The following is a 72,089-nucleotide window of genomic DNA, read 5'->3' as shown; positions in this document are numbered from 1 at the left end:
TAAAGTATGATGTTGGTTTGCGTGTAGTGTCGATTGTCCGACGGTGTGCATGGTCTGGCACTTGGCTGCCGGTGTCTGTGGACTGGTGCTTGGCGGTGGTGTGTCTGCACTGGTGCTTGGCTGGCGGTGTCTGTGGACTGGTGCTTGGCTGGCGGGGTGCGTGGTCTGGTGCTTGGCTGGCGGTGTGCGTGGTCTGGTGTTTGGTTGGCTGTGTGCGTGGTCTTGCGCTTGCCTGATGGTGTGTTTTGATTGGTGCTTGGCTGGTGGTGTGCCTGGGCTGGCGCTTGGCTGGCGGTGTGTGTGGAGTGGCGCTTGCCTGGTGGTGTGTGTGGACTGGTGCTTGGCTGGTGGTGTGCATGGTCTGGTGTTTGGTTGGTGGTGTGCGTGGTCTTGCACTTGCCTGGTGGTGTGTTTGGATTGGTGGTGTGCCTGGACTGGTGCTTGGCTGGCGGTGTCTGTGGACTGGTGCTTGGCTGGCGGTGTGTGTGGACTGGTGCTTGGCTGGCGGTGTGCGTGATCTGGTGTTTGGTTGGCGGTGTGCGTGGTCTTGCGCTTGCCTGGTGGTATGTTTGGATTGGTGCTTGGCTGGTGGTGTGCCTAGACTGGTGCTTGGCTGGCGGTGTGTGTGGTCTGGTGCTTGACTGGCGGTGTGTGTGGTCTGGTGCTTGATTGGCAGTGTGTGTGGTCTGGTGCTTGGCTGATGGTGTGCGTGGACTGGTGCTCGGCTGGTGGTGTGTGGGAAGTGACTTAATGCTGGTTACTACACGCAGACCTAGCTGAGCGCCACTCCATGCAATCCATGAGTTTGTGTAGTTGCTGTGTCAGGAATGAGGATGTGTGAAAGTGATGGGCCCTTGAATGGCATTGTCTGCTGGTGGAAGTGTAGTAATGTGATGGGTCCGCGGCTGGCGGTGTGAATGTTTTGTATGTGTCACACGTATGAAAGGTGTATGAATGGCCTGTAAAGAGGTTGGTGCCTTGTCGTGGCTTTACAGCTCACGAGCTGTGAGTCAATGGTTCAGTTTCTCGTCCTTTCCATTATTAACAGTGTAGTTCATTTTTTGTGAAATCACTGGCTAATAAAATGGTATATACTGAACGATCCCTCACCCTCGTGCCACATCCAACCAGTATGTGTGTGTGTTTGAGGACTTGATGTCTGTGTAGTAATTGTTTTTTTTTTCTTTTTAAGCAGGGCGCATCTTGTCACATTTTTGTAAACGTTGTGATGTGCTGCTTTTGTGCCTGGTGATGTGAATGGTCTTGAAAGGTGTGTGAATGGCGGCCTGTAAAGCGGTTGGTGCCTTGAAGTGGCTTTACAGCTCACGAGCTGCGAGTCATTGGTTCCGTTTTTTTGTCCATGTAATTGACAGTGCATTTCATTTTTGTGAAATCTCTTGTTAATAAAATTATATATACTGAACCATCACTCGCCTCGTGCCAAATCCAACCAGTATATGTGTGTGTGTGTTTGAGGAATAGATGGCTGTGCAGGGATCTTGGTCTTTTTAGTCTCTCTGCCAATGTGTACATTCCACCTACGAATAACCTACCAATTGTAGATATTGTTGAAAACCCATGGGAGTACATGGTGATGTCTCTCTGGTGAAATCTAACAATACATTTTATCCACAATATCCTGCAAAACTCACAATGTCCCTCATATTTTCCTTGCAATATTGCGCCCAAATTTTCAATCTGCACAAGTAAACAACTAATTTTGTCAACACTAATTGGTTTAGCTAGGGGGTGGGGGGGTCACATGGGTTTTTCACTCCTTCCTCGGTTGCCATCCAGGGAAACCTAGCAAACCCACACATTTCTGGAAAGTAGACACCCGGGGGCTTTCAGGGAGCTATGGCTTGCGTGGATCCTCCAACGTTCCTTTTCCCAGAATCCCTAGCAAACCTTAAATGTAGCTGAAAAAAATTGTTTTTCCCCACATTTTTGTGTGTAAAAGCGTGGCATCACCGGGCTCACAAATTTCCACCCACCCAGCGTTCCCCCAGGTCTCCCAATAAAAATGGTACCTCACTTGCGTGGGTGGCTCAAGGACCCGCAACAGGCAAGGGCCCAAAACCTAATGAGGCGACATCAAAATTACCTATCACAAAGCGACCTGGTTTTGCAAGGGGTTCCCATGAGTTTTTGGCCCGGGGCTCGGCGGCCATGTAGGGAAACCTACCTAGCCCATACATTTCTGCAAAAAACTAGACACCCGGGGGACTCCAGCTAGGTATGGCTTGCGTAAGCCATACCTCGCTGGAGTCCCCCGGGTGTCTAGTTTCCAGAAATGTGTCGGTTAGGTAGGTTTACTGTAACAAGGAACCCGGTACCCAAGGGGTGGACCAGGAAATGGACTGGTGGACTCACAATGACTCGGATTCCCTTCCTCCTTCCCCGCAGGACGAACATGTTCCATGGCAATCAGCGTCAGGGAGAAACATGCACGGCGCCTTTAACTGGTCGACTGAATCCAAGGAAGACCCCTCCCTCCGTGACGTCAGCTTCGGGGCATTGGTCAAGAACACGGATATCCCAGGGTTGGCGTGTGACATCACCGAAGAGGAGCGGAGACCGGGAGAATACGCGGAGAAGAGCTGGAGTGTTCCAGGAAACGAGGACAAAGGGCAAGAAGTAGATGGGCCGCAAGGCGAAGCAGACGAGCCAGGAGGCCAACGGAACCGCGCTGCGCCGTGCCACACTCCCGAGGGAGGAGTGTGGCTCAGACAGGTACGGGACAGGTTGGCAAGTTGGGTGGGAAGTCGCGTAGTCCAGCGTTAGCCAGTACACCCTCTTCCCTGTTTCCCGATCCCTATTTCCCTCTACTTCCTGTTCCCTATCTACCCTCACTACTAAACACAGCAGCGGTAAAGCGTCACTACTGAGGTGTCCCTTCACTACCCCGGTTCCCTTGGGTTACCAACAGAAGCGAGGACATCATTTTAATTGGTCCTTTATTTGTTTTTTCCCCTTTCCGGTCACCACGAGAGTCTGGCACCAACAACCCGAGGAGCCCAAACAGAGGGTGAAACCGTTTCATAAGGGACGTTTATCCCAAGAGGCACCACGGATCCAGCCGAGTTTGCAAAAGAAAGACTGACATTCCGTAAAAAGAAATTGTATATGAAAATAAAACCCGCTTTACCAAAACCACGTTCCCAGCCTGTTCCTGACTCCCCGTTACATTTCCCTAGATGGCCGCATAGGCCCCGGGCCAAAAACTCATGGGAACCCTCTTGCAAAACAAGGTTGCTTTGTGATAGGTAATTTTGATGTTACCTCATCAGGTTTTGGGCCCTTGCCTGTTGCGGGTCCTTGAGCCACCCACGCAAGTGAGGTACCATTTTTATTGGGAGACCTGGGGTAACGCTGAGTGGGTGGAAATTTGTTGCTCCACGCAGATTCCAGAACTTTCCACCACAGAAATGTGAGGAAAATGCGTTTAGTTTGCCAATTTTATAGCTTTGCAAGTGATTCTGGGTAACAGAACCTGGTGGGAGGCAGTCGAGTCAACCCATCCTGAATTCCCCTGGGTGTCTAATTTTCAAAAATGTATAGGTTTGCAAGGTTTCCTGAGGTGCTGGCAGAGCTAGGGTTCGAAAACGACAGGTAGGCACTTTGCCAAAAAAGGCCAATTTTGCAATGCGAAATTGAGGAGCGACTGGACGCAGGAACTAGGCAGACCCATGCAAGTGAGGTACCATTTTTCTAAGAAGACTTTGGGGGACGCGGGGTGGGTCGACATTTGTTGACCCACGCAGATTCCAGAACTTTCCACCACAGAAATGTGGGGAAAATTTGTTTTTTGTACACTTTTTTAGGTTTGCAAAGAATTCTGGGTAACAGAATCTGGTGGGAGGCAGTCAAGTCACCTTATCATGGATTCCCCAGGGTGTCTACTTTTCAAAAATGTATAGGTTTGCTAGGTTTCCCTAGGTGCCGGCAGAGGTAGGGTGCAAAAACTACAGGTAGGCACTTTGCCAAAAAAGGGTCAATTTTTAACTGCGAAATTGAGGTATGACCACGTTGCATTTTGCCCAGTTTCCTCTTGCAGGCACAAGGCCGACCCACACAAGTGAGGTACCGTTTTTATCGGGAGACTTAGGGTAATTCAGATTTGTAAATCAACTGTTATTACCTATTGAGTTTTCATGCATTTCTCCCTTCAAAATGAAAGACGTTGTGTAAAAATAAAAAATCATTTTGAAAAATGACCAATAATTCAAATCCTAGTATGAGTATTCCCAATTTTGAAAATGTACAAATATATACTGTTTCTAAACTCTATAATTTGTACCCAATTCAGAAATACATAGGTGTCTTTCAGACCGATTTTTCCATGTATACATTTTCCCAGAATAATTGCTCTATAGCCGGTATATAATAAAAAACCATTGCAAGTTGCTGCTCAGTTTTTGGCTCTGGGTTCGTCGGGTTCTTGGCGAAACTACAAGTCCTGTATATCCCCACAACCAGGAAGGGCTAATGGATGTAACGGTATATTGCTTTCAAAGAGCTGACAAAATTACAAGAAGTTACAGGTGAAAACGTTGAGACAAAAGGCTGTTTTTTTCCAACTAATTTTCAATTTTTCCAATATTTAACTGTTAGTTTCTATAAAGAAACCTTCATGGATGTAGACAAATGACCCCTTTCTGAATTCAGAATTTTCTCTACTTTTCTAAACTGTATAGCTTTCCAGGATCCATTATTGCTTTCAAACTCATTTCTACCCTTAACTGGAAGGAGGTTGAAAGCACTAAAAATAGCAAAAATAGGCTATGTCCCAGAAAAATGCCAAAACTGTGAAGTTGGTTCTCTGACAAAAGACTGTCATTTCCTAAAAGCTGAGAAAATGCTGATTTCAGCTCCAGAAACCCTTTTTTGATAACATTTGCAGAGAAAAACCCAGAGGCTTTCATTTGCAACCCGTTTTCCCCATTTTTCTGAAAAAAAAAAACACATTTTTCTGTATTTTGCTTAATTTCTGGGACCCCTCCAAGGGAATCTACAAACCCTGGGTATCTTTAGAATCCCCATGATGTTGGAAGAAAAGGACGCAAATTTGGTGTGGATATCTGTTTTTTTTTTTTATTTATTTTTTTTTGTCCTCATTTGCCTTACCCTCAATATGGGCGATACCAACCACCTTGCACAACACAAGGACGCGAGTTATGTTGGTGGCAGAGATGTCCTAAAAAGCAAAGGGGCTTTCTTTGACTCCATCTAGGTATATTTCAACCTGCAGGACCGTTATCGTAACTAGGCTAAACCCGGTCCACGGAGTGTTCATGGCATAATCATAGGACCCGTGGAAAAAAAAAGAAAGAAAATAAAAACAAAACCCCGGAGTTATCTCCATTTGATCAGCAGATCCCAGAAAGCCAAGTTACGTTTACTACATGATCTATTGAGGTCAACTTTAGATGTTTCATATAAAGACGAAAGCCACCCAGAGTGTGATGGGGCTGTTTTCTCTACCCAATGTATACAGGATTTGCCTTCTTGCCAATAGAATTGCATAGAAGAGGAAGGACCTTGCTTTGCCTGTGATGTTATTTTCCAGCCCAAAGATGACAAGTGATAGGGTTATTGAGAAAGATACATTTAGGATAGAGTTTAAGGTAGTCTTCACTTCTTCCCAAAATCTTGCAATATCAGGGCAGTCCAGGAACATGTGAACATCACAAGCACCTACAAAGTTACATTTATTGCACTTTTTGTCAGGGAGAAATTTAGAAAGTTTCAGCGGTGTTATATATGCACGATGAGCTGAGAAGAGATGATTTCGTCTTAGCCATGATGGTTTCACGATTTTATAAAGTAGACCGAAGGAGTTTAGCCACATCTCCTCACATTGAAGACCAGTCGCCTCCCCCCATAACTCATCTGGAAGAAGAAACTCCCCATCAATTTCCTCCATCAGCTGCCAATACCATATGGCTACTTCTCTCCCTCACATTGGTCGTTCCACTAACAGTTGCTCCAGTATGCTAGTCTTTCCAATGTGGGCGTCTATGCAGCGCTGGGATCTCACCCAGCTTTCCAGTTGAATGTATTTAAATCTGGAAAGCCCAGGGCCAACGTGGTCGTATAACTCATCCCAGGCTATTAGTGATCCTTCCTTAAGTAGTTGACCCCATCTTGTGATGCCGGCAAGTTGTATTATGGAAGACAGACTATCTTTCAAACATGGTGGTAGACCAGGGGAGTCCCAGATTGGAGACAAATTGGAATAATAGGACAGCCCCAGTTTTTTCCTAATACTTAGCCAGGCTTTAGCCCATGACTGTAAGATTTTAAGTTTGATTTTTTTAAAGAATTTCTGGCTCCCAAATTTGAACATGAATCCGTCTACTGCTAGATTCGCCCCTAATAGCATAGCTCTATACATTGACCCAGTAGGAAGATTAGATGGCATTTTTAATAGCATCCTAGAGTGTGACATCTGGAAGGCCCATGCATAGTACAATAGATCTGGCAATGCAAGTCCACCCTTCTCTCTTCTTCTTCTCAACTTTTTCCATGCTATTCTGGTGGATTTGTAATTCCAAATGAAGGAGTTAATTTCTCGCTGACATTTTTCAATCATTTTAAGATCAAATGCCATGGGGATAGCATTAAAAATAAACATAAACTTTGGAAGAATACACATTTTGACTAGATTTACCCTGCCCATTATAGAAAGTGGCAGGTGAGTCCAGGATTTTAAAAGTCTTTTACTCTCACTGTATATTCTATCCAAGTTGGTTTGTCCAATGCTACCCACTTCTTGGGTAACTCTTATCCCTAGATAGCACAAGGAGGTTGAAATATTTACCCCAAGCTGTATATTTGGTAGATTCCATGCCATTATCTTGCTTTTGCTCGAGTTGATGTCATAACCCGAAATATGACCAAATTCTTCAGCCCGCTGAATGACGACTGGAAATGCCTTTACTGGATCAGATGTAAAAACCAGGATGTCATCTGCATAAAGTGCTACCCGCTTTTCCCATACTCTGAAGCTGAAAGATGGAATGTTAGCCTACTCCTGCAAAAGCTGGGCAAACGGTTCGATATATAGGTTGAGGAGTAGGGGGGAAAACGGGCAGCCCTGCCTTGTACCTCTGGTTATATTAAAGGCTTCCGTCAAAACCCCATTGACCAACAACCTGGCCGAAGGGGCACTGTAAAGTTGGTTTATAGTTCTGCGAAAACCTTCCCCACAATTGAATTTTTTAAGTACGTCATTTAGATAGAGCCAGTTGACTATCAAAAGCCTTAGTTGCATCTAAGGTTAGAGTAGCTAAAGGTAGGGAAAAGGCTGTGGCGATGTCAATGGCCCCTATCAATTCATGTGTTAAGTCTGATAGTTTTCGACCCTTAATGAATCCTTTTTGATCTAAATAGACTATAGTACCAATAACACTAGCCAATCTTGTTGAAATAATTGTAGTAAAAATTTTACAGTCATTATTGAGTAATGATATTTGTCTATATGACCCGCACTCAAGGGGAGATTTCACTGGTTTCGGGATAAGTACGATTATAGCCTCCCCCCAGGATTTAGGCGGTAAATCTCCTTCTATTAGGATACCATTAAATAAGGCCGTCAGGACGGGGGTGATGGTATTTTCCAGTGATCTATAAATCTCTCCCGGCAGACCATCTGGACCTGCCGCTTTCCCTTTTTTGGATTGACGAATAGCTTTTTTCACCTCAGCCTCTGTTATCCCAGTCTCTTAGGATTTACTCTGAGTTGTTAAGAGGGTTGGAAGCGTAATAGCTTCCAGCTGCTTCAAGCGTAATCCCTTGCCTGCTGGTCATTGGGAAGATCTTCCCTATAGATCGCCTCAAAAAATTCAAAAAAGGCTCTACCTATATCTAGGTTAGTGGATCTTGCCGTGGCCTCTCCCTCTATCCTGATTTCCTTAATATATTTGAGGGCTTGGTCAGATTTTATTTTCCATGCTAACACTTTCCCTGCAGCTTCTCCGAATTCAAATTGAGAAATCTTGCTCGCTTCCCACCTTTTAGTTACTCTCTCCTGTAGGATATTTTCCAGTTGAGATTTTAACCCGGCCAGTTTTTCCTGTTCTTCTGATGTTCCTAAGGACGGGTCAATTTTTAACTCTAGAAGTTTCATATCTTGTTCTAGGCTAGCTACCCTTTCTGTATATATTTTCCGCCTGTAAGAGGCTCTGTTAGTAATCTGACCTCTTAAAAAGGCCTTGAATGTCTCCCAAACAACAGCCAAGCCTGCAGAGTTACTATTTATATCGCAAAAAGCTGAAGACTCGTCTACCAGAAATGTAACCTCTTCTTCTTCCAGCAAGAGTCTCGGGTCAAAGGACCAGGATTGATGTTTTATGGCATTTTTGAATCTCAAAGTGAATATTAATGCGGAGTGGTCTGACACGTGTGATGGTAGATCATCTATCATTATCAGAGTATCCTTTAAACAGAAGCTGAAAAGAGCATAGTCAATTCTGGATTTGTGTTTAAAGCGACTATTCCGGAAGGTCTCCTCTGGCTTGTTGCCAACTCTTTCTCTCCACAAATCCGCCAAGCCAAGTTGTGTCATAGTTGTAATAAGGGTTTGTCTAGATTTGGCGGAGCTACAAGTTCTAGATTTTGTCGATTTGTCCAGCCTGGGGTAAAGGACGATGTTGAAGTCCCCCATCCAGATTACTGGATCCTGGACTGATACTAATTGATTCCTAACAGCGTCCAAGTGCGATGGATCATCTGAGTTGGGACCGTAGTATCCCACTAAAGTACGGATCTGACCATCCAGCGAGACTCTCACTATTCGCCATCTCCCTGTGTGGTCTTCTTTACAGTCCAGAATTTGCGCTTTTCCAGATTTTTTTAAAATGAATATTACCCCCCTGATGTTAGCATTATGGTCTGTGTAACAGAATTTATCGATCCACCTCTGTTTTTTAAGTAGGGTAGTAGCCTCTGTTTTAAGGAGATATGTTTCCTGGAGAGCCATGATCTACGCCTGTGAGTCTCTCAAGTATTGCAAGATACGATCTCGTCTACCTCTCACACACAGACCATTAACGTTCCAGGACATATAATGGATAAGTGTCATGCTATAGCTACAGTCCCTAACTCCTTCACTCTTTTACACCCCGTTTGATGACATCTTAATTTTAGCATGTTAATAGTTTGATTTTGGAAAACAAGAGAAGGTGATAAACAAAGAAGGGTAGACAGATGAGGATATTTTGCTATTTTAACCTTTCTTCCCCCCCCCCCCCCTTCCGCCCCTTCCCCACCCCTGGGAAACCCACCCTTACTTACTCTGGCTTGGTGTCTAGCCAGATTTACGCCCACCTACAACCTCACCCTTCGACCCCCGCTGCTACAATGTCTTGAAGTAAGAAGTTACTATTGCCGAGCAGTATGGACGCAAAATAAACATTTACTATTATCTGAAAAGGGATATTTGGACACTTCCTTCTTTTAAGTTAGTATATATATTTTTATTATTGTTTTTGTATATATATATATATATATATATATATATATCCAAACCAAACACCCTTCCAGTAAGAAAGGAGAAGAGGCCACTCAGGGAAACTTCGGGAGCCGTTTAATAAGGACAGCAAGGCAAGATGCATTTCGGCATTGTAGCCTTCCTCGGTTGCCGCTGCTACTGGGTTCTGACTCCACCCACGTCTTAAATGTGTCCTGTAACGCCCTCATAGGAAGGTGAGTGAATTCCGCCCCAAAGTCACATGTTGATATTTCCATAGTGGCTCAGATGAGACTTCAACTCCCAGAAGCCATCACTCCTGGTGAGTATTGCTTGGGGAAGGAACATAATGTTCAGGGTTAAGGCGCAGTAATGAGATGGAGTTGCCACGCTGAAAATGAAGTCCAACAAACTCCCTCGGGTCCCCTTTGCTTTCCAACCCCTTTGTACAGTGCAGCCGGGCCTTGAGACGAAGATGCAGTGACCTCGACTCCTCGTGCCGTCACGAGCTGCCCCTGGCGGTATTCCTTGACTGACCTTGCACTTGAGGCGGGCAGAAGTAGTTCCGATACCTCGGAGAAAAAGAGGAAAGCTATGACAGCTGGTGCCAGCATCACTCCTGCCACTTGAAGGAAAGGGGCCTCCGGCGCACCTCTGGCTAGTGCGCAAATTGTATCCAAACCAAACACCCTTCCAGTAAGAAAGGAGAAGAGGCCACTCAGGGAAACTTCGGGAGCCGTTTAATAAGGACAGCAAGGCAAGATGCATTTCGGCATTGTAGCCTTCCTCGGTTGCCGCTGCTACTGCGTTCTGACTCCACCCACGTCTTAAATGTGTCCTGTAACGCCCTCATAGGAAGGTGAGTGAGTTCCGCCCCAAAGTCACATGTTGATATTTCCATAGTGGCTCAGATGAGACTTCAACTCCCAGAAGCCATCACTCCTAGTGAGTATTGCTTGGGGAAGGAACGTAATGTTCAGGGTTGAGGCGCAGTAATGAGATGGAGTTGTCGTGCTGAAAATGAAGTCCAACAAATATATATATACATATATATATATATGTCTTATTTTTTTTTTAGTTTTTTTTTTAGATAGCATTATATACTTTTTTTGGTTTAAATTCATTTGTGTATATATATATATATTTTTTTTTCCCCCTTTTTATTATATCCTTCCCTTCAGATTAGTGCAAGAAGTTGAAATAGCTGAATTAGCTTTCATATAGGAACATATAGGGGCCTATAAGGACCCGGAGGAATCTTTATACTACTAGTCCCGCCTAAGTTAGTTTGTGTTATGGGCCTGGGCTTGGGCGTGTTCTCGGATGGATTCTAATAGGTCATCAGCATCATGTATAGAGAGGATGTTATGCATCTTGTTGTTGTACATGATACGTAGAAATGCTGGAAATCTCAACTGCACCGTGGCTCCCAATGACCTAAATTTGTCCATGCGCTGCCCCAGCTCCCACTGTCTATCCATTGTAGTTTTAGGAAGATCTGAACGTATCTCAAAAGAGAAAATCGAGGCCCTTCATTTTTCCAGCTTTCAGAGCAAGATTTAAAATCTTCTCTAAGTGCGTAAGTCATAAAATTGATTAGCACCTTTCTGGGTTTAGTTCTTGCCAGGCTCATGCGAAACGGATCTCTATGTATTCGCTGAATATCCTTGTCTAATTCTTCAGCTGTTTCATAAAGATTAAGGGATTCCTTTAATAGCTGTATTATAAAGCCTTTAAGGTCACCACCTTCCTTGCCTTCTGGAATTTTCAGGAGTCGAATGCTGTTACGTCTTGAATAATTTTCTAACACTTCGATCCTCTCTCTCATGTTCTCTCCGTCTCTTAGGAGGGTATGTATTTTAGATCTAGCAGTCTATAAATTTGTGGACAAAAGACCTACTGAGCTTTCTAATATTTCAGTTCTTTCACATAGGCCATCCACCTTTTGACCGAATACCTCGCATGTTGCTCTTATTTCACTCTGATTGATTTTAGAAACTGCAAAATCGTGTCTTATCTCCTTCCTCATTGCAGCAATAGAGCTGACTATGGTCTCAAGTGCATTACCTACTCCCAGATCCTGACCCAGGTCTACTGCATCCTGCTTCTTCTCCTTTCCTGCTGCTAGTGTCTCTTCATCTAGCATTTCATCTTGTTGGGTAGATGTTTCGCTAGCAGTAGCATTCTCTACGACCGTTATTGAATCAGGCGGGATGGGTACTAAAGGAGCATCGGACACTGCCACTTCATGGGACGAAATAGAGGAGGGGACTGACCTGGAGGTAGCAGTAGATATACCCTGCCCTTCTGGCTTATCCTGCTGCAGGTTTTTTCCCATAACTGCAGCCATATCCTGCGTGATCTGTAACACTTGGGGCAGAGCTCTAAGATAGGAGTGCAGTGATGGAGTTATACTACCTGGGGCTTTCAGATTTTTGTTTTTGGTCTGTTTTTGCCTGATATTTCCCTCCTTCACAGACTAACTTTTTTTATACTCCTGAACTTTCTTTGGAGCCTCCCCCAAGGTGCACTCTGGGAGCTGTAGTCTATTTTCTTCCAACCCGAGCTCCTTACCTCGATTCTTAGTTTTACTCCTTGTAATCCTCACTTGCAGATCTTTTATTTTATCACTGCCTGCCTTCGGTCCGTCCCTAAATAATTCAAACACCTTACTTTCAGTTGAAGCAGAAACGCCCCGGTATTCTGGCTCCTCTGAATCGGCTGCCACCGGCGATCCGACTGTTTCTCTGATGAAGGGAGCACTATACAATGCTGTGTCCCTCTGGGCTATTTCTCCTCTTCTTCTACTGATCAAAACCGCGGTATGGGACCTCCACGCCTAGACTCCACGGCTGCCCATCTCCAACACAGGAGAGAGGCGGAGGCAGGAGAGGGAGGTGCCGCCGGTGGACACATTCACCGGACAGCCGTTCCGAGATGTAAATCTCCTTCCTTCGAAATCCTTCAAAATCAAACCAGTTCATGCATGCTCAGTCCTAGAGCCTCTCAAAATTCGTCAGCATAGTTTTAGGTATCAGCAGCGCAGCGGTGCGAGTCCCGGGAGGCTGATCAGAGCGTGCAAACCGCTCTAGCTTGCGGCCGCCATGTTTCCCCCCTTGGTGTGGATATCTTATGTGGTCAAAATGTTACAGGGGCCTAAGCTCGCACTGACCCAAATCGCCAAACAATGGCTTAGCACAGGAGGGGAAAAGGCCTAGCAGCGAAGGGGTTAACAGTATTAGTTTCAGGAGGAACATGCCTGATCCTCACCCCCATGATGCACAATCAACTCGCATTTCGAGTAAGACTTTACCTTTCTTCCTTGTACCCTCCCGCCGCCATCATCCAATTACGATGCTTTATTGATAACCCATTTAACAATGCATGCTATTGTAATGCTTACACGACTGAATGTGAGCATTGATAGCCACTATTCTAATGAATGTAAAAGTGACATAATTATAAATTTACACTCACCCTCACACGAATATTGATCAGTGTGCATTTGCTACAATCGGCAAATCATGGTCCAAGCCAATGGGCCATTTTTAGGGCTCAAAGAAAAGAATACAAAAACATGATCTGGGAATATAAAAGATCAACAAATGACAGCTTTTGGTTAAAACTAATCTATAGCTCAAAACTACAGAATTCTAACATTTTCTGGCAAACAATAAACCAACTAACAAGACCTTGTAACGTCCTGAGTTCTAATGTGCAGGAATCGGAGTGGGCAGCATTTCTGGCATTTAAATTTTCGGTCTCTCCGGAAAAAACACAAAGTAGTGACCCATGCACTAAAAATCAAAATAAACTGTGTTATGTAGAAGAAAAAGAAGGTAAATCGTTGTTTAGAGACCATAGCGATTTAATAAACTCGACCCCAAAGAATAATCCATATACGGCGGAAGAAATAATTAAAAGAATCAAAAAAGGAAAAACAAGTGGGGCACCAGGCCCGAATGGCATCCCACAAGCGGCGTATAAATATGCTCCGGAATTCTGGGGACCTTGCCTGGGGGAACTGTTCTCAGACGTACAGAACATGAACCAAGTACCAGAGAGTTGGAAAGGATCAATATTTACGCCGATTTATAAAGGTGGGGACAGATCCTTAGCAAACAACTATCGTTTGATAGCATTGCAGGACATCGAGGCAAAATATTTTGCTTCTCTACTCTTGGATGATTTGGTCGCATGGTCTAGTGAGAAAGAACTGATTCCCCTAAATCAAACGGGGTTCAGGAAAGGGATCGGAACAACAGCAAATATCCTATCCATAACTATGATCGCGGAGAAGTGCTTGAGTAGAAAACAGGATCTGAACATGTGTTTTATAGATCTTCAGGCGGCCTTCGACAGTGTGGATCGTAATCTGCTGTGGGCGAAATTGAGATCATGGGCAATTCCTGAGTGTATCCTAAAAGGTTTGTTGCTATTTTATTCTGAAACTTGGTCCCAAGTAAAAATTGGAGATGGATCACGACTGTCGAGAAAAGTTCCAACAACCATCGGCCTCAAACAGGGGTGTGTTCTTGCGCCGCACTTATTTAACCTCTTTATCTCAGATCTCTCTGCGAAATTGAACCACTGCAATGCCCACCCACCAAAACTTGGCGATTTACAGCTCACGCATTTGGCTTATGCAGACGACATTGTCCTCCTGAGCCTAACAAAGGTGGGGTTAACCAGATTAGTAACGGAACTGTCGGACTTCTTGATGGCAAACAAGTTGTCATTAAACATTTCAAAAACTAAAACCATGTTGATTACTAATCGCCGTGGATTGCATCATGATATAAGGTTAAAAGGAAAACCTCTAGAGAAAGTCTCGGTTTACAAATATCTGGGATTCTATATATATGACAAACTTAACCTAAAAGAACAGAAGAACTATCTGACACAAAGAGCGGGTGCTCTGATATTTGGACTAAGTACTTTGGCAAAAAAATTGGAAGGGCCATCACTCAAACCCCTTCTAACCGTAATGGCAAACAAAATCCTCCCAACCCTGACCTATGCAAGTGTGGCAATGCACGGAAAGGATGCCGACCTACTAAACATCCTGACAACTAAAATATACAAAAAAGTATTATGTCTCCCACGCACGACATCACCAGCGCAATTGCGACTTGAATTTGGTCTAAAAAACGAAATACCGGGGAGACAATACTCGTATATTAAGGTCTGGTACCAGATCAAGCAAAAAGCAAGTAATAACAATCTGAATACCTACCTATGGCAAGAGTTTAAATCCCAAAAGAATTCCAAAGCAAATAAATTTCTCATGCAAGCTTTGGAGACAACTTCCTCAAAAACCCTATGGGATAATAATCTGTCATTTGTTGTCCTAAAACAGACCCTAAATAAAGTGGCCAAACTTCATTCCTTAATCTTGGACAAAGAAATGTTCTCCCATCGTTCGCATTCATGGGCTGTGATAAATGGCTATAAGACATTGACAGCTGCAAAATACCTGGAAACAACTTATTCTATTTTTATTAAGAAAAAGCTGATGGCGTTGAGACTTGGGGACTTTCCCACACGAGCAAATGAACCTGCCTGGAAACTGCTTGACGACGTTTCTTGTCGACTGTGTGGTAACCCTAAAGAGGATCTAATACACATAATTTGTCACTGTAAGATGCTATCCAAGGAACGGTCACACCTAAAGGAAAGTTATCGGTCAATGAAACTACGAACATGTAGATCAGCCATTATTGGAAGCCTGGATACTACTGCTCCAAGAATACACTGCAAGCTGGTGAAGTTCTTGCAGGCATTTGAGAAACATATAAAAACAATATGAACAATTAATGCTTTGAAATATTTTTAACATTGGTACATTTTCTTTTAGCGAAAAATTTATAAATTTTATAACTATGTGTGACATTCATCAAATTGTTATGGTTTTAATTAACTAAACAATAAAGTTTAAATTTCAATTTCAAATTTCAAAATTTCAAATTTCATTTGTGAGTGCGAGAACTTAATCACAGGCTACTGAGCCTTTCTTCAGAATATACCTTTTACAATCCCTGCATACTTGGATTACAATGCTAGCTCGCGCCAGCATTTTCTGCCACCATTTAGTATGCACTCTTTGGGTTTGATTTCCCCAGCATGTAGGGGAGAGCATAGAGTATGTTGAATACTGCGAAACTACACTACGTTACAGGCACGTAATCCGTTTGTTTGTGATTGTTCTCTTTTTTCCACAGGTTTCTCTGTTTTTCCTCGCCTATTAAGGCTGGGAGGACACCAACTGCAAGTATACAGTAAGGTCTTAGGGACCGAGGGTTGGATACACCTTAGCAAGTGTATACCGCCCAGGTTCCGCTCACTTGGTCCTGACGAAAACTTGGTAGATTCCATCACAGGTTTAAACATGTAGACCACTATTTTACACTCACATAGATACTGTTGGTCAATTTAGCCAAAGGAAATATCCTACAACTGATTTTAACATTGTCCAGTAGCTTCAGAATAAAAAATATTTTCAAGAAGTTATACTCGGCCTTTTGTAACCTCACTTTTTTTGCACCACGCTCACAAAAACTACCTGCTCCACTGTAGTCAGGTGTCGCAGCACACCCGGATGGCACTCGGCTGTCCGGTTGAGACCCCGATGAAGAAGCACGTCACTAACCAGGTTGGTGAGTGAGGGGTCTTCTAACAAAAGAATATTTTTCTTTTGCTACTTCTCCATCTCCCTACATCCCATTTAGGACCATTGACTGGGTCCAATGGAGATACTCCTTCAATTGTTTATATTAACTAAAATGGCTGCCACAAACAAAAATGGCTTCAGCTGATGCTAACAGCAATGGCAGCTAGTTTTCCATAGAACGACTTCCCTCAACACATCAGAGCCTCCACTTCACTTCTTGAGCTAAGCAAGAAGCTGAAGACATGGCTCTTCAAAAACATGTCTAGTTGGGACAGATTGAGGGTGCTAAATTGGTACAGCTTAAATTCTTTTTCAATGTATTATTAGGAATTTGTTAGACACAGTGGTTTCTGGCTGGGATGCATCCAAGGCAGAATCCACTGTCCTAGATAGGAGGAATACAATACACTTGTCTGTTAACCTATGCTCAGCCTTGGATAGCTTGGCACAGAGCAGTCAGGCTTATCCTCAGGGTCAAAGTGTAAAGTGTTGATACAACCCTCCACCTAACAACAACCTGTGGATGCTACAAAAAGACTCCACACGGTAATGTCTACAACACACATTGAAATCAAAATGACATACACATTGGATATATACTTTACAGTTATATGGAATTTTCAAACTCTTCTATTAGCAGCATAAAGGCATTAATATATAAATATATATATATATATATATATATATATATATATATATATATATATATATATATATATATATATATATATCCAAAACAAACCCCCTGAATCTTCGAGAGGACACTCTGCAACATCCCGCCCTCCGGCTCTGTATTAGCAGTCCGCATTGCCTGCCTCACTCATTTTCCATGCCGACGCGTTTCGAAGCATTACAGCTTCTTCTTCATGGGCTGCCATCAAAACCACACTTGAAACGCATTCATCACTTTTGAAGCATTTTATTCAAACAGTGCCTCCCTCAGGGGCGTGTCCTTTGTTACACGCACGCTGTGATTTGTGGGGCATGTAGTCTTCCAAATGCGTCAATGTTCATAACTTTAAGTAAGTTCAAGAGGTAAGATTCTGTTGTGGCAAAATTAATGGTGTTTGATTGACCTTTAGTAGGTGGTGGGGGTAGGGTTGCGGACTCACGTGCTGTCTGGATGCAGCGCTGCAAGACGCTCCATTTTCCTTAGTAGTTGGAACTACAGTCCCTTTTGGCCAGCGATATGTTTTTCTCCAGCCAAAGGTGGTGCCACTCTCCGCGGCCGGGGCGACCGCGTGCAAAAATCCAACACAAACCCCCTGAATCTTCGAGAGGACACTCTGCAACATCCCGCCCTCCGGCTCTGTATTAGCAGTCCGCATTGCCTGCCTCACTCATTTTCCATGCCGACGCGTTTCGAAGCATTACAGCTTCTTCTTCATGGGCTGCCATCAAAACCACACTTGAAACGCATTCATCACTTTTGAAGCATTTTATTCAAACAGTCTCCCTCAGGGGCGTGTCCTTTGTTACACGCACGCTGTGATTTGTGGGGCATGTAGTCTTCCAAATGCGTCAATGTTCATAACTTTAAGTAAGTTCAAGAGGTAAGATTCTGTTGTGGCAAAATTAATGGTGTTTGATTGACCTTTAGTAGGTGGTGGGGGTAGGGTTGCGGACTCATGTGCTGTCTGGATGCAGCGCTGCAAGACGCTCCATTTTCCTTAGTAGTTGGAACTACAGTCCCTTTTGGCCAGCGATATGTTTTTCTCCAGCCAAAGGTGGTGCCACTCTCCGCGGCCGGGGCGACCGCGTGCAAAAATCCAACACAAACCCCCTGAATCTTCGAGAGGACACACTGCAACATCCCGCCCTCCGGCTCTGTATTAGCAGTCCGCATTGCCTGCCTCACTCATTTTCCATGCCGACGCGTTTCGAAGCATTACAGCTTCTTCTTCATGGGCTGCCATCAAAACCACACTTGAAACGCATTCATCACTTTTGAAGCATTTTATTCAAACAGTGCCTCCCTCAGGGGCGTGTCCTTTGTTACACGCACGCTGTGATTTGTGGGGCATGTAGTCTTCCAAATGCGTCAATGTTCATAACTTTAAGTAAGTTCAAGAGGTAAGATTCTGTTGTGGCAAAATTAATGGTGTTTGATTGACCTTTAGTAGGTGGTGGGGGTAGGGTTGCGGACTCACGTGCTGTCTGGATGCTGCGCTGCAAGACGCTCCATTTTCCTTAGTAGTTGGAACTACAGTCCCTTTTGGCCAGCGATATGTTTTTCTCCAGCCAAAGGTGGTGCCACTCTCCGCGGCGACCGCGTGCAAAAATCCAACACAAACCCCCTGAATCTTCGAGAGGACACTCTGCAACATCCCGCCCTCCGGCTCTGTATTAGCAGTCCGCATTGCCTGCCTCACTCATTTTCCATGCCGACGCGTTTCGAAGCATTACAGCTTCTTCTTCATGGGCTGCCATCAAAACCACACTTGAAACGCATTCATCACAAACACCATTAATTTTGCCACAACAGAATCTTACCTCTTGAACTTACTTAAAGTTATGAACATTGACGCATTTGGAAGACTACATGCCCCACAAATCACAGCGTGCGTGTAACAAAGGACACGCCCCTGAGGGAGGCACTGTTTGAATAAAATGCTTCAAAAGTGATGAATGCGTTTCAAGTGTGGTTTTGATGGCAGCCCATGAAGAAGAAGCTGTAATGCTTCGAAACGCGTCGGCATGGAAAATGAGTGAGGCAGGCAATGCGGACTGCTAATACAGAGCCGGAGGGCGGGATGTTGCAGAGTGTCCTCTCGAAGATTCAGGGGGTTTGTGTTGGATATATATATATATATATATATATATATATATATATATATATATATAATTGTCCTGGGTATTTACTTGCACCATTATCCCTTCAGCCTTGTAAGCAACATGCACGCAATACAAGCAATCCCTTCCACATTAAAAGCAATAGAAGCATATATCCAGGCTGTTCAGAGGTATTCCACTTTTGCATACACAATAACATTCCCATTATCGCGTACTCAGAATACTTGTAATGGTCAAGAAATCACAGGTTCTTGCTACACCTTGTGACTTAGCCCCTCAGCCACTCAAACTACACCAGCCAACGATTCACATTGCCCCTGCTGTCAACACTTTGATTAGATTAAGGGACCACCTAAAGCGGAAGGAAACAGTCACGTGTTTTCGTCCATCCAGATTAGGTCCTCAGGCACCCAGTGGCACCTTCACAAGTGCAGGATCACTATCCTCCCCGCAGGAAAAAGACTGCAACACCAGAAGCTGGCACCCTCCCAATTTGGAAAATGATTTCGCCTTTGGCAGAAGTGGGAGCTACAGTTGCTCCAGGGAGCAAGTCATGGGTGCACATAAGGCACAGCTAGACCTTTCAGTCATGCTATCCTTAACAATGTAGTACCTTGTGGCGGGGGCCTGGAGAAAGGGAGCCGGTGACCTCAGACTGAGGCTGCGATGTCAGGCACTGTCGTCCTCCCAATCTGGAGGTCAGACACAGTCTATGCTGCCAGCTTGGCTAGCGCAGAATCTGAAAACTTTTCTCAACACTGCTTAGAAACCATACACTAAGGAATACTAACTAGCAGAGGTTTCCGGCTGTAAGCTGGAGCCTCTCGGACTCATTAAACGTCCCCCGCACTGGTCGAACTTGTAACTCTATAGCCACCCTAGGTGTGCCACTAAACTTTACCAGCTCACTCTTGGGCACAATCTGATGACTGCACACGCCGGGAGGGTCCTTGTCCCAACCGACGATCACTTGTTTACGCCATACCCTACGGGATCCTTACGATCGTGTGGAAACGGGGAGATCTTTTCTGTCCCTGGGAACTCGTGGACAGGATGCCAGTCAACTAGCCCTTGGAGAGTACTTGGGGACCTGGGCCACAACAGTTGCCAATTAGCTGCAGGCCAGCAACATCCAGGCAAAATCCACCAAGTGACAGTCCCCTTCCTAGAGCACAACAAGCCCCAGGCCACCACTAGTCTGCAGATAATCCCGTTGCAGCCCCCCCATGCCCCAACAGTTCTTGTTGATGTCGCAGCATCGAACCAGTGTAGTATGTTTCCAATCCCCAAAGTGTCTCTAACTCCTAAAGGCAGAGCCCCAGTGGTTATACCCACAATGACCTATGAAGATGAGATCAGCTCAAAAGGCCACCTTTGAAATGCACGGGCCCTCTCTAAATGTTGTCATGTCTGACATCCTACCCTGGGAGGCTTGATCAGTATCTTTAGTGGGGCCACAACCCTGCCCCTTGGAATGCAGGTGCCAATTTCACCCCCTCTTAACCAATACAGGAAGGCCCCTCAGAGTGAGAGGTCTACAGTATACCTTGAGCCCTTAGTTTGTGGCTTTCTTATCAGAAATGCACAGATGTAGCCATCCCCCCAGCAGCCAGCTGTGAATTGGAGACAGGTGGATAGGCATATGTGGATAGGCATACATAGCCATGAGTACAGACATTCCCACTTTCCCAAAGTGGTATTTCCACCGTCATAATCTCGAATTCACTCGCACCACCAGAGCAAGTTCGCCATTACAAACTCAACGATATCAAACACTATACTGACACTCTTCAGCATATAGGAAATCCAGCTCAATAACCTTTCCACAGATCCCTCAGGCCAATCCAATACGAGGAGCACGCCCTACTGTACCAAACACAGTACTCGGTGCCATTCACTACCAGTGTATGTAGCAGACACACGCACATGCCCTACCTTTTACCGACACCACACCATGTCCCCAGGGAGTACTCAGATATAGCAAGAGACATGCAGAACCTTGGAAAGCATCTTCTTAAATGCCAAGCCTAGCAACAGTAACCTACACACACAGGCCCCGTCATGGCAAATCTGTGGCACATTTAAAGAACTACCTCTGTGGGTGTCACAACCAGTTCTGCAGGCCCACGGAGAAGGTGTTGAGTTACATGCCCTAGGTATAATTCTTACCTCTAGACAATGGACTTACAGCTAACTCAATTTAGCCAACCATGTATACACTAATCACCAGTATGTATAGGACAAGCACATCAATTTGGCACTGAACGGCAGTGTAAAAAGCGATCAAAGTCCTTTGGCTATTACATAGATCAACGGAAAACCAGGAGGGACAAAAGCAAAAAAATTAAAAAGTGGAGGAAAACCACCCTATAAAGGGCCACCTCCAACATAATTTATTAGGATTGGTATGTTTGATACAAAGGTATCACAGATCTGTGCACTATGTGCATAAACACATTTATAAAGGAGGAAAGTTCTCATTAGAGCGGAGATTGGTAACCCGAAAATACATTGATCCCTCCCTTTGGTTCATTTATACCGTTGGCTAATTGGGATTAAATCCCAGATCCAAAGCTATAAAGTTGGTTCAAGTATTGGTACCACTAAACAGCACATTACACCTATAACACTTGAAGACTCACATTCACGTCACACTTAAAGCACATGTTTAGCTCCTAAAATATAATTCAACTTTTGGCAATTTATAAATAATGTTCATTAGATTTCTTTTCCTGGCCATCTTTTAGAACTATCGTTCCCTCCCATACAAATTTCTTTCTTTTGGCCGATATCTATTAAGTACTTTTCTCCATCCTTCGTGTGTTTTCTCTCTGTATCCCTTTTATTTCTCTTCTCTGGCCTCTTCTTGCTTTTTCTGCTCGCTCATCTTGTTCTCCCCTTCCTGCTGAAGTGACAACTAGAGCAGAATGACTATAAGAGTCTCTTGGAATCCTTCATGTAGGCTTCATATCATAGCACAATCCTCATCAACACACCGCTGATGAGAGAAAAAAACTAGCATTTGCACATGGCATTTCTTGAGATCAGTTGTGAGTAGCCCCGTAGCTCGTCCCATCTCTCCTCAGTGAATTGTTTGCTCTATTTTTCCTTCCATGTTCTACATTTGTATCACCTGGTATAATTCGGTCACAGCCTGACATCCAGTGACAAACCTACAGGTGGGCTTACTGGTGGGCTTTCAGTAGGGTATTTGTGACACAAAATAAAAGCATGTTTTGCTTATGAAATCAGAGGTGGTACCATCTCAAGCAAAGAACCGCCTCTCACTCAGAGAAGGCACACGGTCGAGAATAGTCCACTCTGAAACCACCTGCGCCAGACTCCCTGCAGAAAGCAGTCATTCTATCGAGATTTGACCCCTCTATTGCCAAATAAACCAGGCTCCTTGCTGACATCACAAATTATCTTTAAAATTTAGTGAATAAATCACATTTAAGATCTCCTATACAATCAGCAATCAAATACCATGAATTTAAATAAATGTGTTTTATTACATATCTAAAACATACATTTCATATTAATATGTAAAATCTAGTCATTATTGTGTACATTTCATGGCCTCAAGATTGTTTCTGCTGTATCATAATTTAGTTCATGTTAATGTTAAAGTAAATTGAGTTTGATCCTGGGACACACCTCTGTAGTGTGGTTTTTAAAGGCTCTTGGGTGTCCATACATGGGTGGTGTTTGGATGTTTGGTTATGTATCATTCATACAGATTTATAAAGTATTGGGTTTCAAATGTATTATGCCACTGATGGCTGTACAAACCACTTGTTCCTAAATATAATTTGTTCAGTTTAGAACTTGTTGCTGATAATGTGTAAGGAAAGTGAGTTTGACCCTGAAGCAAACCCCTGTAGTGTGTTATGTATTAGGATGGGTGTGCTGAAGAGCAGTCTCGTTCCTGTTCCTGACTGGCAGTGCGGTTGGGTGGTGGTGGTGGTGGTGGTGGTGATGATGATGATGATGATGATGGTGGTCGGCAGCCGGAAGAACTTCCAAGACTCAGCACTTTGTTAAAATGAACTCGGTGGAAAGCATTTGTTTCTACTATCTTTGGCTACTGGAGATGTCGCCTTTCTTCTGATGTACATATTTTATCGGTGAACTCCTTCCTCTAGGCAAGGCTGGGCAATGAGAACACTGTTTATTTGGCAGCTCCAGCTACGCAAAAGCACCTTACAGATCAATCAGAATGCTGCGATCTAGTGTGTGTTCACTGATGTCTCCGCAGAATTGATAACATACTAAAGCTCTTCATACATTCCTGGCACTGTGTAATGGCGTTTCCCCTATGTGTGTTCGCTGATGATTTCTGAGATTTGAGGAATCACTAAAACTACTTTCACATTCATTGCAATGGTATGGTTTTTCCCCAGAGTGTTCGAATATGTTTTTGTATGTCTGATGACCCACTAAAGCGCTTCACACATTCTCTGAAATGCTACGGTTTTTCTTCGGAGTGTGTTAGCTGATGTATTGTGAAGTTTGAAAACTGACTGAAGCTCTTCTCACATTCAGTGCAATGATATGGTTTTTCCCCTGTGTGTGTTCGCAGATGTATTTTGAGGTGTGATAACCGACTGAAGCTCTTCACACATTCACTGCAATGGTATGGTTTTTCTCCTGTGTGTGTTCGCTGATGATTCCTGAGAGTTGAGGAATCACAAAACATACTTAAACATTCATTGCAATGGTATGGTTTTTCCCCAGTGTGTGTTCGCTGATGTATTTTGAGGTGTGATAACATACTGAAGCTCTTCACACATTCAGTGCAATGGTACGGTTTTTCCCCTGTGTGTGTTCGCTGATGTATTTTGAGGTTTGATAACTGACTGAAGCTCTTCACACAGTCAGTGCAATGGTATGGTTTTTCCCCTGTGTGTGTTCGCTGATGTCTTTGGAGTTGTGATGACAGACGGAAGCTCTTCACACATTCAGTGCAATGGTATGGTTTTTCTCCTGCGTGTGCTCGCTGATCTTTTAGGAGTGCTAACTGACTAAAGTTCTTCACACATTCATTGCAATTGCACGTTGCTTCTCCTGTGTGGGTTTGCTGATGGCGCTTTAGTAGTGATGACAAACCAAAGCTCTTGCTGCTTGTGTAGGATTTCTCTTTCTTGGTTAGTGTCTCTGGGTCAGGTTTATAATTATCTGCATCCCGTGAATGGGTTTCCTGAGGAGCTAACATGGTTGATAAAGCACTTGTGTTACTCTCACATTCCTTGTATGTGCGTGGTATTTTGGATGGTTGATTTCAGATTTCACAATGAAATACAAGACTCACCAACTACACATAATATAATTGTGGAAAGTAAAGCTTCTTTGTAGGTGGTTATGTCTTTAGATTGAGGAATGGTTTTGCATGTTTATGAGTGAAGATTAGTCTTCCTTCTGGTCGAAGCAAATTGGGACAGTCTCAGAGACCCTCTTTCCTTTGCCCTTAGTTGTCTGGCTCCACTCCCTTGGGCTTTTCTCTTGCTCCTGTGGTTTGGCCTGGAAGAGTTTGCAATATACCTAGCGTGCTCAATGGTGGTCTGCCATCATCACAGGAAGCAGAGCAATGCTGTATCCACCTCATACCGAACACATTATCAAAGCTGGTGGTGGAGGCCTGTTAATACAGGAAGTGGTTTGTCAGTGTTGTTGCCTTAATTTTCTAGCGGTCATTTCTTAGTCCTGTTGCGTGGAGGTGCACAGCTCAGACTCTTACATCCACTGAATTGCTCTGGACTGCTTCTTCCAGGATCTATCAGTTTATGTTCAGGGTCCTCAGTCTCGGACTGTGCAGATCTTTCCCTGAATATTGGAGCTAATTTTTTTACCACTTTTTTCAGATTTGCACGATTACTGTCATTATTCACGATCATTTGTGCATTCAAGGCCGGTTTCCTATTGGATGTAAAGAGATTTAAAATCACTAAATGGAAATGTAAGAGTATGTGAATACACAATATTTAACTAGTTATAAAATACAACTCGTCATGACCATTTATGAAAGTTACCAGAGATATTTCACCATACACAGATATTTAACTAAATGTGCTACTGAACATATAAATCTTACTTAACCCCTTTACTGCTAAGGCTATATTCCTTCTTTTATGTAATTTCCATTGAAATCAATGGAAAGTCCATGACGAGTTACCCTTGTCATTAGCGGCGAAGAGGTTAATTCAGAAAAGGAGGTGATTTTTCAGTGTTCACAGAGTAACTTAGTACAGAAAGAGCACACATGGAGCGCCCACTTGCTAGAAGTACAGCTTTACGAAGACACACATGGCTAAGATTTCATTTAAACAAGAAGGGATTGTGTAAAAAGAGATGGATCAGGATGTGCTGCTGTCACTTCAGTTTCAGGAAGTGTATGACAACAGTAACCCTTTCAAGACTAAATGACAAAGAAAACTTCATGAAGTTTATAATAAATGCAACAATTCAGGAAGTATATAACAAAGCTAACGCTCCAGGAAGTATATAATAAAGGTAACGCTCCAGGAAGTATATAATAAACCTAATGCTCCAGGAAGTATATAATAAACGTAACGCTTCAGGAAGTATATAACAAATGTAGCTCCATTCACACTCTTCTTGACAGTACTACACAGTTTACACTGGAGGAGCTGATGTTCTAACTCATGTCTTTACTTTTCTGTTTGTTAAGTTATTATTGCCACATTCCAAGGGATGGTTAAAGCACTTGTTGGAAGATTGCACCATTTATTATAGTGATTCCATCACAACTAATAATATACCTGCGATATCTCTGCTGCCAGTACGTGTCTGCTTTTTATCTTTTTCTGCCTTTACCGGGGTATCTAGCTAAATGTCTTCCGTTTGGTGCCAGCATGCTTCTCGGTTAGTGGATGGAGCAGTGGAAGAGTAAGACAAGATGTCCATTGCTTGAGGGTGAGTGCAGCACCTACACCTCTGGATATTTCTTACATTCAGCTCCCTTATGGCTGCATACTCGCTCAGCAGGGTTCATTGACCGCTAGATGCAGGGGAGTGACGCAATGAACACAGCAGACATCAGGTAATAAACTAATAGACAAACGCCATGATAGCGTAGAAGAATCAAAAGCATCTTTAGAGAAGCTCGCCGGGGACATAAAAACTGAGGAAGTGCACAGGTAGCAACTTATGAGGTAGAAACAGGGGAGGCGAACATGTAGGTACATGCTCCATTTTGGGTCTGTTTAAGGCTTTTACTGAGCTGGGAATTGGGGTGCACTGTATCTTAATTCTGTGGCTGATAAAGGCACTTGCTGCAAGGGTGTTACCCCTTCGACCCTTTACAAGAGGGGAGCCGAGCCTTAGAAAGCACAACACCTGAAGGCTGCCTGCCCTGAGGGGAAGGTGAGGGTCCGGGTGTCAAAAAATATCAGCAAGGGACATAAAAGGATCCTAATAAACACAGCCCCAGAGAGGCGAAATAGTCAGCCTTGATGGAGAAGAGCTGGGTCCTCCACTGTTTCCGGGACAATAAGTGATATTGAATCTTTCTTAGGTTAGGAGGCATAGAATTTCATCTGGGTTGGAGCTAAGACATGGAAGGAGAAACCTTTCGTTCTGTCTCTCCTGACGAGGGATGTGGGCCAGGTTTAGATTGGATGGAGCGTAGTGTTCTGGAGGGCATGTAAAGTTGCATCCAGGCAGCTAGGCTGGTTGCTCCTTAGAGCTTTGTTTGTTTAATTAAGTTTTAAACAGTTGTCGTGCATACATTTGGCCAACGCTGATACACAGTTTTTAGATTTGACACAAAAGCCAGTCGACTCTGACGACAGGGAAATAATTAGCTGAGTGTCATCAGCATACAACACTAGTGAGATATTCCAAAATATTTCACTACCTCTGCCAGAGGTCTGATGTAAATATTAACAAACATTTGCAATGCAAATAGGTCTCGCATTTGTGAGTTAGAGCTATTGATGTTGTGAATGCCAATTATTTTTTACCTACACGTTTTATTTTTAGAGTGAATGTATGTAGTGTGCAAAATCCCTTGGAAAGGTCCTGCACTTCGTAATAAATATATTGAAAAAGACGCAAGGTGTGGATTGTGTTAACAATTGCTTGGCATGTACCTCATGGGTGAAGTGTCGCCACACATGTACGCCGTGGTCCTTTACTACTGAGAAACTCATTAATAAAAGTAGTGCTTACAGACTAACCAACGTGATCGTAGCATGTGAATCCGTTTCCCGGCTTCTCTTTCATTTTCTAGACTATTTGACTCATTCTGCGTCTTGGTTATCCCCCAAACACTTGGAGGCAATGAAGTTCGCCAAGGGGATTGGGGCAGGGGGGTTTTGGGGGTACATGAAAACGTATTCATTGCCTAGTTGTCAAAGTTAGTCCGGTGCTATTAGTTAAAAGTGTGCAGATATCATTAAGATTACTTTACTCGCATCTATGAGAAAATCGACATTATTTATACAAAATGCCAGAATGCGTGTCAGTTTTCACAGTGCTGGTTGATTAGTTTGATTGCATTAATTTTTGTATTTAATCTTTTACATAGCATCCTAAGTAGGTTACCTAACCCCAAAGCCCAGAGTTGTTAAATGACCCATAGTAGGGAGTGTTTTACAGTTAAGCAAATGTGTCCAAATGTAATTTTGGTAGTGCCATGGAATGATCAGCCAATGAGGTACTCGATGAGCAGGTATTTAACGACAAGTTCAAAATGCTCAAAATGTACGGTATTGTGGCTGTTTGAACACAACCACCTCTCTGAATGTGTTTAATAACACAGAGCTCCATCTACCAGACATTGCTCACAGAGGGGCGACTGAAGCACAGAACAAAATGTATTCATTTATCCTGAGTGTGAAGGCACCCGGAAGGTTTAGTTGCCTGCCCTGAGAGACTAGGGATCCCTGCGCTTCTACAGACTCTGCTGTGCTCCTCTGCAACAGAAGGGCACGGCTCAGAATCTGCTGCTTCTGCTAAGAATAGGTGAGGGGGATGAGGAAGGAGCATGCAGGAGTTTCGGGCAGGTTTCCAGGTTATTGAAAGTGATGATTCTAACGGGCGGCAAAAGAGTATGACTGTCAGTTTGTCTGCACCAGTCTATTTCTCTACCATCTACGGGGCTCACGGTCATGTATCCATTCATCTCTTTGTTAGAGTTGTGTGAGCCAATATATTAATTAGCAGGTAGAGCTAGCCCGAGACAAGCCAAAGCGTATACGAGCCAGTGGGCGAACCGTGAAAATGATTGGCATGTTAATCATACAGTAAACATGATGCAAAATTGTAAATGTGCCATAGCGTCTCTTCAGAATTCAAAAAAGTGCATTTCGTTAGTGTGTCACTTCAGTACACAAGATTATAGAGCTGAATTGAGAGGAAGTTATTTAAAGTGGTCGTTTTAAGCATGAGTTAAAACACTGCCGCTCCTCCGGCCTGACAACAATGCCAATTGGGAACTAAGGGGAGTCAGTTGCCATGCATACCCCGAATGTTGCCTAGAGTCTTAATATATTTAGAGTAACATCAAAATCGAGTTGATTAAACACAAGAAGTTTTTGTACAGCACACATCATGAACTTGCATATTTATAAAAGTGGCAATAATAAATATGAAAACGGAAGTGCCAGCAGGCAAGAAAACACGAACGGCAGTGGGGGGAGGGTGTAAAGTCACAGACTGAGGGACGGGGCGGGTGGGGTGGGAAGACAGAGAAGAAAATAGTGTTAGCAGTAAAGGGGCCAATAGCCGTGGAAGAATGCAAATGATGAATGAGGAGGGACAAACAAGCCTCAAACCAATCTGAAGGCAGCATTTAAGACCAAAGCCAATGGGCAGAGAGTGGGCGGAGCTTCCATGAAGCTTCCACACTAGAGTGTGTACTGCATGCCTCGCAAAGCGACGGTAGCGCGTTCACGCTGCAACGCTAGGCAAGACCTAAAAAGGGTAGGAAGGAATGAGCTCCGAACCCCGAGGGTCACCAGGAGCCAGTCCTCTTTGTGATGAGGTGAAAGGGGAGGGTTTAACTTTAAAAGACCACTTGTTCAAGTAGGGGACAACCAGAAGTCAAATATGAAGGTATAGATAAGTTTTATTGTAGCTTCTTTCATCAGACAGAGATCCCACACACCTGCCTCAGCAACCACCACTCCTAGAATGACCGGAAGACCTGGAACAAACTAGAGTTCCAAGGATGACCAGTTAACCTCGCGCGGCAGGTCAATGGAGAGGGGGGGAGAGAGAGAGAGAGAGAGAACCATCATAACACCACTCCTTTAAAAAGAAGGTAAACCAGGCGAGTTAATATTATTGCATGTGAGACCGTGTCGAAGGTCGCACTTAAATCTAGAAGTATCAGAGCCTGGGATTTGCCGGCATCTGTAGTACTGCAAAGGGATTCAGTAACTGTTAAAATAGCAATTTTGGTGCGGTTTGATCGAATTTCATTTTGGGAACAATCTAATAGTTTATATTGTTCTAATATTTTAGTTAGGAGATTGTTTACATGTTTCTCCCCATCCTTGGACAGAAACGACAGAAGAGAAATAAGTCAATAGTTTTCTGGCTGAGTGGCATTTAGCGAAGGCTTTTTAGAAGACGTATAACCTTGGCGTGTTTCCATGATATTGATACTTCTTCAATGCTCAGCAAGAGTTTGGCTAATTCTAGAAATATGGGTGTGACGCTCTCCTGAAATGTTAAAATAATATCAGGTTTAAATGGGTTATCTGGAGATCCAGATTTCACTTGACGCATTAAGGTGGTGATAGAATCTGTGTTAAGTAGAGCCAATTGGTCCAAGGGAGCCCATTGCACGTGGTAGGTCCCTGTATCAAGAGAGACAGGTTAGACTGTTTTCTCACCCCTGTTAAAGTAAAGATAAAGATAACTGACCAATCTTGCTGCAGTGGCTGTTAGAAGCTTCCGCTAATCCAGGAGTGGAGGTGGGTTTAATCAGGTTGTTCACAACAGAGAAGATTACTTTTTAAAGCTTGCTGCTGCTTTTGATTTGTCGCAAGTAATTTGACACGGGCTGTTTTAATCAGTTTCTTGTAGCATTTAATCGCTCTCAAGTATTGCATTCAGCATGATGCTGCAGCATGCAGCATCATAGGATTTGTAGCAACCACACTCTAGTTCTTTGAATTGCTTCTTTTATGAGCAATGCTTTATAGAACCAAGCAACTGGGGGGCGGCTTCCTACTTTTATAGAGCTTGGCAGGAATAAAATGATCCAAGGCAGAATTGAGCCATGCTTTGGTGGAAGTCTCCTCCCGTTCTATATTGGAGTCTAATAGAGGCACTCTCCTTTCAATTAACCTTGAGAAGACAGATGGGTCCAGTTTATGCCACTACCTTCTCATTGTGGGGTTACCGGTAATGTTTTTTTCAACGCTAGGTGTATCAATGGTCATAGGCACCAAATAATAGTTTGACCAGGCCACTGGAATAGGGGGAGCAGTTTGTAGGGTGGCCAGGTTGTAAAACTCAGGGTTTAGCAGATGGCCAGCCTAGTAGCTGAATGTTTTTAATAACTGAGCAAATTGGAAAGTGGCCAGGTCATTAGTAAAGTCATGGATTTCTTTATTGTTGATTAGATCAAGATGAAGATTCAAGTCTCCAATTATGCTCAAGTTGGACAATTGAAGTGAGTGCAAGGTAGAGCACTCTATTAGAGATTCCCTGGGGAAGCATCGGAGCAGAGACGGGGCACTGACTACTACCCCCAGGCTCCACCGCACGCCACATCACTCTTCCTGCACCAGGACATTCTGCAAGGCAGCTGCATGGTACCTCTGCGCGGGGCCACCCGCGCTCGTCGGCGGAGGCTAGGCTGGGACCCCCCCTTTAACTTCTACACTCCCCTGTTACAGGCCCACCACGGGCAAAAAAAATCTGAGAGCAACAGAGGAGGTAACTATTACTTCTTTAGATACCTTTCTGGCCTAGGCAACATCAGCTTTTGAAAAATAAATCCCACTTATAGAAAAGAGACTTTGGTTGGGGTCAGGGGCAGGGCAGTCATCTAGTTGTTTCTACAACCAAGGGGGGTGTAACAAAACTAGATGGGGTTTCTCTTCCAGAATTGCCAGCAGTCTCTGTACCAACACACACAGCGTGCCTCTACATTTAGTGGGAAACCAAACAACGCTACCTTCGTAAATGGTAAATGAAAACGAGGCCATGCGACACTGCCCTCCAAGTGTCCTGCCGAGAAGATCAGAAAGGTCGCATTGCCAGCGAGTTCCACATGTATGAATGGGCACCAACATTCAGACACTACATTTCCCTCATTGGTGTGATCTTCTTGATAACTTTAAACAACTTTTGCGACCTATCTAGATTCTATAGCTCACACCTTACAAGGTTAGCACAACAAATGACGGTAGATTCCAGTGGTAGTTTAGCTACTTCTATCCTCTAACCACCAACTAAGGTCATCCCCTCTGATGTCTGTAAAACTCCTTAAAACTAGGATTGTGAAAGTCATAATTTGTGTACTAATTGTGAAAACATGATCCTTGGTCGTGAGTTAGTTAAATCGCCCTCTAATTCTATTGGTCATCCTTGTGTTGAAAATCAGTGGCTCCCAGCAGGGATCCTAAAGGTCCAGACCATGTAGATCTGGTCTCTATGTGTAGCCTACCGCAGGTGACCATACAAGATTCTATGGGTAAGGGGCAATCACATGACTTATGAAGACCACAGGTTAAGGTAAATCCCCCATCTACTCAGGCCCATAGCAGACCAAATCAACAATACATGGACTCCTGCAGCTTGTCACAGTGTTAAAATTTTAGTCAACGTCCCTTCACTACATCCCAATCTTACAAAATCTTCACTTCAGCTGATGGCCAAGGCTCGACACTGAATGACTCAAAACTAAAATAAAGGTCATCTCATTGAAAATCATTTGATCAAGACCAGGAGAACGCAGTGAATTAGGTCTGATGAAAAACAACCAATATTGACTGGTTATTTTAAATTTTGATAATGAATGGCTTGTGAGAGACTGGTTAGGGAGTTTACCGGTTGCCCCTTCACTCCATTCTCAGATTTATCCAGTCTCGTTGGGCTTTTTCTATAGGTCGCACCAGTACGTAGTTCCACCGTACTCACTCAGGGCCTTTCTTGAGTGAGAACTGGTGATAAGCCTGCCCAGGTTGCTTTTAATGCCCTTGCTCTATCAAATAGGTACTCATTGTTGGAAGATATGGAAGCATGTGTTTGACTGATCTCTCCACTAAATCATTTGCCTCCTCAGTCTGTTCTTTATAAAGATTATCAAACGATTTCTGGCATGGTACCCATGGAGAGGATTCAGTTGGTTGTTTTAGATTCAGTGAGCAGTATTACATCCTTACCAATTGACGCTACATCATCCTTCTTACCAGTACCGACAGCGATTCGGTTGCAGGAGTCCCCAAGTGATATAAAGTTTCTCTGTAGTAATATAGCGGGCTATGAAAACAAAAAGGATAATCAAAATTCTCATAAGTGTTTACGAATTCTGATACTATCTGCTTTAAGGAAAATTGGGCAGAGCAGTCTGTCTATTTAAATGGCTACAGCTCCTTTGTTATGCCAGCAGTTCCATCCGCAGCAGGTAGATCTACTCAGAATTATAGTAAACAGGATTACCCTAGGTAATGTGACCTTTATCAATAACGTGCCCCATTTTCATGTTATCACGACTGAAGGTTCTGGGAAAATTGATTTGTTACGGATTCAGTTTTAGAATAATAATTTTAAGATTCCTACACAGGTGATAGAGTTGGCGGGAATATTTGGAAGTTCTGTTAACATACCACACATGTTCAAGTTTTTTTATCTGAGCTGGGCATTTTCATGTGTACTGTAGCCCCAATTCGGACAAGCGTATTAGTGGGGTAACTGACACTAATGATTCGTTAATGGTCCATTTTTATGTATCATAACTACAGAAACATTTCAAACAGTTTTTCCATAAACTTGGGACCTAGTTATAATAAATCTGTGTCATTCCACGACTGGTCAACCCCTCCCCAGCTTTCAACGTACTGGAGTTACCTTGACAACTGATTTTAAAATTATTCAGACAAATTTGAAGAGATATATTAAGTCCTCCATAGCCAAGTTGACAAAGTTCCGTGATCATGCTTTCCTTCTTTTTTTGTTTTGTTTGGCCTCTTTCTGCTAAGTCAAGCTCTATAAATGCCCCAAAACCGATTAGGAAAAATGGATCTACTCTTAAATGGGAGAAAATTAACCCTATTACCTCCCTCCCAAAAGTTGTAAAAGAGGTGTTACCTGACACTGAATCCTGCTTAGACTCCAACACTGATAGTCATCAAGTAGTAATAGCATTTAGTAAAATTTTAACATCTATAAATTCTAATCTTTTATATCCACTCCATCGACGATAAGGGGGCTTGAGACAAATTGCTTGAAGGCATCCAAAGATCTTGGCACTGCTCTTAAAACAAGTCCCAGAAACAAAGATTTGATAAGGAAGATACGAGCTGACTACATGACAGCTAGTGCGGTGAGAAAAAAGAAGTTACGGGATGAGGCATGGGTACATTTGTGAGAGGCTTCGAGGAGTAAAGATAGCATGGCATTTTGGAGGGTGGTAAATGCCCTTCTTCTGCAGGATCAGGGCAGCCCCTCTCTTGATATTCATATAGATCAATCCACCTGGCTTTCTGACTTCCTACGCATTTTTATTGTAGAGATGGATAGCGCTACAAAAAAACGTTAGGACTTGATGACTGCCCATTTGGGGATGGAATTCTCATGTGAGGAAATTGAGCTTGCACTCTCTCAATCACCTGCCCTAACGGCAGCAGGTTCGGATGGGATTTCTCTGGAGTTTTTCTTTGTACATAAACATTTATGGGCATCATTCTTGACCCATGTTTTTAATACCGTTTTCCAAAGTGGCACCCCCAGTATCGTGGAAATAATCCAGGATTATCGCCATATATAAGAAGGGGGATCCCACGAATCCTGCAAATTACCGCCCATTCTCCCTGCTGGATAGCGCTGCCAAACGAATGGGGAGATTGCTCCTAAATAGACTGGAGCAGTGGGCATTTGTTAATAATGTTTTAGCTGAGACACAATACGGGTTTAGAAAGGGGAGGAGTACGATCGAACACGGACAAAATTCACCCTTGCTTGCAGCAAAATATGTTTGTGCAAAAAAGGGCCGTTTTTATATGGCTTTTGTGGAATTGTCCATGGCCTTTGACTGCGCAAACCACTCAGACAACTCCATAATTCTTTTTATTATGGAGTTGTATAGAGAGACAGGGGCAGTAGTCAGGTTTGGTAAACGGGAAAATATTAAAAATATTTTAAATTAAAAAGAGGGTGTGACAGGGGTGCGTCCTTGCCCTCTTTCTTTTTTCCTTGTACACCAATAAATGTAATGAAGTTTTGACCGCGCAGTGCAGAGATCAGCAGGTGGCATATCATGTCATATTGATATGCTTTGCTTTCGCACTGTGTTAAGTTAGCATGAACTTATTAGGAGTTTAAACGCCATTTTACCTTTCTGCTGCTTCTGCACACGGCACATAATGTTATTAGAGCCTTTAGCCTAGTAGAATATTTTGTTTCACATGCTATTAGTATCAGCTTTGCTTGGTAAGCTATGTCTGTACAGTGAGTGCTGAGGCCTTCAAGGTTACTTCAACACAGTGGTTGTTGTGAGGTTTGATCTTCGCACGTTCTAGACATAACATACATGCAGCTGCAGTCAAATTCTGGCTTTAGGCGCATTTAATATTGCACTACACAGAGCATTAACACACACTTGATGATGCGGTCAAATTCTGGCTTTAGGCGCATTTAATATTGCACTACACAGAGCATTAACACACACTTGATGATGCTTCGCATGCAGAGAAGCTGGTGGAAGATGTGATCCCTTACCACTAAGATCAGAGGTATGGGGCCGCCCTGCTAAAACCCAAAGAGACCTTCTTAGATATAATATAATATACTAGCAAGGGAGGATGAGAATTAGGTGTCTTTTAGCCTTCTTCCCTCTAGCATTTTAACATGCTTTCACTCTTTGTATTCTATGGACTAGTAACTATGCTGATTACTTTGTTTTTTATAATATGCTTACTTGTATTAGCTAAGATACTGCGCTTGAGAACACTGCATTAGAAAATAAACATTTCAAATGTGCACGCGCCCCTCATTTACTCCTCGTTCTGGATTGATATGATTGTATAACGAAAGAGTGTTCATGTGTTCCACGTTACCTGAGGTGTTCTAAGTCCATGTTCTGGGTTGTCTAAACATTGGGAGTTTGTAAGAACCAATGAGGCACTGATTGCTAGTCTGGTAGGGGATTTTGGGTACTATGGTGAGGTTTGGCACACCCTAATTCACTGAGGTTCCAAGTCTCTATGCACAGTTCTGTGTAGGAGCAGAATCCCTGCGACAAGCGCTGCCTGCTCCCTTCTATGCAGATGATGCAGTTTTGATGGCCAGGACACCCCTGGCCCTACACTGTGTGATTGGGTCTCATTCAACTTTCAAGGCTGAACTGGGTCTGCTTGTTAACAAATCAACAACCGTTATGATAGTGGGACTGGGAAGGGAAAAGTCTACTTCATTCCATCTAGATAGGTTTTCTCTGGAACGGGCACAGTCCTTTATTAGGTCGAGCCTGAGCCAGCATGAGGGCACTGCTCTGTGGAGATCTGTGGTAGTTCAGTACGGAGAGAAGCTTTGCTCACTCCCCTGACCTTATTTTTGATTGGCTTGTGTCTTTGTCCTTCCTAAATGCTGGCGTCTGATTCATTATGAGGCTTATTAGTCCCTCCTTAGAAAGGCATATCCCCATTTGTATTCTGCCGTGGCTACTAGCACCTTTTCTTAGTTGTTAAATGGTGTGTGCTCTATTTTCTGTAATGAGTTTTTCCTACAGCAGGCACGACGACGTACCCAGCCAGGACAATGGCGAAGCAGATTTTCCAAGCGCTGCAATTAAATTTAATTTCAGCTTCAAAGCTGCATCTGCTCCTCCTCCAGCCCCACCCACATCTTCATCAGCGGCAAAAGTCTGTTCCGGCCATAGTGATCAGCCACTGAGCTGGGCTCAGAAAGGCCCGCCTCCCGTACTCCCCTGCAACAGCTGACCAGCAGCCCACGTGGCTGCAAGGAACGCAATGCACTCCAGTACTGATTTTGTTAAATTGAAAATATCAGCTTACTTCCTAGCATAGATTCGCAAATGGTACACTTATGCCATCTACACTGCGTGTACACGTTAGTTCTCCAAAATGCATCCTAACTAAAACGCTTCCAAGTTAGACATAAAAGCCTAATTATAAAGCTTCCGTTTTCAATAAAGGTTCTGGAAAACAATGGGCAAGAGCTCTCTTGCAACCAACCTTGTTAATCTCCCCCCACCTCTGAAGCTATTTTAGCCAATCAGCAAGGAGTTTGTTGTCCTGCAACCAGCAATCGTGTTGCTCGTTCCACATGTGCAGGTCATGCTGGGAACGCGATGGTAATGGCTGCCTCCTACTGCTCCAACACATAACTGCAACATCTCTGGACCCCGGGGCTCGCGGATTCCGGAGAACTGGTCGCTTTGCAATCTGGCCTCCCTCTCTCCCGTGCTGTTCCGAAGGGCTGTCAACATGATAGATAGCTGCAAAAACAACAGCAGCACCACCAGCAGCAGGACTTTCAGGACATCTGTACCTGCTGAGGATTTCGAAGCAGTCATGAAAGACAAGTAATGCCTTGATCTGAACAGCCAGAAAAGACTGAAGGAGGGGCAGTGTGTCTGTGGATGGACGGGGGCGTGAGGGTAAGCCATGCAGATATGACTTCAGCTTGGGCTGAAAATCCGGTGGATGAGACGGTGTCTGTCTGCCCCTGCTGCACATTCCTGTCTGCCGTGCACACATCCCACCCCTGCCCAGACCTATGCAGATCAACCAGCCACACCCGGATCCAATGTCAGAAGATGGGGGGGCGCGTAAATGTTTTCTGTAAAACCACAGGAAAAACATGCCCTTCTCAAAACATTTCACAATATAGTTGCTCTTCTGTGCACACACACACACACACACACACACGATCAATACACAAATCCGAGGGCTGTCCAAAAAATCTTTTGCTTTGTGGGGTAAAATCGATGCTTACTATGAATTAATTACTATAGTCACCATCTGTTGTAAACAAAGTAGGCAACATATGACTGCCCATGTGATGAGAGCAGTCCGTGAACCGGGTTTTAAAGTCTTTATTGCGATTATTACATCATAAAAGACAATTTGTGACAGAGAGAATAAAACAGACATAAAATACAAATTTAAGACCATCATCATAATTACATAGAAGATTTCATCGTTAAAAAAGAATTAAACAGTATGATAAAGACATCATATGCGAAAACCCATTTAAATTTTTTTTAGCGATCAGGATGCCTGCAGATGTCTAGCTCTAATGACCCATGCCCACCCCAGAAATTTGGCGGCACCTACAACTACCGCTTCGGAGGTGGTGGTACGTAACGCCCACAACGCCTCAGCACTCCCTCGGACTTTAAGGTGGTAGCAGATGGCCCTAATCCATTTGTTTCTTGGTGCGTAGTAGGCAGGGCATGCAAATAAAAAGTGACCAATACTCTCCTTTTGGTCAATACACCAAGGACAAGAATCAGTTGAGAGGGCGGTCCATATCTTAGTATAAGACCTTAAAGGCAAAGACCCGACTCGATACTGATGGTACAGCTTTTTGTCTAATGTCTTGGTTATGACGTCCCAATAATTCTCAAAGAAGGGATCCAATTTGTGGGACAGGAATCTACCAGTTAAGCTGGTGGCATCTGAACTAATAACAGAATCCTGTCGAACAAAGGCCCAATATAGTGCTTTGAAATCTGGTTTGGATGGGAAAGTAGCAGACCCCGGAGAAACCCACAGCTAGTTGCAGCCAATATCTTCCAAGATTAGTTTAACTTCACGCAGCCAGGGTATACTGCTTGACCCCCAAACTGATCTTACTTCTTCTAGTTCCCTAGCAAAGAGGCTTAGATCTGGGGATGTCCAAATGCGTCTCCACAGGGCTACTAGCCGATATCGAGCCATCTCATTAATTGGTTTGCAACCCCAAGTCCAGACAAAGTGGTTTTGTCGGGGCGGATTGGGGGAAGGCCGACCAGTTTTCGCATGAATTTGTTTTGGACTTTTACCAAGTTTGATAGGTCCGTAAACCCCGAGAGATCTGCCCCGTATAAAATTGCAGAGCTGACCTTGGTATCATAAATCCTGAGAGCAGGTTTAACCCGTTTGGTTAGAGACCTTTTTTGCTCCTGCAGGAGACAACCAGTAAGGCGTGCAAATCTTAGATGAATTGTATCAACCTGTGGTTTCCAACTAAGGCGGTAGTCCAGGGTTACTCCCAGGTAGGTCATAATCTCTACTTGTTCGAGATTTACTCCATTCAATCTCACTGAACTTTTAATGGGGCGACTTTTAGTTAAGACCATAAATTTGGTCTTGCTCACATTAATTTTCAGGTCATTAACCAAGCAAAACTCCTCAAATCTATTTAGTGCAGTTTGCAAGCCACTACGGGTCTTTGAGAGGAGCAGAGTGTCATCGGCAAAGAGGAGCATGGGGAACTTAGCCCCACCCAGTGAGGGAGCATCAGTGGGGGTACCAGCAAAGAACTTCACCACCTGGTCGATAAACAGCAAAAATAACGTGGGTGCCAATACACAGCCCTGACGGACGCCTCGAGTTACGGGGAAGCAGTCCGTCACCTGCCCTTGGCCTCTCCACCTCACCCTAGCAAAGTTACCCTCATGTAGACTTGCTATTAGGTCAAGCAATTCCAGCGGCATTCCCAGGTTTTTCAGGACAGCCCACAATTTAACCCTTGGCACAAGGTCGAAGGCTGACTTTAGATCTATAAAGGCTGCATAGATGGATCCGCCGCCCAACAGCACCACCTTCCAGTATATCAGAGTAAATCTGAAGACCTGGTCGATGGTGCTGGTACCTGATCTAAAGCCAGCCTGTAAGGGAGAAAGGATACTTTCCGTCTCCATCCAACCCTGGACTCTGACGAGGAGCATCCTGGCAATGATTTTTTGTAGAGAGTCTATTAGGCTTATGGGGCAGTAATTGCCCGGGACCGAACGGTCCCCTTTTTCAAAAATTGGGACAATTTCCGCCCCCTTCCAGGATGCTGGGATTCGTGCCCCCTTAGCAATGGCATTCGCTACCGAAGTTATGTAGGGAACCCAGAGTTGCAGGTTAGTTTTAAATAAATCAGCCGGGATGGAATCCATCCCTGGGGCTTTCCCACACTGAACCAAGCAGATTGCAGATTCAGTTTCTAAGGACATGAAAGATAACACTTGGTTATGAGTGAGGAGGGAGGTTTCCCGCATGACTTGGGCAATGCAAGATTCCAAATCAGGATCCATAAACTGGCTAGAATAGAATTTAACCCATGCCTCCACAGACACATGATTCACAGGAGTTTGGGAGTCGGGGTTTCTACCCCACTTCACTATTTCCCAGAAGTTAGCCTGGTTGGAAGAGCTACAAGCCTCTAGGAGATCTGCCCAGTGGCGTTCGTCCCACTCTTTTTTTCGCCTCCCATTGTACTTTTTTGTATCTTAGACGTGCCTCTTTTATATCACTTATGATCCTGGATTTAACTGCTTTAATTAAGCCGCTGTGCGCGACCCTGCAGTTTTTGTTGTACCATTTTTCCTGACAACCCTGTGCCTTCGCCTTTCCTCGTGTTAGTGGGATGGTTAAGAGGGTCTTAAGTTCGTTAAAACACTGTTCATGAAGTTCACAAATCTGGTCGGTGGCAGCCGCGGTGGGCGATAATTTCAAAATAACACTGAGTCGATGATACTACCCCCGTTATACCTTCTAAAAGGGAGGGATCATCCACAACCCTTGACCATTTGAGCCTTCTTCTATCATTAGTCAGGGTGGCGTCACCCGTTAGGTATACAACAGAAGTAGACCGGGAACACCAGGGAGTCTTAGAGTAAGAGACAATGGGTTGTGGTCACTTTCGGGGCGAACCATGACTTCCATGTCGTCCAGAAGTGACCAGTATTCCATTTTTAACAGGATGTAATCTATTCTGCTTTTACTAATCCCATTGTCGAAAGTGGGTTTACCGGCCTTGTCAGAGGCCGTACGACCATTGGCTGCTCTCAGACCCCAATCCAGACACAACCCCGCCCAATGTAAGGCAGTCTCTGTGCCCCTTTTAATATTATTCAAGGACAGCGTCGGGATATTCCACACAATGTCATCCTCTGACCCCAGGTCCTCCCCCGCATTAAGCAAAGATTCAAAGGTACAGTTAAGGTCCCCTGCCAAGATGAGTAACTTATCTCTCCCAATCCCTTCGAGGTAAGAATCTAATACATTTAATATAGCAGGACAGCGCCCTCAGGGGCGGCCTCGGGCATAGATGTTAATAACCACAACATCCTGGCAGTTTTCCTTACATAATTTAATTCCCAGGAGATCCGGGTTATCCACATCAATTTCCACTGGCCTATAGCCAATGGACTGTTTGATCCAGACAACTAGGCCCCCTGAAGCTCTACCCTTAAGACCCTTCACTGCCGGTTTAAAGAAATGTAGATACCCTACCCTGTGGATTAGACCAGGAGCCCAACTCTCTTGAAACAATATGATGTCAAAGGTGTCGATTAATTCTGCCCAATCCTCTGAACCCAAACGCCCCTTTAACCCCGCTATGTTCCATGAAGTTAGTTTAAGCGACACAGCCTGACTGGGGGATACAGCTGCGTTCTGGACAAATTGAGCCACTCCCAAATTCTCATACTCATTGAATTGAGGACCCACCTCCAGATTGGCATCCATGATATATATGGGGGCTGTCCCCTTCTCTATCTCCAGGGTGCCTCCCCCGGACTCAATACCGTATTACAAACTACGTCAGCCCCACCCATATTGTTGCCGGAATCCCTCCAACTCCCAGCAACAGGATGAAGTCAATCAATACCCTCCAGGCCAGAAAGGGATTCAAAGCGATGAAACAATATGGGATAGTACGGGGTAGAGGGATTTCTATCCGCTTGGAATCTCCTAATAGCTCTTCTAGGAATCATATGGTTGGAGGGGAATTCACAAAATCGTTGGGGATAAAAATATCCAAGACCCAATGTCTGCACATCACCCAATCTGCCAAATCTTGCTTCCCTGCGTATAAAATCCGCAACCCAGGGGTCTTTAAATGATATAGTAGTGAAGTAGTGTGGCTCACTGGTTAGAGGCGGCAGACCCGAGAGCAGAGGACGGCCCGGGACCAGGGTTAGATTCCCGACGCAGCAGGTTTCTGGACCAGGGTCAGCGGACTCGATAATTCTCTCGCCTCGGTGCCCACTCTGATCAGCGATCACACTCGGCAACTCTGGGCACTAGCTTGCCTCATCTTCACTAACGGCCCCACCAGACCGCCGGGGATGCCTGGTCTCACCCTGGAGATACCCATTAAGGGACCATCTCTCAGGGAAGCCAGGAAGGGTTTTGCAGCGGTCGAAGCGCGGAGGTACCCCTTCGGGAGTGATTCCAGCGCTATATAAGCACACAATTAATTAATTAATTAATTAATTAATCCCCTTCTAAGACCTTAGTACAGTGGCCCACCCAATCAACTCTTCTCACATTCAAAATATCTGTGGAAGCGGAAGGAGGGAGAGGACTATGTTTATTTAACCAAAATACAACTTTATTTTTGAGATCACCGTAGTGTTCGGTTTGCCCCTCCCTGATGGGTGCGACACCTGTTAGGACAATCGAGTATGGGGTGGCTTCAGCAGGTAGATCTGTGTAAGGGGGTCCCCACTTTCTGACCTTCGAGGACTGATTAGTAGTCCTACTCTCCAAGACTCCATTACTTGTTTTGGGCTGTGTAGATGTATTAGAATCCCCCCCTCACATGGGCTTGGGCCAACGTAGCCACAGAGGGCTTGGGGATACTCGGCTGGCACAAGGGGTTGGATTTAGGACTAATCTTCTTTGGGACCTGTAAAGTCGTGGCCAATATGGGTATGTTATCATTATTTGCGTTTTTACCCCTTTCCACCATCTCTTCGGGTTTATTTAATACAGGCGTTGTGAATACTGGCTTAGCGGGTACTAAAGATGGCGACTTACCCTTAGCCACTACTCTCTGTGATTTGGATTTACTAGAGGTGATGGGATTCGCCAAAGCACTTTGAGAATTAACTAGTTTTTTTAAAAGACCGGTATTATTATTAACAAGATTCGAGTGCATCCAATTTTGAAGTCATCAGTCTAGTTCTTTCCAAAACAGGAAGTAAAAGGGTTGTAAATAAGGCTTCCATTTTACCCAGCAAGCCATCATCGCCATTATAGCACGTAGGGCAAGGATCTGAAGACCCAAAAAGGAAGTTGGGAGGATCATTTAGAGCCAAAGCAGGTAATGAATTAGAAATGACTTCGGGGGTAGTAGTTGGCTGGGGTAAGCCATTTGTTTATAAAATCTTTGTTGCGCCTCCCCTCTGTCTGCCCTTACATCTTTTCCTCTTGCGTGATAGGTTTCTCATGGAGTCCTCATCCGAGGAGGAGTCCGGCTGAGATTGGCTAGCCAGAAGCACACTACCCTCTGCCCCACTGCCTTGTAAATTACCGGAGTTGATCTCCCTATCAAAGGAAGTCAGGGACGAGCCCTCCCACCCCCCTCCTCACGATGCACGTCCACCGGTGCTACAACCAAAGAATGAGTAGCACTTGGTACCGGTGCCTCGGGGCTAGGTATTAAAAGCAATTGGACCCAACGAAGAGCGTTTCCCACCAACTAGATCAATTGAGAGCCGTTTTTCAGCCATAGCTATCTCTTTTTCCAAAATACCTGTTGCCCTAGTGATGAAGGCATCCAGAGGACCAGAGACCACCCCCTTAGTAGTCTGCAAGTGAACGGTTCGTTCATTTCCAGAGCGTAGAGGCATAGTTGGGCCAATAAACAAAACAATAATATGTCAAATTAATACAACAAATCAAGGGGGGTGGCCCAACCCAACCTTGTCCAACCACGGACGGCCACAGACGGTCCCGCCCTTGTCCCGGGCTGCTCCCGCGCAGCGGGGTTAGTGTCTGACTGAAATAGGAAGGGAAATGTCCGGGGCATGTCCAGCAGGGAGAGCGGCCCAGGTGGAAGAGATTGGGCACACAGGGACTCCTGGGAGATGGAGTCCCTGCCTCGAAGCTCGCAGCCCTGCTCCGCCGCAACACAGCCCACAAAGTTCCTCCTCAGGTGTGCAGCCCCTTTGACAGCTCCCGCTGGTGACAATGCGCTGCGGGACCCGCGCAACGGGTCCGGCGAGCGGTAGAGGAATGACGGTGGCAAGAAAGGAGAGGTAGCAATCAGGGTCCAGCCACAACGTTCCAGATAACAAGGTCAGAATCCCACCGGGACAATGCAGGCAGCCACTTTTACCTCGGTGGGTGGGGGGCGTGTCCAGCAGGGAGAGCGGCCCAGGTGGAAGAGATTGGGCACACAGGGACTCCTGGGAGATGGAGTCCCTGCCTCGACGCTCGCAGCCCTGCTCCGCCGCAACACAGCCCACAAAGTTATTCCTCAGGTGTGCAGCCCCTTTGACAGCTCCCGCTGGTGACCATGCGCTGAGGGAGCCGCGCAGCGGGTCCGGCGAGCGGTAGAGGAATGACGGTGGCAAGAAAAGAGAGGCAGCAATCAGGGTCCGGCCACAACGTTCCAGATAACAAGGTCAGAATCCGTGAACCATTTTAAACACACGCCGTATGGGGATTCACTGAATAGAGTTATTATAGCTAAAGATATGAAATATGCCCAAAACGTAAATGCTGTTACTTCTTCCCAGATTCCAACATATGTGTGTCCTCAATTATAGATCGTATTTTAATTTGTAAAGATCTAGAGCAATTCTTTAAGAGCTATGTAGTGAGGGCAAGTTGCATGAGTGACCACAATCCTATTGTCATACCTCTACATTTGCCTTTGGCAAAAATACGGGATAAAAAAAACAAAGAGAAAAGTTGTGTATAATAGGAACAAGGGTATTAATATCAATTGGGTAAAGATCGATAAGTTTGCATTCCTGGAAGGTCTTATGACAAACAATAAGCTGGAGATAATCACAGTTCTCTCAGATACTGCCCCCCCAGTTGACATTCTATCTGCCTTCTCAAATATAAATGGCCTTATGGCAGACAAATTAACGAAATGCCATAGGAAATGTCTGTAAACCCGAGATGGTTCAATAAGAGTAGTTCTGAAGCCCATAAGGAGCTATGGGTGGCACTTAAAGGAACCCGAGGAACAAGGATGAAATAACTAGAGTAAGAAAAGACTATAAGAAGGTAAAGGCCTGGGAAGATTTAAAAGCTGCGTCAGCTCGGAAAGACTCGAAGACTCGGGATTTCTGGGAGGTGGTTAATTCAGTTTCTACTTCCGGCGCCGAGGTGCCCAAAATTGATACTGTAGTTTCAGCTAAAGCGTGGGTTACCCATTCCTCAAAAAATTTCTCCCCGCAGCAGGGCCGGACTGGGAACTGAAAGCAGCCCTGGCAAATTTTGCCAGACCAGCCCCCATCCGGAACGCAGCAAGCCAGCCCCCGTCCGGCGCGTAGCGAGCGAGCGCAGCGAGCGAGCCTGACGGCTACTAGGGGGGTTTGGGGGGGTTCTCCCCCCAAGAAATTTTTGAAAAACGACAGACCAAAATGGTGAATTTTTACAGCACATTTTCATTACATATTCAAATTGTATCAACCTTCAAAGCACAGTAAACAGTAGATGATGACCTTAAAGAACATCAGGTTACCCATAGGTATTCTTTCAGAGAGCACCAAAAATAGACACAAGTAGTGAATCAGAGAGAACAAAGTAAAAGTGAGACCAGCCCCCACATGGTGTGTAGCAAGCAAGCGCCGTGAGCAACCACTAGGGGGAGTTTGGGGGGTTGAACTTCTCCCCCCAAGAAAATTTGGGAGACAGAAAGGCCAAAACAAAGCATTTTTCAACACATTTTTCATTACATATTAGATTGTATTAACTTTTAACTAGCAGTAGCACCTAGGGCACAGAGGCCAGTAACTATTGAAACATCACACCTATGCAGTGTAACTCTCAATAATGATTACAATTATTCCTCTGAATTTAAGCAGTTTGTGCAATATCAGTTGTTCAGGGTACACGTGTTCTGAATAGTGATGAGGCTCCCTGCCCCCTCTACCCCAACCCCCAGGCGGATCCGCCAAGAGGTCTGAACACTCATGAAAAACAAATGAAGACATCTGCATAATACATTCATTGACAAAACATATTGTATAGAAACGCTGGGAGCATTAACAAGCACTGACTCCGGGAATAGGACTGGCTATGTTTTTATGTGGGGAGGAGAAAGAGGGGAGAAGTTAGGGGGAGAGAAAGGGAGACAGAAGAAGAGAAAGGGAGAAGTAGAGTGAGAAAAAGAGGAAGAGAGTGAGAGAGAGGAAGGAGGGGAATGAGAAAGATGGGGAGAGGGATGGAAAGAGAGAGAGGGGCGAGAGAAAGAAAGTGGGAGGGAGGGAAAGGGAGAGAGAGAGAGAGGAGAGAATAGAAATAGAGAGAGGGGAGAAAGAGAGGGGAGAGAGAGGGGGTGAGAAAAACAGGGATAGAAAACTAAGAGAGGAAGGGATAGAGAGAGGGGGAGGGAGAGGGATCACACAGTTGCCTTTTCTGTCCCCATTTGTCTTTTCTTCTACCTTTCATCTCTACACCCCCGACTGGCTCCGCTTCAGCCACCTATGGGGCAACATGCATTCCAGACAGAGCACGACTGTGGTACCTGTACGTCTCAATATTGACAGCAGGCAACACTTAAACCAAAAGGTCCATAGTCATACAGACATTTTAAGGTTTTTAATAGCTATCATTTACAGCAGAGACTTTGTATGCAATTTTGAACCTGCAGATATTCCTAATTGCGAAGCAGCATCTTTTAAAATTACCCTTAGCCCCAATTTCACTTTTTCTGGTTTATTGATTTATCGACCACCAGTTTATAACCCTTCATGGTCTGATAATTTGGTAAATTTTATCTTACCTCATCATTTAAAAGCTCAAAACTTTACAATACTCGGGGACTTGAATCTCCATTTGGAGGATGAGAATAATACGAACTGTAAAAACCTCATTGATGATCTCTTGGCATTGAATATGACACTGCGCAACAAGGGTCCTACCCATAAAGCAGGACATTTGCTTGACCCTATCATCTCTAATATGGAAGAACTATCATGGCTGAACACTACCCCTATTTGCTGGTCAGACCATTTTCTCATACTCTTCGCCATCTCTCTTAAACCCACTAAATCTCTCCCTATCACTTCTTCTGAATCTCTGAGGAGAAATTGGAAAAGATTAAATCTAGATGACCTTAATAGTGCATTGAACAAAGACCTCCCATGTCTTGATGGAGACATGGAAAGCATAGCTGAGGCTACACAAACATGGCTAAGTGGTGCAGTGAATGCCTGCCTGCCCCTATCCCGCTGTAAGGGAAAAGTACATCGTCCCCCGGCCCCCTGGTTTACAGAGGCCCTCAAGAAAGAAAAATCTACTTGTAAGAACTTGGAGAGACAGTGGCGTAAGAACTATGAGGCTCACCAAAAAGAGATCTACCGCAGGGCCAGAAACAGCTATCACTCGGCATGCATGAAAGCTAAAGCATGCTACGTAACCACGACAATTAATTCAGCGGTTAATAAATCCCAGACTCTTTTTAATACGGTGAAGGAATTGGCTGGAGAAAACACAAGAGCGGAGGCTCCCCCTCTTAGTACTCAGCAATGTCAAGACTTGGCGTCCTTCTTTACTGAAAAGATCGAAAAGATTGTCTCTAATATTAATAACAACAGTATTATCTCTCATAACCAAGAGGATACCTTCCAAAGCTTTAAAGGAAACTGTCATCTTGAAGCCTGGCCCCCTTTAACATCGGATAAAACGAGGAAACTTCTTAAAGCTATCAAATCGGGTTCTCCCTGTGATCCCATACCCATCAGTATTATCAGCCAACTGGAGGATTCTACCCTGACGCCCATTACGGACATACTCAATGCGTCCATGGAACAGGCTTCAGTTCCTGCTATATGGAAACACGCCATAGTCAGCCCTTTGCTGAAAAAGCCAGCTGCCGATCCTACGGTATTGGCCAATTATCGACCAATATCGTTACTTCCTGCCTTTTCCAAAATGCTGGAAAAGCACATTCATGAAGCTCTCTCCACATATGTGGAAAATAATGAACTACTCCACCCTTCTCAGTCCGGATTCAGGAGTGGGTACTCCACTGAAACTGCCCTGCTCGGAATCACGGAAAAAATTAAAGAGCTCAGAGATGATGGCCAAACGGTGGCACTGGTCCTATTGGACCTAAGCGCAGCCTTCGACACCATCTCTCACTCCAGACTGCTTTGCAGGCTGGGGGAGAGTGGTGTCGAGGGCAAGGCGCTAGAATGGATCAAATCCTATTTATCCTCTCGGACCTTCCAGATCACCTCCTCTGAGGCCTGTTCGGATGTTTTCTACTCCCCGCACGGTGTACCACAGGGATCTATTCTGAGTCCCCTTTTGTTTAATTTGTACCTTCGCCCACTAGCCACCCTTGCAGAGAACTTTGGTCTTGTTTTGATGACCTATGCAGACGATTCTCAGATTCTATTCTCATTATCTAAATCCGATTCGTCTGATTCTTCTGCACTTAAAACAGGCCTCCATGAAATTTTCTGCTGGATGTCGGCCAACCAACTTAAATTAAATGGGGAGAAAACAGAGATCCTCCTCTTAGGGAACAGTAAAAATCTCTGGAGCGATTCCCATTGGCCGACCTCACTGGGCAAGCTCCCGATTCCTGCCACCCAAGTCAGAAATCTTGGGGTCATCATTGATGACAGCTTATTTATGGTGCAGCAAGCTAATAAAGTGGCTGGTATCTGTTTTACTATTCTCAGATGGCTACGTAAAATTGTCTGGATGTTACCATCGACCACCCAGAAGACCGTAGTCAATGCCTTAGTGACATCTCGGCTTGACTACGGCAACATCCTGTACCTGGGTGCAAATAAAGCAGTCATAAGACGCCTACAGTTGGTACAAAATGCCGCGGCCAGACTGCTTTGTAGAATTCCCAGATATGCCAGAATCACCAAACATCTCAGAGACCTTCACTGGCTTAGGATCGAAAATCGGATCCGCTTTAAAACCCTGAGCTATTTGTTCCAAATTAAAGCTGGGACTGCCCCCAAATATCTTCAAGACCTTGCCAAGCCTTACCTTCCAAATCGCAATCTTCGCTCAATTACATCTGCGAAGTTTGCGGTACCAAGGTATAAACGGGCTAGATTGGGCGGAAGATCCTTTTCATTTTTGGGCCCAACTCTTTGGAACACACTGCCTACCCAAATACGCAAAGAAGAAAACTACAGAAGTTTCAGAAAAAGCGTGAAAACCTGGTTGTTTGATCAATAATCTTTGCCTTCGGATCTGCTCTCTCTCCAGCTGTGCCCTGTGTCTTTGCTGATTTCGGCGCCGGGAAAACCCTTTGTGGGTAGCTGTGCGCCTTATAAATGCTATAAAATAAATAATATAAATAAAGGTTATGGACATGAGATAAATGCACATCCACCGAGTCTGAAAGTGAAATGGAACACAATACACAGTCTGTGCTCATCCCAACACCAGCCAAGGAGCCAGCCCTCCTGGACCAAAATTGGACACCTCTGAGTCAGCATTTCAAAACTTGTTGTAAGCCTCAGCAGATCCAAAGGAAGAGATAGCTTTTTTGACATTACGTTTGTCAGCCTCGCTTTCCTTTGCTCCTCAAAGTTCAAACAAATGTGTGATCACACGATTACCTCCAAGATTTAAACACAACTGGATTTTTAGTCAAACATATGTAGATTTCACTGTTAGGAGTTATCACTAAGGCACATGATATGGCAATTTCAATGGACACCATGGGGTCAGGTTTGCAGGATACACCGCTGTGTACAGTTGTACTACAATGAGGGCCTTTCTGGCTCAGCCAGTGACTTACAACAATAAAGTCTGTCTGCATCTCACTGAATAGTTTCTCAAACTAAGAGCAAAAATAGCTTGGCGCAGCCTACAGATTCCATGCCCAATTCCTCAAAGTTGCTGATCACTAATATTAATCCAACCCATGCCTAGGCCGTGATTAAAGTAGGAGAACGAACAAAGCAGCCAGCCAGCCTGCTGCATTAGCTTAGTTCAGATCTCCTACTTACATCGCGGCCTGCCGCCCTGGCCGCCCGCACCATGCGCACCAAATCAAAAATTGTAATCATGATGATGATTGATTCATCATCATAATTACACATTTCTGATGTATTGCCGGCACCTGCGACGGTCCTGTCATCAGCATGTACACGCAGAGATGTGCATATACGGAGGGGGCCCCGAGCCCCTCAGCCTGAGTTGTGCGCTCAGCTCAGCCTCTCACAGAGTGCTGGACTGCAAGACAAGGAGTGCAGTGTGCTACTAAACAGATCATACTGGATGGTGGATCGCCACTAATAAGTGAGATAGCTCCTTATTTGACAGACAACTAGCCTGGGAGTAGTGCCCTGGGTGGTCAAATTACAAGGGGGAATAGTTGACAGGCACTCCAGAAAAGTAGAGAGTTTCCCTTTGTTCTTGAAGCCAAGGAAAGTGCGATCATACTAATAATAGGCTGGTATAAATTGAGACCGAAGTAGCTGTGGGATTGTGCATTATCAAATGTTTTTGACAAGGATATTTGGGAAAGTGGTGGCGAAATTCGGAAAGGCCACAGTGAACAGAGCCTGTATTCCAAATATCTACCGATTTGAACATTCAGGAGGAGAATCAGCAGACAAGCAGAATGGTGGTGCAGGCAAATGGTATGCTCGCGGTAGACCCAATGCAATGTGACTAACAATCTGAAAATGTTTGAACGAAGGGCTCTAGCCTACATTCTAGTGCAGGAAAGAGTAAGGTGCATACAAACATAAAGTTCATGAGGTCTTTCTTAGGGGATTGCTCACAATGGGACTACTTTGTATGCACTATTGTTGACATGCTGTTATCCTACTCAATCCAACTAACAGACTCTCATGTCCACCATTCGCCTTAACAAATTATATTTCCCACTACTAATCCAGCAAATCCTTTTTGGGTTCAGGAGTAGCGTGCTACTCGCTGAAAAGCACTTCAATGCCTCGCCAGAGGCAGTAAGCGCTATATAAATACAATTACAATATCTCTAGACGTATATACGCGTACTATCACAATGCAAATATGGCAGTCGAAGCTGCATCATTATTTTACCATAACATGGCCGCCATAAACTGGCATGGATGCGAGCCGACGTGGAAGGCGGGTTCAGCTGGGGGGCGGGCGCCCCCTGCCCACAGCCTGGCACTCGGCTCGACGTTATTGGTTTGTTCGACAACAAAGCGCGCACCACCAGCCTAAAAGGTATTAATCTTTGATGCGACTGACTGACCATGCATTAATAATGGAGGGAGCCGCTTTCTCTGTGAGCTGTGAGTGAGTGAGCGGTGCCCATCAGATGCCCGCGCGCTCTCTCTGCTCGCGCAGATTCAGAACACTAAAGCCGGGCATTTATATTTCACATTATGAAAAGATTAAGAACCCGTTGAAAATTGGCGGCTCGGGGCTGGATGCCACATCCAGGGGCACGCTGGCCACTTGAGGGGAAAATGGTGTGGAATTTGGAAAGTGTAGCCGGCGATTGCTTAAAAGTGTCCAGGCGTCGACCCGAAGCACGAGGGGCATCTTTTCCTGGCTACTGACCACGCCCCGGTTCTGCAACACCCCCAACCAGGGCGTCCTTGCCTCGCTGCAGCCACCTTGCAAGCGTGCCGTCTGTTCACCAGTCAATCTATAGGAAGTGACCTGGAAATAACCGTGTGAGTAGGGTGACCAACTGGCATGGGTACAAATTCAGGACTGTGAGTGTAAAAATTCCGGACAAAGGGCCAACATTCAGGACAGAAATTCAGGACGGGAGTTCGAAATTCAGGACAAAAGGTAAGTTTTAAAGAAACATCAGAGGAGGTTGCGCAATAGTATATAAGTAAGTAAATAGACAACCACTTAAGTACAAATGAAAATAAGTTTATATTAGGTTGAGAAAATCGTGCACTTCATGGTTTTTGAGTATGCATGCAGCTTTGAGCAAATGTGCAAGTCTTTTTGTGCTAACAAAACAGCCCCCACCCTACTTTTCCAGGCTCCCAGGAAAACGCCTGATATCCAGTCATGCCAGTTCGGCCTTGCAACCACCCTCCAATGGTGCCCCTCATCTTCACAAAGACCCTCTCTCATGTGTTTTTAATTTCTTTTATAGTGCTACTCATCCCAAGTAAGTAGGACAGGGTGTTGGAGAGCGTTACATCACGCACATCTTATATAGAGACAATGACCCATATACATGTGAAAGTCAATGTATAGGAAATGTTGCTTAAGATAATGGGGGTTACAAGGTGTAATCACCATTCATTCTGTCCTTCTATCTGTGTACCATCCATAACAATATTCAACCATTTGCAAACCTATCCATCATCTATCCTTCCATCCATCCATCTATCATTCCACTCATCTATCCCTCCATCCACCCTTTCACTCATCCATCCCTCCATTCATTCTTTCACCCTACCCATTCATCCACTCATCCATCTACTCTTCCACTCATCCATCCATTCACTCATCCATCCAGCCATTTAACCTTTCACCGATACAGCCAGCCTTTCACTTACTCATTCATCCACCCAGACACTCATCCTTCCACCCTTTCAGTCATCCATCCTCCCTTTCACTCTCTATCCCCCTTACACTTAGTCATCCATCCTTCCATCCACCCATATACTCATCCACTCATGAATCCATCCATTGACCCTATCACTCATCCATCCTTTCACTTATCCGTCTATCCTTTCTCTCATCCATCCACCCTTTCACTGTCACTCAACCCTCCATCCTTTCTCTCATCCATCTACCCTTTTACTCCTTCATTGATCTATTCACCCTTTTGTCCATTTAACCTCCCTTTCACTCACTCATCCAGCCTTACATCCACCCTTTCACTCATCCATTCATCCTTTCACTTATCAATTCATCAATCCTCCCATAAGTTCAACCATCCACGCATCCCCCATTCACTCACGTATCATCCACCTTTTCACTCATCCACTCATCCATCCATCCATCCATCCACTCACCCATCCATTTACAACTGACAGCAGCAAAGCTCCGAAGGTCGGCTGGGCCTTATTTTACAGCTAAAGATGGAACAACGACAATCAAAATGAACAGACAAACAAAAAAAAACAATGTTTAAAGTGGCCCTGGTCCAACTTGCATTCTGCCCCTGCAAAGCCGAGACATGGGGTTAACATCACCCCCCCCCTGCCTCCCAGACAGAAGGACACCCCCCATGACTCCTACAGGCCACCGAAGTCCGTATCTGCATTTTTTCCCTACCTTCGCTTCAGAGGAGTTTGAACATGAACCTATTTTCCAGCAATTCTGTATTAATGTTTTAATCACGAAATCATCACTGATTAAAAAGGACCTGCTTTAAGAGTTGAAAGGAAGACGTGTGTGCATTTCCACAAGGTCGTGTCCTGTCTCGAATGCATTTCTCACACAGGCGGCAGTGCTTCCGTTTTTTTTTTATGCTTAATGCCCAGGCAGCTTGTGTGTGATTTTGTCTGCGAGTGCGTGCGTTGGTGCGAAATTATGGAATGATCAGCTAATTGCATTGAAAGAAGCAAGCTGAAGCAGCATGACGTGAGTGACCAGGTGTACCTCTACCACCGGATAAGTTATAACCTCAGTCGCGGGCCGAGACTCGTTTATAACTTATCAGGTACATTACATAGTCAGTGTCACGTCCCCTCGACGGTCCAGAGTCCAGACCAGGGCCAGGCCTAGTCACGTCGCGCTGCTTGCTTCTTTCGGTGGGGGAAGGGGGGGGGGGGGGGCAGAAAAACGGACTCACCTCAATCAGGCCTGTTGTCTGACTACTGTTGGTGGTGGGGTGGCACTCTGACTGTTGCAGACACACTACACAGGGGGTTGGTTCAGCGGCGCTAGCCACTGCCTGGCTATAAAATTATGGCCGCTTCAAGTGCGCACCTGACCTCTGCTTCTCAGTTAGATGCCCAATGCGCATGCGGGGACAGGAGGAGACAGGGCATAATTTTGCGCGCTGCGCACAGGCACCTCCTCCTCCGTTTGTTTACGTTAGGTTGCACCAGCACCACTTGCTGCAGTGCTGTTGTGTCAATCAAGCGTGCTGGCGGCGGCGCTAGACTTATTCGGGGGCCTGAGCAGGGAACTGTAAATGATGTGCAAAGAGTGAACTCTTAGACATGATGTGACGCACGCTGTTGAGGCTGGGGCCGGGGGCCGATTTTCAGTCCGACCGTCACAGGCTGTGACGGGCGGACTGAAAATCGGCCCCCAGCCACAAAACCGGCCCCCTTTTCTAAAACCGGCCCCCACCCCCTCCAGCCTACCGGGGGATTGCCCGGTGCCCTGACTCACCAGTCCGGGCCTGCCCCGCAGCCTAGAACAGTAAATTTACCCTTCGTAATGGAAACTCCTTCTGATCGGGGTTTAGCCCAGGGCTTAAGTAACTCCATAGAAGTGAGTGAGGTACTTTTAGCCATAGAACAAAGCCACCCAGAGAAAGCTCCTGGTCCAGAGAGAATCCCCGTGGATATATACAAGCACTTACTAGATTTCTGGGCACCACTGATTACAAATATCTTAAAAGCTGTAATAGTAGGCTCATTAGTCAAGACCTGCCAGGAGGGAATTATAGTGCTGATTTTAAAAAAAAAAGGTGATAAAATCAACCCTGCTGCTATCGCCCAATCTCTCTTCTTGATAGCTCAGTAAAAATATTTGGTGGGGTAATTCTAGCAAAATTGGAACTCTGGGCATCGAAATGTCGGGCACTCTCAATTTACCAGTTTGAATTCCGACCTGGGATTGGAACTGTGGAACAATCTCTTAATTCATCATTAATTTTTCAAAAGTATACTAAAGCACAGAAGGGCTGTGTTCACCTAGCTTTTATGGACCTAACATGTGCTTTTGACACAGTTAATCGTAGTCATTTGTGGTCCATAATGTCAGAAATGGGGATTGACAAACCAATTATTATGTTGCTTAGTAGACTTCATGAACCCGCCACAGCCACAGTCCGTTACAGCTGTGAGGGAGATATGACGGAAGGCTTTCCCTCTGAAATGGGTATACGGCAGGGGTGTGTCTTGGCCCCATTTCTCTTTTTATTATATATTAAAGGGCTGGGAGATCAACTGTGTAAGGTGGGAAAGGATATTTCAAGATGTAATAAGGGTCCAATTCCCATGCTCTCATATATGGACGATGCTGTCCTGATAGCCAGGACAACAAATGAGATACAAATACTGCTAGATTCCTTTAATGTTTTTTATGAACAACCTGGGGTTAAAAGTGAATCACACTAAATCATTTGTCATGAAATGTGCACCTAAAATGCTAAAACCAGAACTTTTTTATTGGGGGAGAAGTAATTGAGAAAGTTACTTGCTTTCCTACTTAGGGATACCATTCGATGTTAACTTTAATTGGAAACATGCCTTAGATATTAGGATTATGCAATTTCAAAAGTCGATTGATGCAATCTTTAGATTTGCTAAAAGGCTAGGAGGCTAACCAACTAAGGAGATTTATGTATCTACAAGAGCAAAAGCCTTTCTGTGGCAACTTTTAGGGCTGGGGATATGTAAATTGTAAATCATTGCAAATAGTAGAGAATAAGTTTCTATTTTATTCGGTCACGAGGAAGTAAGTCTGAATTATCTGAAAGACTGTTTTGCGATTCAACCACTGTTGCTCTGACAAAAAAATTGGAAAAACCCTGAGGCTGCTCTTTGTAGAACAATTGTGACAGACTGCATGAATGTGGACAATAGTTTAGACATACCTTGGCTTAAGTATGCCATAAGTGTGTTTTTTCCAAAATGGGTGTTCCAGAACATTATACAAACCCCGACACATTACAAAATGTATCCTCTGCTACTATAAAGTCACTCTTTCTCAAAAGCTACACCCAGGCTGGCCTCACAAGTAGAGAGACCAATAAGTTAGAGTGTCATGCGCAACCACGAAGAGAACCTGCCTTGTACCTTCGAATCGATCTAAATAAAAGAAGGACATTTTGGTTGACAAGGCTGCGGCTAACAATAATACACTTCTTAGTTGCCTTCCCTATTCAAGGCTCCTGGTTTTCCTCACTCCCAGTTTGTCCATGTGATAACTTCTCATTGCAAAGCACTATGCACTTTATTCTTTTCTGTAGATTTTATTTCCCTCAGAGGAAGCGGTTTATTTGTTCATCATTATTACTTGCTGCTGGGATTGCGAATCATAATATGGCAAAGGAGTTTTTATTTTGCCTAGGTACAGTTGAGATAATACACTGTATTTTAAATTATCTTTTTATTGCTTTTAAAATTCGGAGCAAATACTAATGGTTTTTAAAACTGTAATTATTGATCGTGTTGAAATATTGTTTTATTATAAAATGAAATAATGTGTGTACAAACTTTTATGGCTCTTTTAGAGTCGAAATAAAGTATTTCTGACTGACTGACTAGCAATGCTATATAAATTGGTTGGTTGCTTTATCCTTTGACAAACTTGTTTTGTTTTACATATAATGCTAAGGTGGCATCATTTGTCTTCCAGTTTCCACCACGTCTAATTAAATGGCTCCTTCATCTGAAGTGATTATTGTTTTGTGATTCTGTACTAGCAGCTGTGCTTAAAAGTCTGTCCTAAGCAAGCTCAGTCTAATGTGCGCGAGTCAATAAATCAGTATCATATTCTGTTTTCTCCTGGTGAATATTTTTTTTGCTAAATTGTAATATCTGTTACTTGGTTTTTGCAGGAAGTGTTATGCTGTATCCCGGTGCCGCCTTGCAGCACTCTAGTTTCTGTCGGCTCTCTGCTGTCGAATAGCTTGTAAACACAAAAATCTGTAAGGTGTGGTTAGGCATTAACTGAGCCATTCGGTGAATTATTTTACACTGGATATCCACACTCCAACTAATTTCTTCGAACAAAGTAACATTCTGCAAGGCCTATTGATGAAGATGCAGAATTGGGCAAAGTGAACCTTTTTTATCTCTACACTGGATGGCCTCTTTAAATACATTAAGAGTGAAGGCTCAAAGCTGGGTTCGAGTCTCAGCAGGGATGCTCAACATCCTTTGATTCTGGGCAAATCACTTAATCTCCCCATGCATAAGAAAAACAACAAAATGAAGGTGTCCGTCTGTACGCAACTGGTGCTCATGTGATGGGCTCTGATACCTTCAGGTCTGGTTTGAGCTATATTAAATTCCACTCAAAAAGTCATCAGGCATATTTTTGAGAACCCGCAACTATCTTTTCTAGAAATTGGATATTTTACGTGGGCTACAGACTTTCAAAAACAACTTTCTTCTTGAAAAATTAGCATTTAAGAAGCAAACACTCTTAATCCTTTACAATCTTGGCGGCATTTTATATGAAACTGCAAATAATACAATTACAAGTTCGTACACCCCACTCTGGGCTCTATGTCTGAATATCGTAATGAAAAATTATGTCTGACAAACATTTGTCCTCAATATAGTTTACAAAAATATTGTCCCATTGGGGTAGATTTCATGTTATTACTCCAGTGTAGCAATGGATTTGAATCAACAGGGCACAATATTTACATCCGAGAATATTACAACCAGAGTTTTCTGGCACCATACCCACTTTGGAAGGATAAGGAATTCACAAATAGTGTTTTTTGTTAATTTAATTTTTTGAGGGTTTATTAGTCTTCCTCCACCTTGCATTTCTGTTGGATTTTGTTTTCTGTTTCCCCAAAATGTCCATACTTATTTAAGAATAACAGTGTGTATCAAAATGCTTAGCAAACACTCATGGCTTGACTTGTGGAATATGCTGTTAGAATTTCCTGTTGATCAGTAGCGGCCGGTGGTGGGAGTGCTGCAAAGCGCTGACGTGTGCCAGGGGAGGGACAGGGTGGGGGGTTGTAAATCGCGGATTACGGCAGATTACAGGTAAGTAAACATATAAATAAACACAAATTGTTTTGACAGCGCTTCATCCCATTTGGTGTTGCACCGCGCAAGGGAATTTGTTTTATTTATTTTAATTCGTATTCAGTTGGGAAATTCGGTAACTTTCAACGTGATTGGTTTGTATGTAAACTGAATACTGGGCCTGGATATGCACTAAGCCCATATATAAGCATAGACTACTAATCTCCTGCATTTGGTTAAATTTCTGGATAGAAATGTGCTATTGACCAAAAATAATATGGAGTCGGCAGTGCCTTTCCCAGTAAGTCCAAGAGCTCTTCCATTAATCCAACAATATACTTTTTCTGCCTCTTAACCTTGAAAAAATGCCCCACCCTCCATATTCAGTGCAGGAAGCTGAAAATAGCAAATCTGTGTTACATGTCATCTGTATTAAAGCCACATGACGTTTGTTTTCAAAAGGCTGTTTTATTAACAACACCACCACCACCAATAATACCACCACCACCACCACCACTACCACCAGTACCAATACCACCACTTAAGTGCCTCTCGCTCACTAGTAATAGCAGGGTCTCTGCACAAGGCTGGAGCTGCAGCAGATACCATCCCTCCCTTCCTCCATGCCTGCCATAAAGCACCAGTAGGTGAAGCCAGGGCCCTACGGCAGCTGGAGTGCTTTTTATTAGGCCAAAGATAGCAATGACATTACGCAATACCACACTGCACACTCAAATCATTGAGAGGGCAAGAAATAGCCCCATACTCTTCCTCCTGAGCCACAGAAGTGTAATCACAGAGCGAAAGGTGTTGGAGCGCCTTATTAGTGTTTATAGCTCGGATCATATGTAACTCTCACTTCACAATTCATGTCTGGGTAATTTACAATACTTACACATCTTCTTCACTGCACTATTTATCACTACTTTGAAGACGTCGCAGACCGGTCTCATCCTCAGATATTTACAATCCAACAAGCGGTTGAAAATGCCCTTTATTGCAATGCAATAGGTATCGCATTTGCTAGAGCTTTAGCTATTAGTATTGTAAATGACAATGCCTTTTCATTTAGGTTTTAAAACCCAAAATATAAATAAAAGGCATTGTCATTTTACAGTGCCAATAGCTCAAACTTGTGTGAATGCCAAACCTTTTTCATTGCAAATGCTTGTCTATCTAGCTCTCTTCATTGATTTCAAACTTAACTGGTCTGCTATGGTAGAAATCAGAATTAATTTGTTGCAAAGAAGCATGGCTGTTCTGTGGAAATTTGCCTCTAAACTGGGTAAAAATCAGTTAGAGAAATGGTAGAAATGTATTTGGCAAAATCCATAGCCCCTTATAGAGCAGAAATATGGGGTACAGCTGAAGTGGGTGCTCTGCAGAAAGTGGAGAATAAGTTTGTTAAAAAGCTGCTTTCAGTTACTCTGGCTTGCACAAATCTGATTGCACACAAAGAACTCAAACTCCCTTTTATTACTGACTCAAACTGGCCCCGTTCCTCTTATGGTTCCTCTGGCCCCGTTCCTACCTTGCAGGGCCTGCATTGTGGGCCAGGATTCGGCCAGGATTCGGCCTCTGTTAAATCAGTGCTCTCCATGGCGTTACTGAACTGTCGGTCCCTACCTAGTCATGCTACTGAAATCAACTCCCTCATTCTGGACCACGAGCTGGATGTGTTATTTCTAACTGAGACCTGGATTTCCTCCAGCTCGGGCCCCGATATGGTCAGAGCACTCCCTCCAGGTTTTCTCATATCCCATCTGGACAGGCCTGTGGGGAGGGGAGGAGGAATTGCCATCCTCTATAGGGACTCGCTAGTTTGCAAGGTTCAGGATGGAGGGGTGAGCGATTGTGAGAGCTGTCAGTTCTCTCTTCGCCTGTCACCTACTGCGTCCATGGCAGGACTGCTGATTTATCGCCCACCCGGAACCCTGGGAAACTTTTTCAACTCCTTCCTAGAAACTACCGCACTTCTTGCCTCCTCAACGGGTAATTTTGTTGCTTTAGGTGATTTTAACATCCACCTTGACGACCCCTCCAACTCCTTGGGAGTAGATCTGCTAGGCGATCTCAAAGCTTTTGGGATCAACCTGGCTAACTCGGGTGCCACTCACGGGAAAGGCCACTTGTTGGACCCTATATTTTCTAATTCGGACGACCTTAAATCACTCCCAGCGCTGGCTCTGCCTTGGACTGACCACTTTATAGTGCCTGCACTGTGGCAGTTTGACATCCCAGCTGCGCCGGCCCCTAGGGTACACACCGTGGAAAGAGCCTGGTCTAGGCTCCCAGTGGACACATGGGCGGCACATCTCGAGGCGTCTCGGCCTCCCCTTGGGTCTAATCCGCTTGTTGCAGATGAGAACTTAAACATCTGGCTTACTAACTCGCTGGATGCTCTCCTCCCCAAATAGAAACAACTTACCAGGGGGAAGAGAGTGGGATCGGCGCCCTGGTATACATCTGAGCTGAGGACATTGAGGAAGGGCTGCAAGAGGCTGGAGCGGACCTGGAGGAAAGATTGGAGCGAAACGAGCCGGAGAGAATATCGGGCGGCTCTTAGTACCTACAAATCTGCTATTCGGGTAGCAAAATTTGGATTCTTTGAGGAGAGAATAGGCTCGGCGGCCAACTCCTCGAAAGAATCGTTTAGGGTCATTAAAGAACTCCTGAAAACTCCCGAACCTCAGTCATTCACGAGGACCCACGTGAGAAATGCTCAGAACTGGCCTCCTTCTTTAAAACTAAAATTGATAACATCCTTGTATCTCTCCCCGGCTATCCGAGGACGTCTCCTCCGGTGGTAGCTCAAGCCCTCAGCCCAGGGTGTGATCAGCAGAGTTGGTTTCTCTTGGTCCTGTCACTGTGGAGTAAGTTCTCACAGTCCTGACGACCATGAAAAGTGGTTCTCCGAAAGATCCTGCACCCATGAAATATCTGAAGCAGGTAGCCCCCACCATTGGCGGCCCAGTGACGGACCTTATAAACCTGTCTCTCACCCAAGGAGTGGTACCCCCTAGTTGGAAAGGAGCGGTTGTTAAGGCTCTTTTGAAGAAGCCTAACCTGGACCCAGCCGACCTTGCCAACTTTAGGCCTATCTCCCTGCTCCCCATCGGTGGCAGTGATCCTCCTGGACCTCAGTGCTGCATTTGACACCGTAGACCATCAGGTGCTTCTCCAACGGCTGTCGGGGGTGGGGGTCTCCGGGATGGCCCTCAAGTGGTTCGCTTCCTTTTTGGAAGGCCGGACATTTGAGGTGTGGGAAGGCCACGAGAAATCATCCTCAGTACCTCTCCAGTGTGGTGTGCCACAGGGCTCATCATTGAGCCCTACCTTATTCAACGTTTATATGGCCACTCTGGAGAGTGTGGTACTGCCTCTGGGTATCAAGATCATCAGCTACGCTGATGATACTCAGTTGGTGGTAGGCCTCTCCCAGTCGGCTTACCATCCCGACCGGCTGCACACGTGTTTGGATAAGATCTTCACGTGGATGTGCAGCTCAGCTCTCAAGCTTAACGGCTGCAAAACGGAACTGATGCTGCTGGGGAATTCCCCTCCATCCTTATCTCCTAGCAGCTGGCCCAACTGCCTGGGACCGGTACCCACCCCCAAGCAGGAGATCAAGAGTCTGGGGGTGTGGCTCGAGCAGGACCTTTCCTTTAAAACACACGCAAAAAAGACCGCTGGCGTGTGTTTTGGCCTGCTCCGATCAGCCCGGAAGATTTTACCTCTCCTCCCAGTGGCCTCCAGTAGGTTACTCATTCAGGGGCTTATCATCTCGCGGCTGGACTTCAGCAACGCGTTGTTTCTGGGTGCTCCAGAATTCACCCTGAACAAACTGCAGCAAGTGCAGAACGCGGCCGCGAGGCTCCTGACGGGCCTTCCTAGGCGTCAGTCTGCTCGCCCTGCGTTGAAGGCGCTACACTGGCTCCCTGTCAGAGAGAGGGTGAAATTTAAGGCACTCTGTATGGCCCACAAAATTCTGCAGGGGAAAGGCGCACCTATCCTAGGGGATATGGTTCAGCCTTACAAGGCCTCCCGCTCTCTCCGTTCTGACCATCAACACCTGCTGCAGGTCATGAGGGTGAGGAAGGCAAGAACCGGTGGCAGAAGATTCTCCATAAACGTGGCCACCCTGTGGAATTCTCTCCCTCTGCACTTACGCTCGGAAACGAGCCTTCTACGGTTCCGCAAACTTTTAAAAACGTATCTATTGCCTGTCTAGTTCTGGTGCCTATTGTGGTAGTGTTTCTTTCTGGATGAGCGCGGGGATGCCCAAGGGTAACCAGGCTCTATATAAAACTCGTTAATAATAATAATAATAATAATAATGGTTTCGTATGTGGAAAAGGGACTCGGTTTTGTTGAATCAAGCTGCAATAAAATATATTTTCAACCTTGACCGAGCCATTAGTATTCCTTGGCTAGCATATGTCAAGAAGTCTTTCACAGATTTGGGCCTGGCTTTTCTGTACACATCACGCTCTAAATGCTTATCGTTCTCCAAAACTGAGTTAAGAGAAGCTTTTGTTAATAAATGTGAGTTAGAAAGGTGGCAATGTAATCAAAGTAAAATCACAGTTATATTCTACCAGACACTGCCCAGGGTGCCCACAGGACATGATTCATATCTCTCCTTTGTCTCTAACAACATGCATCGATATCTTTGAACAAGGATGAGATTGAATTTTAAGAACATTAACTAAATAATCTATTGCCATGTCCTTGTGATGGCTGGTCCACTCAAACAATGTCTCATATTTTATTCTTCTGTTCTTTTTATTAAAATGGGAAAAAAAATCATTCTCCCAATGTTAACAAAACGGAGTCTATTTTCTTACTCTTCAGCCCTTACAGTGATTAATTCTCTGGAAACCCCTTTCATCTGTTTTATGACTGCAAATTTGTTATACTCAGTCGTTCGGACTAGGAAAAGTTCATTAGAGAGGGGGGTTGTTTTATTTGATCACGCTTAATAATTCCTTGCTGAGCTCTCCAATTCAAGAAGGTGTGTCTCTTACAGTATCACTCCAAGTCTCAAGTGATTCTAATAGTCCACAATATTGTATGTCCAGAATATAATCAAGATTGACACAATAATGTTCATTAGCCACTTCAGCTAAGACACCACGGCTCGTCATTGATTGCAAATCCAATTTATTCACACTCCTTCCAATCAATAAAAGCGTATGTTTAGCAGCCAACACGTGTTTCGTCAGGCATTAATATCATGCCATACCGACTTCTTCAGGGCTGCAAGCCAAGAAGATATATTAGCGATATATCCATGAATGCACATCACTATTCAACGTACCAGAAGTTTTAGTTTTAAACCAGTCACCCTCTGTGTAAGGGAAAACATAGTCCATAAGTAATCAAACTATTATGAGAAACACCAAAATAAACAGTGCAACCCGAGGTGTCTTTAAAAGAATATTCTGGACCCAAAGCCACAAGCAAAATTCATAAATATTGAAGATTAACTTTACCAAAGAAAAGGGATTCTGTATCCTTGACAATCTTTTTTATTTCATACAGGATAGGAATCTGAAATGATATGAAGTCATCCTTACTCTCGCATCCCTAGCGGACCCTCAGTGCACCAATAAAGTCAAACATAAGTAGTATTACTCACGCTCATTGTCCAAGCGTATCGAGTAGTTTAACCAGTGTCAGATCCACAAAGCTTTAAATAAAGTCAAGTCCTTGGTATTACGTGTCACCTGTAATAAACAGAATCTTGATTCTGTTTATTACAGGGGACAGAATCTTCTTTTAAAGACACCTCGGGTTGCACTGTTTATTTCGGTGTTTCAAAATAGGATCCAAATTAACATTTACAAGACAAAGGTTTTTGTCTATGTCTATTCTCCTTGAGGATTTTTGTAGCAATATGATATGATCTTCATGCATGATGTGTTTTTATTAAATTGTTTTAGAAATTGTAATGAAATATTGCGAAATGGTAGATGTTTTTATTGAGCAATAAATACAACTTTTTGAATAATTTTTTTCTTCTTTATAAGTGCATTAAAACGTTCTGAATGGTGTTTGAGGTGTGATGCATGTGGATTGACCTTGAGATGTGATTGGCCTTCATACAGATCTTGACCAAAGGAAAAACTTTTCTTTAACTTAATACTAACCATTCTACACAGGCTGGCTTTGTGATACATGACAGTCTGGTATGGGAGTTTAGGTTATCCCAAGGTATCTGGCAAAGGGTACTGCCACTATGCTCTCAATAGGATAGGTAGTGTTAGGTGGAAGTAGAATAATATATTCATATAACCACACAGTAATGTTATAATGGTTGAACCTGTTGTACGATTTGCGCTGGTAAAGCAGAACTGTGTGTTAGGATGACAGAACGTCAGAGTGTAAGGACTGAGCCTCTCTACAACGTCAGTACCAGTCGGCCCAATCCTGCTAGCTCACAGTGCCTCACCCGAATGCCTAATCTTCCCAGAGTAACAGGTGATTTCGGCAACTTCAAACATGACCCTCTATCCCCAAGGGCACTGTGGAAACGGATCCCCCATTTTGTTACTCACTTACTCACTCATGCATTCCAATAGTGAACATAAGAAAGACACAAAGAAAGTTTACAATACATTTATTAAAACTATGGTAATCTATTATGAAGCAAATGTGCTACGATCATTAGGCAAATGTCACTAAGCAAACTTATTTGAATTACTACCAGACTGCACAGGATAAACATCCCAACCATTGCAAATTATATATCTGTCTAGCTCTACCCTTATTTTGTGAGCATAGGGATATATTTGTGATCTGTGGAATTGGTCTAAGCCCCATTACGTGGTGTATGTAGTAAGGTGGTCGGTATAATGAGTGTAAACTTAGTTAACGCAGGGTGGCATGTCAGGCACTGCTGTCATTCCAGAACAGTCCTTTCTGCTGGAATTCTCCTCTCTGCATCCAAGGGTACGGAACACCATTTATAGGATAAAACTATTGTGCTGGGTATGCCACCATGTTATGGCTAAATATTAGGCGCTGTTGCTAAACGAGCAAAGAAAACAGTTTATCAAGTTATGTATTCTAGACAACCTTGAACAAAATGTGTAGATGAAATCCCAGGAAGACTACCTGAATAACAAACATGTACAGCATATTCTCAAAATAAAATAAAATCCAGATTTGTCGGCTTCTGTTTTCAAGGAGGATTTTAACAAGCTTCAGGCTAACCCTGCACTCCTATCTCCTGACGACGAAGAAAGAGAAGAGCATGCAGGACTGTGTTGAACACTGCCGAAAGATCAAATAATATCAGTGCAGTTATACCCCCGGTGTCCAGGGTACACCTAATAAATTCAGATACCTCTACTCGAGCCGTTTCTGTCCTGTACTGGGCCCTATAGACTGATGGACTTAGGTGGAGAAGCCCATTAATCTCCACATATTTCTACAGTTGTCCATTTACCTGCAGCCAGCTGGGAAAAGGGTCTGTAGTTAGATGGGAGCGGCAGTATCGGCTGTTTTTAAGAGGGGTAGAATCATTGCATGTTTCCAAACTTTAGAAACCGTTGCTGTTCCTAGAGATGAATTAAGAATCTTATTGACCAATGGATTAATGATGTCAGCCCCTGCGGTCAGTAGTTTATGGGGGCATGGGTCAATCGGGGAGCCTGACTTTAAAGTTGTATCTGCCGTAAGAGATCCCTCCAAAGAGGTGGCATTGAAGGAGCTCAGTTTTGGGTTGGGTACAGATAACTTCATATTTGGAGTTTCTACATCAGTATCCGGTATTCTGCCTACTCCTAGGCTTGCCTGAATACTTTGGATGCAAAATAGCCTGCCCGTTCTTCTCACCATTTACCTGATTGCCTCTTTGGAGTGCGTGCAGGCAGTCGGGGTCATAAAACTCTTAACCATCTGGTATCCTAGTAAGTTTAGGGGGTTCAGATGGGGCACTGTGAGCTAGTTGGGAAGCAGGCCCAAAATTCCTGATGATACGTGTGAACCGAATTACCATATTCTGACATTTATGTTGCCCAGAATACTCAGTCCTACTTTATTCGTATGAACAGTATAACATTCCCAGGGGTATGACACAGTCAAAGACGGAATTCGATTTCAAGTCAGTACAAAAATGAAAGAACATTCTTTCAAGTTAAAAGGGATAACTTGCTACAGGGGTCACACTGAGGGGGCATTCACTAAAGAACTGTCAGGTGACAGACGAGTCTCAGCAGCACCCAACATACTGTGTGTTGACTTGGGTAATAGGCCCCTGTTAGACTCAATCTAGCAGCAATCACCATTTTCAAAGGGGACACAGACGTTCCTTGGTGCATCCATCCAAGTACATGGGGTCTGTGTTGTGAGCTAGCCTCAAAGGGAGGAAGGTCATTACCCTGACACAGGTGCTGACAGGACTATAGTTGGGAGGAACTTTCCAGAGCATGAGGCGATTCTCGATAGTGCCAGTTAGCACAGGCTGCCTTTCCAGTGGGGATGATATGAAGTGCCTGATTGCCCGAGATGAGGGAGACATTAATGTCACGTCTACCACGGCCAATGAAAGGTTGAGCGAAAAGCAAGGTGTAATGATGTGATTGACTCTGGTTAAGTACCAGGAGCAGAAGCCTTCTCATGGATACATCTACGGTTGCTTGGACAGACAGATCAAGCTTAATGTTTTTGTCATTAAATTGGCCTGAGATTGTCTTTGTGGCAGTATCTCTGCAAATGTCCAAAATCTTGAAGTACGAGTCCTGCAGCCACACCTTTTTAAGTTCTTTCACAAGTGCACTGGAAAATAAACCTTCTGCCCACTAGTCTAGCTCCAAAAAGGAGATCAACAACCACAAAAGAAAAGAAACAGCTCAAGAAACAAGGAGGAACAGCTGGATTACTGATAGAGAGCACATTCAGCAACATATGGACTTGTGAGATAGACCACATCTTTAGGGATAATATTCTCACGGATTAGAGTTCTCTCAAGAAGATCAACCTCGCTTAAGACTTTGTGGCACCCATTTCACAGCAATAGCTATAAAAGTCAAGTGTGTACGCTTAGATATGACTTTACAATATGCAGTTTGGCAGATTTCAGTTCTAGTAGTAAATCCTGCTGACACTGTATCCTTTTCTAGAGTTTGAATAATGTCCCTGCAGTGACTTCGGGTCAAGAGCTGGTGTAAATAATGGCAGCAATGAAATATTTCCATTATTGTGTCATTTGAGGTGTTGAGACATTTGGTGAGAGTTGGAATACTGAGACTTCTGGAAATGATCAAAAAACCTGTGTGTGTCGAACTCTGGACACCAACGGCCGCATGAAAAGTATAACGGAGTCAGTGAGCCTGGAGGCTTGAAAAGTTACAAACTACAAAAAAGGTCTGGTAAGGACAGTAGAAGAAGTGCGACGAGACAAGAGGTTACAGCATGGCAAGAAAGGCCGATCATGTGACCTGCTGGAACCAGAGAGGTCATCTTTGTGAAAATAAACCTGCAAAGGAACCAAGTGCAGTGCAATGAACAGGAGCGGGAAGACGTCCTGAGCAGGAAAACATACTGAGCAGAACAGCTGAACACACCCAGCAGAACACGCCACCTGAGTACTCTCAGACAGGAGCTATCAGGTGCAGGAGATGGAGAAGCATTTTCTCGGGGTCTCGTGATCAGTCTGTGGTGCCGTGGCAGTATTTCAGGCAGGCACAGTGCTTTCAGGGACACCAATGCTACAGCACTTCAACTAAATAACCAGGTTACTTTCTGTGAGTAATTGAATCTCGAAGTAGTAAGGTCAAGCAGTCAAGGAATGCTCTGGCACAGGCTAGAAATCATACACTAAATACAACAAAAAGGGAGAGGAGAGATATAGCGGATTTGGTCTCCCCAGGTACAATTACTTAAACAAAGAGAATCCACACAGGGATGTTGCTGGAGTGGTCCCTACAATGGTGGGGAGCACGCAGTGTTCTTTAAATACCCCTCACACACCGCAAGGACCCTTGGTGTCATGCTTCATCATTGGGGTCTTCGCACCCATATGCGGGATGCGGCGTGCTACTAACCGACGAAATACGTGGGAGCACTAAGGTTTTGACTATGTGTGGTGTGAGGAGGGGTTATGTCATTAAGAGAGTGGTGGGTTCAAAAAAGTAAAAATTAAAAAGGGCCTGGCACGTGAGGTCTAATAAATTTTAATGGCCTCCCTGCTGGCACTATTAAAAGGGGGATGTCGAGGTGTATTTGTATGTTAATGTACAAAACCTCATGAGTGCGTCGACATGTTTCGAAGCTAGGCTTCTTCTTCAGGACAGGGTTGCACAGATCCCCACCTTACTCACATCAAGATGTCCCTTAACATCACTGTTAAACTTAATTAAGTTTAATTCGGCTTTCCGAGGCTAATATGTGCCTAAATTTGTATTTCATAGATATATGCAATGTATACTTGCTGCCAAACAAATTGTCAGCACCATGAGCCTCCATGACAGTAGGGGTGTGTGGTGCTTAAATAGCAACAAACAGCAGGAGAATCCCTGTCCTTGACTGCCGGAGCAGTCAAGGACAGTCAAGGACAGGGATTCTCCTGCTGTGTGGATTCTCTTTGTTTAAGTAATAGAAATCATACACGTAGGAGAGACACGAGTGAAGAGTAAGAACACTGAAGTACCATTAGATGCCAGAAATCCAAAACAAATTTACTACATACTACCGAGAGGAACACCACACAGTAAAGGACTAATCCTGGACGGTTCAGGACTAACCCAGAATCAGACCATCTACAGGAGATAAATAGCGATGACTCCTGATGATGGAACAGAAGTGGGTGTACAGACTAAAAAGCCACGTGGTGGGATTGACTGATGATATTCCTTGGAACACCCTGAATATATAAAGTTGACCACTATATAGACTTCAGTTTTGATTAGTGGCCCCCTTGTCCCTTGAGCATCTATCTGTGAATAAAACTAAATAAAATATGCGAAATACAAACAACTGAACATGCTAGGCGGCCATAGAAAAAACTTGATGAAGGAAAACGTAGGAGAGATACCCGTTAATGTGAACCTTAGGTGTAAGGTTCCCTACATTTAACATTATCTATATATTGTATTGGTTTAAACATGAATAGGAAATATCCCCTTGTTTGTTTAACTAATAGACTTAATTACACACCAGGTACTGTTCTTATAATTTATAACACTACGATGGGTGACCCCCTGCCAGAAACAACATTCCTCCCGAAGGGAATCTGTATATTACATGCACGCTTCCAGCTGATCATAATTTATAGACAATGAGCTGGGGTGCATATATGTTGATATATCGCCATGCAACCTTGAGGAATAGATAAGCATTCAATAAAGTTATCTTTCAAATAACCTGTAAAAAAAAATAATCACAGTATAGATCTGACGATCGGATGCATGACGCCATAAACGTTGAGATCATGTGACGCCTACGTCCCACACGTGACTGGAACTTCTCCCGTCTTAGGGTAGGAGGAGGACAGAAACTCGCCACCTACATGGCAAGAGTTGGAGAATTTCCAGGAAGTGTACCCACCTTGACGAATTAAGGAGCTAGGGGTGGGGTTCTGTGGGATGGAACATCTACAGTATGTTCACAAAGATTACGGTACTGGGTGTGCACATACCCAGACAAAGTAAATTCGTGATCGCTTACTTTAATTATGACTATATGTGGTGGTATACGCATGTGTATCGTGAACTGGAGCATTTCCAATGTAATCTAGGTCTTTTTTCAGCGTCATGACCCTTACGACTGTGTGAAATTACACTATGAGTTGCTTCCGAATTGATTTATTTTCCACATTTATACTGGGTGTGCAGTTATACCGACAAAGTTTACAAGTGATCGCTTACTTTAATTTTGACTATGTGTGGTGGTATACACATTTATATTGTGAAATGGAGCATTTCCACTCTAATTTAGGCATTTTTTCCTGAGCCATGACCCTTAGAACTGTGTCAAATGGCACTACGAGTTGCTTCCAAATTTATTGATTTCCCCCATTTAAACATATCAAATAATCATGCCTATTTATAACACCATTATTTATATGTTTTATCTCCTTATAGAGTTTGACTATAGAGGGTCCCTCCCAACCCCTCGCTAATTCTAGCGATTCACTTGGTGAAACTCAGTGAGTGAGATTTCCTTGCTCAGCCTTAGTGGGTGCATTTGATTGAAATGGATTCTGGTGATGGTAAAAGTGTTTCCTGAGTGTTATGTGGTGTGGACACTGTTCCATGATGAATGTTTAGACCGATTTGGACGCGATGCTTGAAATATTATTCCAGTAGGGTACTGTGAGCTTTGAGGTGGTGCGTGGATGTGGTGCAAAGAGGGAAGAAGCACCCAGGGGTTTGGATTTTCCACTCCCTGATACTTTGCAGAGGATCAAATGAAATCTAGTAATAATTCCCTCCCCTCCGTGTGCTTTTCCCACAGATTACGAAGTGTGTGTGAAATAGGGAACCCCATGTTGGAAGTAATGCATTCAATAGATACCTAAGACTGGATCAGAGGGTACTACATTTTGGGATCTGGAGGGTCCTGATGAATGCCGGAGTGACCTGACAGTGTGGGCACGATTTAAATGCCAGGAACATGTTGACGCTTTGGCAGTAAGGAGGGGTGAAGGAATCTTAATCTTCTCCTGTCATCACCATATTTCATGTTTTAAAAACAAGCCATACGACCCAGGAATAAAGTTTCGAGTGGGCACACATCCAAACTACTTTTAACATTCACTAGCTGCTCTTTTCTTCAGTGTTCCCAAATTTGTATTGTTTGTATTGCTTTCCCCTCCCCTTGGCTCCACACCAGGCGTTGGTCTGCGCAGGGGCGTTAGTAAGCAAGCCCAATGATGAAGCACTTCACAATTTTGTGAGTGAGGGCATTTTTTTCTCACTGAGCACGTGCCACCTTTTATTATCCACTTCCCCACTCCTTTGTGTGTGTTGCAGTCATAAATTGGGGAGGTCGGAGTAGGGATGTCACCTCTCCCCCTTCCGGTTGTGTTAAAGTGAGTGCTGTCACCATCGGAGTGTGTACAGTGGCTCAGGACCATGAATCATGCAGGGTGGTGTTGGATGCACCACAGGCCCGGGAGTCCACGGCGAGTTGTTGCAGGCTGGCCATGCAGGGGTCCGCCTGTTGCAGCAGCGCCAGTGTTCTGTTGTAGAAGTAAGTACCTGAGAGCGAGCCAGTATTCATCCGTCTTCATATAACCTTGTGCCACATCTGTTATTTACTTTTAAAAGACTATCCATACATAGCTACCAAGGTTTCAGGTTGCTATGTGTGACATTTTCATAATATCAGTGTAATTATAAGAGACATTTCAATGACTACGAGTGACACTATCTCTGTCACCACTGACCAGAGTCACCCGACGTCACTGGCACGGCCAAAGACACTTCTGATGCAGACAGATAAAAAATTAGCATTTGAACGTGGCATTTCTTGAGACCAGTTGTGAATAGCCCCGTAGCTCGTCTGTAAAGATGTCGTAATCAAGGTGTATGAATAAAAGTAGTCTTTATTGGATAACAAGCAGGTACATCTTCTCCATGTCAGAGACGTCACAGTTCGGGGATGGAGTTGGGTCCACGGCGTTCTCAGCGCGGAGCCCAGCAAGAGAACACTCGCTCCATTTTAAGAAGGCACCAAGTAAACGAACACTGTACAGGTACAGTTGTAAATGACCCGTTGGATCCTTATCTCGATCACCAGGTTTTAATTAAAGCAGCATCCACTTCATTTACCATGCTCCAAGATTCATTCAAGGATGTTAAAAGTGACACTTTAAATTAAATACTGCACACTATTCCAGATATATCGGAAGAAATGAAAAGAACCACTTAATCCTTTTTTCGATCATAAGGTTCGTAATGCAGCACCAACCAGCTCTTTTTGCTCTCCACGTTTCATTCAGGAATGTTCAACAGATTATTGCTCAAATATCCGACTTATCCACAGAAATTTCCGTTTAAAAATCAAAAGCTACACGAGGTTCACTGTATATTATGTCAGATATATTCATTAAAAATCAGACGCAATCCAAATTCCATGCGCTTCTCATATTAAACGCTTCGCTTGTAAGTCTGTTATGTTTTAAGCACTCCAACGCACAATTTAAACGTTCCTAATTACTTGAGGAAATCAATGCTAGGAGTTCTGACTTCAACGCGGTTTAAAATTTGAAGAGAAGGTTTCTTAAATTCCTTGACTAGAGAAGACGAATGAACGAATGAAGGTAAATGTGTCCATGTAAAATAATTATGATTAAAAATTGCCAGTCCACGTGGGTTCTTAATTCATCTGCTTGTTATCTTCGTATCCCATCCTAAGTCCCCAAAATGTAAAGATGTCGTAATCAAGGTGTATGAATAAAAGAAGTCTTTATTGGATAACAAGCAGGTACATCTTCTCCATGTCAGTTTCTCCCTTCAACTAACTTCCAACCAATTCTAGAATCTCGCAGCAATGCATCATCCTGTTACCATGGAACCAGGCAACTAGAAGGATGCATTACGCAAGACACCACATTGTCCCATTTATCCTCAGTGAAATGTTTGCTCTATGTTTCCTCCCATGTTCTACATTTGTATCACCTGTTATAATTTAGTCACAGCGTTACATCCAGTGACGAACCTGCAGGTGGGCTTACTGCTGGGCTTTTAGTAGGGTATTTGTGACACATAAAATAAAGGCATTTTTTACTTAGAAAAATCATGAGTATCCCACCAGAATCAGGTCTGTCGATATGTATGTTTCTGTTCATTAGTCAGCGCATTCTGCCATGTTGACTTCCGTTAATTTCAACCTTCCCTCAAGCATGCCATGGTACTTGTGTGTCCTTCCACTGTTTGGGTTGTGGGATCTACTTTTCCCTGCTACCTTGACGTCTGCTTATAAACACTTTTAGCCTCACAGGGATACTCTATGTGAATGTATTTCGTTAG

General features: G+C 44.2%; 1 pseudogene across 1 annotated transcript; it reads right to left on the bottom strand.

The window, feature by feature from the left end:
- Window positions 1–22,468: 22,468 nt before the first annotated feature.
- Window positions 22,469–53,160, bottom strand: LOC144767302 (uncharacterized; annotated as a pseudogene). Its single transcript, XR_013598142.1, has 2 exons — window positions 53,010–53,160; window positions 22,469–24,851 (listed from the first exon to the last, which is right to left on the bottom strand). The product of XR_013598142.1 is annotated as an uncharacterized LOC144767302 (transcript).
- Window positions 53,161–72,089: the final 18,929 nt, after the last annotated feature.

The sequence above is a fragment of the Lissotriton helveticus genome, chromosome 1_1, assembly GCF_964261635.1.
Source record: "Lissotriton helveticus chromosome 1_1, aLisHel1.1, whole genome shotgun sequence".
NCBI lineage: Eukaryota > Metazoa > Chordata > Amphibia > Caudata > Salamandridae > Lissotriton > Lissotriton helveticus.
The sequence above is the reverse complement of the archived record's forward strand: the minus strand, read 5'-3'. Positions and strand labels throughout refer to the sequence as shown.